This window comes from Musa acuminata, chromosome BXJ3-11 (genome assembly GCF_036884655.1).
Source record: "Musa acuminata AAA Group cultivar baxijiao chromosome BXJ3-11, Cavendish_Baxijiao_AAA, whole genome shotgun sequence".
NCBI classification, from domain to species: domain Eukaryota; kingdom Viridiplantae; phylum Streptophyta; class Magnoliopsida; order Zingiberales; family Musaceae; genus Musa; species Musa acuminata.
In genome coordinates this window covers 20028706-20100794 of record NC_088359.1, presented here as the reverse complement: position 1 = coordinate 20100794, position 72089 = coordinate 20028706, and the positions used below count along the sequence as shown (strand labels likewise).

Genomic DNA, 72089 nt, shown 5'->3' with positions numbered 1-72089 from the left:
TTGACAGTTTTGAGCTCCAAATTTGAACTGAGTTGGGGCCTATAAATACCCCACCCATTCAGCACTGAAAGAGCAAAAACATACACTCGAAATCAAAATTGTTGTAAAGGCCAAAAGTTCTCCTCCCTCTGTTCTTCAAAGTTTTGAGTTGTAAAGAGAGGAGAGAAAATTTCTGTAAGGGTTGTCTCCTAAGCCCGTCAAAAGGAGTGAAACTGTAAAAGGGTGGTTGGCCTTCGCCTATTGAAGGAAGGCCTCTAGTTGACGTCGGTGACCTCGTCGGTGGAGGAAGCCAAAAGTGGAGTAGGTCAAGATTGACCGAACCACTCTAAATCTCGGTTTGCATTTACTTTGAGCATTTTATCTTTACTGCAAACCTCCTAAATAGCTACTACCTTCTGCGCTTTTACGAACGAGTTTCTATGTTCAGAGCTTTCCGAATCTGCGTTTAGACGTAAATCAGCTTTTTCGTACGATCATTACATTTCAGTTTACATTTATGTTTTGATTTCAATCATAACTGCAAACTACCTTCTGCGCATTTATAAAACGTATCTCAAAGTTTAGTATCTTCAAAATCGGCATTTAGACGTAAACCAGTTTTATCGTACGAATGTCGCATTTCAGTTTGCGCTTGCATTCTGATTTTCATCATAAACTGCAAACTGCTTTCTTAGATTTACTTTAACGTCATCTCGCTTAATCTTAAGTTAAAGTAATCTTAGAATCGGCTTTTACATCGAAATTGTTTTCATCAAACGAACGCAGCTTTCGATTTTAATAGTGAAAGATTTCCACTGCACTAATTCACCCCCTCCCCCTCTTAGTGCTCTTGATCCTAACACTCTATGGCTTGAAACAAGCTCATAGAGCTTGGTATGAAAGGCTTAGTTCCTTTCTTATTTTAAATAATTTTACTAAAGGCAAGGTTGATACTACATTGTTTATTAAACATTTTGAAAAGAATTTTCTTATTGTGCAAATTTATGTTGACGATATTATTTTTGACTCTTCGGATGAATCACTATGTGAATCATTTGCCAAATGTATGAGTCATGAATTTGAAATGAGTTTAATGGGTGAATTAACTTTCTTTTTGGGATTACAAATCAAACAACTTAGTGATGGTATATTTCTTAACCAATCTAAATATACAATAGAATTGTTAAAACGATTTAACATGGATAATTCAAAAGCAATAAACACCCCTATGAGTACTGCGACTAAGTTAGATATGGATGAAAATAGTGAAAATTTTGATCAAAAAACATATAGGGGAATGATAGGTAGTCTACTCTACCTCACCGTGACTAGACCGGATATTATGTTTAGTGTAGGACTTTGCGCTAGGTTTCAATCAAATCCTAAATTATCTCATCTTAAAAGTGTTAAAAGAATATTTAGGTATCTTAAAGGAACTCCAAATCAAGGACTGTGGTATCCAAAATCTGAAAATTTTGATTTAATAGCTTATGCAGATGCCGATGTGGCGGATGCAGGATAGATAGAAAAAGTACATCCGGAACATGCCAATTTTTAGGACATGCACTTGTTTCTTGGACGTCCAAGAAACAAAATTCAGTTGCACTATCTACGGCGGAAGCCGAATATATTACTGCAAGTGCATGCTGTGCATAAGTCGTTTGGATGAAAAATACATTAGAAGACTATGGAATTCACTTTAAAAATATTCCCATAAAATGTGATAATACTAGTGTCATATGTCTTACTAAAAATCCAATTCAGCACTCTAGAACTAAGCACATCGACGTTAGGCATCATTTCATATGTGATCATGTCCTTAACAATGATGTTGTTCTAGAATTCATTGACACAAAGCATCAATTAGCAGATATATTTACAAAAGCTTTGAATGAAAACCAATTTGAATTCATTAGAAGGGAATTAGGTATGTTAAATTGTCGCTAAGAATAAACTTGTTTGAATGGATTTTTCCGTAAAGTTTTTCATCCTCTCTTCGTTCCTCGATGAGATCCTTCTCTTTCGATTCTAAATGACATGTTAAATTATCTTATCCTATCTTGAGTCAAACACCGCTCCCATCTGATCAAGATTAATGATTTTATGATATCTTGTGAATCTTGAAATTTATTTTGATGGCTTGATTATGAGTTTCAAGTTGACGAATTGAATTTGAATGGATTTGTATTCGAATTATGATCTTGGCTTATTGGAGTTACTGCTTGAAATTTTTTTTATCACTATCTCTTCCTTATACATCTACATTTTTTTTTTATTTATAGAAAGAAGAGATTTGATAAAATGGATGAATGCTAAATTTTCCTTTAAGATAAACTCTGCGTAAATATTTTAGCATACTTAATTTTGAATGATAAAATTTTTATGATCAATGCTGAATTCCTGATGTTATAATCACAAATTATGTGCTTCAAGTCTCATTCCCTTTTTGTTGATGACAAAGGGGGAGAAAAGTGATGACTTGTACCATTTTAATAGCATGACTTATATAAATTGTAAAAGCTTGTGTGATATGAATGTCTTATATGCCTTGCAAAATCTTTGAGAATATCGCAAGATTGATTGATCATATTGAAAGCATGCCTTACATTTTTATCATGAAATTAATGTTGAAAATCTTTATCTCCTGCCATAGTAAAAATTGTCTCTTATCATTCGACTTGAAAATGATTTTCATCGAAGTTTTGTATTTACTATTGCTTAATAAGAATAACGATAAGTTCTACGGTTAGAACTTATCGGTTTATGCTTGAATTCAATGGATGAAATTCAAGTGTTTTCATCTTCTCATAATATGGCATATAGATAGGGGGAGTTATGTTTAACTCCATCATCAATTGATTGTCATCAACAAAAAGGGGGAGATTGTTGAATCTCGAATTTTCATAATAAAATCAATTGATGGGTTAATTGATCTAATCCATATTATTGAGTTAAGTGTGCAGGATTAACTACGATTACCATAAAACACAAAGCAAAAATATCGGAGTCAAGTTCGACGGACGTTTAAGAGTCCGAAGAATCGTCGGAGATGCTGCCGGAACCAACCGAGAAGAAATCGGTAACCTGTCGAAATTTTCGGAAGTTCGCCGAAGAGATCGTCGGAGGTTCACGGAGATCACCGAGAAGGCTCAGCTACTCGTTAAAGTCATCACAAGTTCGGGAGCTTGCTGGGAGTCTGTCGGAAGAAGATTCGTCGGAAAGCTCGCCGGAACAAGACTCGACGTTCGCGGTTGAAAACTTGCTTAGGATGTTTTTTTTGTTATGTAGTTCACTTGTAATTAGGATTAGGATTAAGAGATAATCCTATATCCTGGTTAGGGGCCAACTGGGCCCAAAATTAGACTTGGTTTGGGCTAAATTTGAAGCCCAACAAGTGAACCGAAGGGTCTGGCGGTGGCACCGCCCAGCACTGTCAATGTCTGACAATGACAGGCGGTGGCACCGCCACTGACAGGCGGTGGCACCACCAGCATCGGGAACCCAAAGAGAATTCAAATTTTGGAGCCCAAATTTGAATCCTCTTGAGGCCTATAAATACCCCTCAAATCTCAGCTGAGATTATAACTTTTTGAACAGCAATTATTTGAGAGAAAGGTCTTAGAAAAGTCTTCGCTAGTCTTGTTTTCAATTTGCTAGTGTTCACCTCCTTCTTTCTTGCTGAAAATCTGTAAGAGAGTGAACCGCTTGTAAAAAGTTGTTACCCTTCCCCTTCAAAAGATTTGCTAGTGGAAGGAGGGAGCCTCATCGAAGAGGGGCCTTGCATGTGGATGTAGGTCATTTGACCGAACCACTGTAAAATCGACGTGATCTCTGGTTTGCATTTACTTATTGTCATTTACATTACTGCAAACCATTTGCACTTTAATGCTCTACTTCTTTGTCTCCGTCTTACTTATCTCTTCAAGTTAAAACGCAATCGAAACGGTTTCAAACGAAAATGTTACTTTTATCGTACGAAGTTTCCGAAAGTGTTTAAATCGTCAAAAGTTTATCACACTTTACCGCTGCACTAATTCACCCCCCCCCTCTTAGTGCCACTCCGATCCTAACACGTTGGAAGTTCGCCGGAAGCTCGCTAGAAAAAGTCTTGACTTGTGGACTTTGTAATAGCTTAGAAAATGTCTTTAAATTCGTAGTTAGCACATTAATTAGGGTTAGGATTAGGTGTTAATCCTATAACTCAAGTAGGGGCCAATTGGGCCCGAGTTCGGACTAGTTTGGCCCAAGTTTGGAGCCCAACCAGTGAGCTGAAATAGTGTAGGCGGTGGCACCGCCAGATTAGGCGGTGACACCGCCTAGAACCCGAGAACTGAGTAGTGGCACCGCTAGACTAAGCAGTGGCACCGCCCAGCACCCGAGAGGTCGGGCGGTGGCACTACCAGCATCGGAAACCCAAGAGAATTCAAATTTTGGAGCCCAAATTTGAATCCTTTTGGGGCCTATAAATACCCCTCAATTCTCAGCAGAGAATAAACCTTTGAGAAGCAAGAGATTGACATAAAAGTCTTAACAAAGTCTTTAGCAAGTTTTTGTTTTCAATTGCTTGAGTGTTCACCTCCTTCTTTCTCTTTGAAAATTTGTAAGAGAGTGAACCACTTGTAAATGGTTGTAAGAGGGGTATTTGTCTTTCCCCTTCAAAGTGATTTGCTAGTGGAAGTTAGGAGCCTCATCGAAGAAGGCTTCGTAAGTGGATGTAGGTCGCATGACCGAACCACTATAAATCGGTTTACGTTTATCTTATTGTCATTTATATTACTGCAAACCATCTTCACTTTGATGCTCTACTTCTTTGTCTCCTTTTTACATATCCTTCAAGTTAAAACAAAATCGAAACTGTTTCAAACGAAACATTGCTTTTATCGTATGAAGTTTCCGAAAGTGTTTAAATCGTCAAAAGTTTATCATACTTTACCGCTGCACTAATTCACCCCCCCCTGTTAGTGCCGCTCTGATCCTAACAATTGGTATCAGAGCCACATTTTTCTACTTTAGTTTAACACCCAAATAGAAATGACTCTTTACGGCTTTCAAGAGGGTCACTCTCTTATTTGTCCTCCCTTTTTCAATGGGACGGACTATACTTATTGGAAAACTCGAATGAGAGTTTTCTTACTTTCTTTGGATTTGAATTTATGGCACATAGTCGAAAATGGATTTGAAATGTCTTCTCTTCCAATGAACCATTGGAATGATTTGGAGAAGAAGATGTTTTCTTTAAACGCAAAGGCTATGAATGCCTTATTTTGCGCTTTGCATAAAAATGAGTTCAATCGGGTTTTTTTGTGCGAAACGGCTTTTGACATATGGCACAATCTTGAAATCACACACGAAGGCACTTCTAGAGTTAAAGATTCGAAAATCAACATTTTAATGCATGATTTCGAGCTTTTTCGAATGAAACCGAGCGAAACCATTGTTGACATGTACACCCGTTTTACGGATGTCGTCAATGGTTTACAAGCTCTTGGCAAATGTTTCTCGAATTTTGAACTTGTTAGTAAAGTTTTACTATCACTTTCTAAAGCTTGGGAATCAAAAGTAAAGGCAATACAAGAAACAAAAGATTTAAATATTTTTCCACTTGAAGAACTTATCGGCTCATTGATGACATATGAAATGGTGTGCAATGCACATGATGAACACACAATGAACACTTGAACCACCTTCCAATGAATAGGAAGGATTTGGAACTCCGGACAAATGAATACTACTTGAGCGATGAATCAAGTGATGAGGACAATGATGAACTTGAACTTCGAACACTAACTTTTAATAAGTTCATTAAACAAAAATCTAAAATAAACAATGAACTTGAACGGAGGAAGAGGCCAAAGAAAAGGAAGGCACCCAAGAATGAATCAAGAACTTCCAAAGGTGAAACGGCGAATTGGGTTTTGACGGGCTTCGACTACAAGGTAAGTAACTCAACTCTCTTGAATTATTTTGAAATTACTTGAAGTTTTTCATGAGTGCTTAATTTAGATAGTAGGAATAGGAAATAAAAAATTGTTTTTCAAAAATTATATCATGTTTTTCTTTTTAGCATCTTTGAAAAATTAAAAAATTTAAGCATGAAAAGATAGATTCACCTAAAAAGAAAAATGTATGACTACAACAAATAACAAAATGATTTTGTTTGAAAATGCCTTATGCCCAATGAAACCATCATTGATGAATATGCTTTATATTTAATAGTTTCTTTGGCTTATATGCCCTATCATGATAAATATTTTGAAAATAAATGAAATCATGTTTGATTTGAAGTAATGCATAATGATCATGCTTAATGATGCATTTTTTGATTTGACATAAAAGTGGCTTTAAAAAATGATGTATGTTTTGATTTGACATAAATGAAATAGGCATACTTATATGAAATAGTGAAGTGTCATGCTTGACAATTGTATACTTAATGATGCATAAAGTTGTAATGAAAATATTAATATTTTAATATTATGATTTGACGATTTTATGCATGACATTGTAAAGTTATATATAATGATGCATAATGATGAAATTGTGTAATAAAAATATTAAACATTTTGAAACCATGTTTTAGTGTCATGCATATTGATCATGCTTAATAAATCTCGAAATTATGCATGATGAATCTTATGATTTATGGATTATTGATTTTTACTATAATGAAAGTACCTTATTAATCTTTGTTGTAATAAATCTTACTCTTTCAATTTTAAACATGATAAATGTTTTTATTTGACATAAATAAAACAAAATCAAATGTTTTGAAACAATCGAAAAGAGGGAAACATTCTTGAAAATTATTTTGCTCAATCTTATTGATTTTGATGAATCCATTTGTATCATCTTTGTGAATCTCTTGGATTTTGATAATGATTTTGATGATTTAAATTTGAATATTTTTTTATCGAAATCACGATCTTGATCTCTTGAAATTTATAACATGAAATCCTTTATGAATCAAGATTGTTTTCTATTTAAAAGGAGATTTGTCGAAATGTTTCATAGTCTTTTAATATTCATGATCTTGATAATTATGTTTTGAAACTTTATGTAAACCAAGAATGTTCATCATGATTCTCTCTTTGAATATTTTGTTAGGATCGGAGCGGCACTAAGAGGGGGGGTGAATTAGGGCAGCGGTAAAGTACGATAAACTTTTTCCGATTTAAACACTTTCGAAAACTTCGTACGAAAAAAAAGTAACGTTTTCGTTTGAAACCGTTTCGATTGCGTTCTAACTTGAAGGGATAAGTAAGACGGAGATAAAGAAGTAGAGCATTAAAGTGCAACTGATTTGCAGTAATATAAATGACAATAAGTAAATGCAAACTAGAGATCACGCTGATTTTATAGTGGTTCGGTCAAATGACCTACATCCACTTGCGAGGCCCCTCTTCGATGTGGCTCCCACCTTCCACTAGCAAATCTCTTGAAGGAGAAGGGTAAATACCGCTCTTACAACTTTTTACAAGCGGTTCACTCTCTTACAGATTTTCAGCACGAAAAAAGGAGGTGAACACTAGCAAATTGAAAACAAGACTAGCAAAGACTTTTCTAAGACCTTTCTCTCAATCAATTGCTTCTCAAAAAGTTGTGATCTCAACTGAGATTTGAGGGGTATTTATAGGCCTCAAGAGGATTCAAATTTGGGCTCTAAAATTTGAATTCTCTTTGGGTTCCCGTTGCTGGCGGTGCCACCGCCTATCAGTGTCAGACACTCACAGTAGACTAGCGGTGCCATCGCCCAGCCAAACGGTGCCACTGCCCAGCTCTCGGGTGCTGGGCGGTGCCACCGCCCAGCCCAGGCGGTGCTACCACCCAGCTCTCGGGTGCTGGGCGGTGCCACCGCCAGACCCTTCTGTTCATTGGTTGGGCTTCAAATTTAGCCCAAACCAAGTCTAATTTTGGGCCCGGTTGGCCCCTAACTAGGATATAGGATTATCTCTTAATCCTAATCCTAATTACAAGTGAACTACATAACAAAACACATCCTAAGTAAGTTTTCAACTGCGAACATCGAGTCTTGTTCCGGCGAGCTTTCCGACGAATTTCTTCTGACGGACTCTCAGCAAGCTCCCGATCTTGTGATGACTTTAACGAGTAGCCGAGCCTTCTCGGTGATGTCCGTGAACCTCCGACGATCTCTTCGGCAAACTTCCGAAAATTTCGACAGGTTCCCGATTTATTCTCGGTTGGTTCCGGCAGCATCTCCGACGATTCTTCGGACTCTTAAACGTCCATCAAACTTGACTCTGGTATTCTTGCTTTGTATTTTCTGGTTATCGTAGTTAATCCTTCATACTTAACTCAATAATATGGATTAGATCAATTAACCCATCAATTGATTTTATCGTCAAAATCCGAGATTCAACAATCTCCCCCTTTTTGATGATGACAATCAATTGATGATGGAGTTAAACATAACTCCCCCTTTCTATATGCCATATTATGAGAAGATGAAAACACTTGAATTTCATCCATTGAATTCAAGCATAAACCAATAAGTTCTAACCGTAGAACTTATCGTTATTCTCATTAAGCAATAGTAAATACGAAACTTCGTTGAAAATCATAAGTCAAATAATATGGGACGATTTTTACTACGATAGGAGATAAAGATTTTCAACATGAATTTATGATATAGATGTAAGGCATGCTTTCAATATGATCAATCAATCTTGTGATATTCTCAAGGATTTTGCAAGGCATTTTGCAAGGCATATAAGACATTCATACAAGTTTTTGCAATTCATATAAGTCATGCTATCAAAATGGTATAAGTCATCACTTTTCTCCCCCTTTGTCATCAACAAAAAGGGAATGAGACTTGAAGCACATAATTTGTGATTATAACATTGATCATACAAAAATTTTATCATCCAAAATTAAGTATGCTAAAATATTTACGCAGAGTTCATCATAAAGGAAAATTCAACATTCATCCATTTTATCAAATCTCTTCTTTCTATACATAACAAAAATTGTCGGTGTACAAGGAAGAGATTGTGAAAAAAAAATTTCAAGTAGTAACTCCAATAAGTCAAGATCATAATTCGAATACAAACTCATTCAAATTCAAATTGTCAACTTGAAAATCATAATCAAGCAATCAAAATCAATTTCGAGATTCACAAAATATCATAAAATCATTAATCTTGATCAGATAAGAGCGATGTTTGACTCAAGATAGGATAAGATAATTTAACATGTCATTTAGAATTGAAAGAGAAGGATTAGATTCACCGAGGAACGGAGAGAGGAAGAAAAACTTTACAGAAAATCCATTCAAACAAGTTTTTTCTTAGGGACAATTTAACATACCTAATTCCCTTCTAATGAATTCAAATTGGACTTCATTCAAAGCTTTTGTAAATATATCTGCTAATTGATGCTTTGTGTCAATGAATTCTAGAACAACATCATTGTTAAGGACATGATCGCATATAAAATGATGCCTAACGTCGATGTGCTTAATTCTAGAGTGCTGAATTGGATTTTTAGTAAGACATATGGCACTAGTATTATCACATTTTATGGGAATATTTTTAAAGTGAATTCCATACTCTTCTAATGTATTTTTCATCGAAACAACTTGTGCACAGCATGCACTTGCAGCAATGTACTCGGCTTTCGCCGTAGATAGTGCAACTAAATTTTGTTTCTTGGAAGTCCAAGAAACAAGTGCATGTCCTAAAAATTGGCATGTTCCGGATGTACTTTTTCTATCTATCCTACATCCACCAAAATCGGCATCTGCATAAGCTATTAAATCGAATTTTTCATATTTTGGATACCACAATCCTAGATTTGGAGTTCCTTTAAGATACATAAATATTCTTTTAACACTTTTAAGATGAGATAATTTAGGATTTGATTGAAACCTAGCGCAAAGTCCTACACTAAACATAATATCCGGTATAGTCGCGGTGAGGTAGAGTAGACTACCTATCATTCCCCTATATGTTTTTTGATCGAAATTTTCATTATTTTCATCCATATCTAACTTAGTCGAAGTACTCATCGGGGTGTTTATTGCTTTTGAATTATCCATGTTAAATCGTTTTAACAATTCTAATGTATATTTAGATTGGGTAAGAAATATACCATCCCTAAGTTGTTTGATTTGTAATCCTAAAAAGAAAGTTAATTCACCCATTAAACTCATTTCAAATTCATGACTCATACATTTGGCAAATGATTCACATAGTAATTCATCCGAAAAGCCAAAAATAATATCGTCAACATAAATTTGCACAATAAGAAAATTATTTTTAAAATATTTAATAAACAATGTAGTATCAACCTTGCCTTTGGTAAAATTATTTAAAATAAAAAAAGAACTAATTCTTTCATACCAAGCTCTAGGAGCTTGTTTCAAGCCATAGAAAGCCTTAGTCAATTTGAATACATGATTAGGAAGAAGAGAATTTTCAAATCCGGGAGGTTGTTCGACATATACTTCTTCGGAAATAAAACCATTCAAGAAAGCACTTTTGACATCCATTTGAAACAGTTTAAAATTATTACTACTAGCATAGGCAAGGAGCAACCTTATGGCTTCTAATCGAGCCATGGGAGCGAATGTTTCTTCGTAATCAATACCTTCTTCTTGGTTGAAACCTTTGGCCACTAATCTAGCCTTGTTTCTAACCATGATACCATTTTCGTCTTGCTTGTTTCTAAAGACCCATTTAGTACCAATGACTAAATGGTCACTAGGTCTAGGAACAAGCTTCCATACCTTATTCCTCTCAAATTGATTCAATTCCTCTTGCATTCCAATAACCCAAAAATCATCTTTTATGGCCTCGTCAATGCATTTAGGTTCGATTTGAGAAAGGAAGGCGGCGTTAGCACAAAAATTCTTGAAAGAGGAACGAGTTTGAACCCCTTTTGATGTATCTCCTATAATTAGCTCCTTTGGATGAGCATCTATATACTTCCATTCCTTGGGTAAGGAAATTTCGGAAGAAGGAGCATCCAAGTTGCTATTTTGAGGAGGGGGTTCATTTAAATTCAAATTATCAAAACCAAGATCATCATCAAAATCATTTTTCTTTAAATTAGACATTTCATTAAAAACTACATGAATAGACTCTTCTATTACTAAGGTTCTTTTGTTAAAAACCTGAAAAGCCTTAGAAACGGAAGAGTAACCAAGAAAGATGCCTTCATCGGATTTAGCATCAAATTTTCCTAAGGCATCCCTTTCATTCAAAATAAAGCATTTACAACCGAAAACTTTAAAATAGGAAATATTTGATTTTTTGTTATTCCATAATTCATGGGGAGTTTTTGATAGGGATGGTCTTATTAGGACCCTATTCATGATGTAGCAAGCCGTATTTATGGCTTCGGCCCAAAAGTACTTGGGTAGACTATGTTCATTTAACATCGTTCTTGCCATTTCTTGTAGGTTTCTATTTTTTCTTTCAACTACTCCATTTTGTTGGGGATTCCTCGGAGTGGAGAAGTTGTGATTGTATCCATTAACTTCACAAAAATTTTGAAAGTCACAGTTTTGAAATTCGCCACCGTGATCACTCCGAATTGATGAAATCATGAAACCTTTTTCGTTTTGAGTGAGTTTACAAAATTTAGAGAAACACTTGAAGCAATCACTTTTGTGAGCTACGAAATAGGTCCAAGTGTATCTAGTATAGTCTTCCACAATTACAAATGCATATTTGCTTCCTCCTAGACTTGTCGTGTCAATTGGTCCAAATAAGTCCAAATAAATCAATTGTAATGGTCTAGTGGTGCTAATTTGAGTTTTTGATTTAAAACTAGTTTTTATTTGTTTACCTAGTTGACATGCATCGCATATTTTGTCCTTAATAAACTTTATATTTGGAATTTCTCGCACTAATGCAATCATAGTTATGTTATGGTTTGGTTTTTCAATAATACACACATTTGATTCAAATCTAACAATATAATCTTTATCGCATAATTGACTAGCACTCAAGAGATTATGTTTCAATCCATCAACTAGTAAGACATCATCAATAGAAAATTTTAATTTGTTACCTATGGTTCCCTTGCCAGTGATTTTGCCTTGGTTGTTGTCTCCGAAGGTAACGTACCCTTCTTCTTTGCTAGTGAGCATAGAGAAATGAGATCGATCTCCAGTCATATGTCTTGAACATCCACTATCTAGATACCATCTCTTGCTCCTAGCTTATGATGGTGTATGTTTCTACAAGAAAGGATTATTTTTAGGTACCCATTTTCTTTTGGGTGCCTTAAAAACAGATTTAACTTGTTCATCATATTGCATAAAATTGATCATGGTTCTTTTAGGAACCCAAATTAGTTTGTTCGGACTAATTTTCTTGAATGGATATTTATAAGTTTTATGTCCATATTTGTAACAAAAGTTGTAATGGTTTTGGTGCCGAACATGTAAGACGGGGCCTTTAATGAAGGTGATTGGATTTTGGTGAGGACTTCTAACAAATCCGATTCCACTTCTTTTAAGAACGTGATCCTTATTTGTAAGGATCATGTTCAAAGATTTGCTACCAACCTCGAATTTCTTCAAGGTGTCCTTAAGTAGCAAGTTCTCCTTTTGGTGAGATTCTAGATCATGGCATTTTATACATGGAGCTAAACTATCATGATATTCAGTTTTTAATTTATCGATATCACAAGTGAGACTATCATGCTCCTTTTTTAGCAATTTGTATTTTCTACTAATTGTTTTACAATCATCAAATAACTCATGGAAAGCGCTCGGTGTTGGACTCCTCTTCTTCGGACACGCTTGAATCATCCCACGTTGCCTTGAGCGCCTTCTTCTTTGATGTTCTCTTTCTGGCTTGAGGGCAATCGTTCTTGTAGTGTCCCGGTTTTTTGCACTCATAGCAAATCACTTAGTCCTTCTTGTGTTCAAATTTATTTTTTGTATTATTTTTAAATTTGTTCTTTCTTAAATATTTATAAAATTTTTGAGTCAAAAGTGCAATGTCATTGTCACTGTCCTCATCACTTGATGTTCCTTTCAAGTGGTCTTCTTGTGATGTGAGTGTCATATCCTTCCTGTTCTTTGGAAGGGGGTTCTCGAGCTCGTCATGAGCTTGACATGTCATTTCGTAGGTCATTAGAGACCCAATAAGTTCTTCAAGAGGGAATATTTTAAGGTCTTTAGCCTCTTGAATTGCCGTAACTTTTGGATCCCAACTTTTAGGGAGGGATCTTAAGATTTTAGTTACTAGTTCAAAGTTAGTAAAATCTTTACCAAGAGCTTTGAGTCCATTGATGACATCCGTAAACCGGGTGTACACGTCTCCGATGGACTCACTTGGTTTCATTCGGAAAAGTTCGTAAGAGTGCACAAGGATGTTGATTTTGGACTCTTTTACTCGGCTAGTGCCTTCATGAGTGACCTCAAGAGTTCTCCAAATATCAAACGCTGAATCACAAATTGAAACACTATTAAATTCATTTTTGTCTAGTGCACAAAACAAGGCATTCATAGCCTTTGCGTTTAAAGCAAAAACCTTCTTCTCCGATTCATTCCATTCGCTCATCGGAAGAGAAGATTGTTGAAATCCATTTTCAACAATAGTCCAAAGCTTGAAATCCATGGAAATGAGAAAGATCCTCATACGAGTCTTCCAATAAGTATAATCGAACCCATTAAACAAGGGTGGACGTGTGATAGAATGACCCTCATGTATGCCGGAGTAAGTCATCTCTCTTGGGTATCAAACCAAATATGAGAGTGAGCCTAGCTCTGATACCAATTGTTAGGATCGGAGCGGCACTAAGAGGGGGGGGTTAATTAGTGCAGCGGTAAAGTACGATAAACTTTTTCCGATTTAAACACTTTCGGAAACTTCGTACGAAAAAAAAGCAACGTTTTCGTTTGAAACTGTTTCGATTGCGTTCTAACTTGAAGGGATAAGTAAGACGGAGATAAAGAAGTAGAGCATTAAAGTGCAAATGATTTCCAGTAATATAAATGACAATAAGTAAATGCAAACCAGAGATCACGCCGATTTTACAGTGGTTCGGTCAAATGACCTACATCCACTTGCGAGGCCCCTCTTCGATGAGGCTCCCACCTTCCACTAGCAAATATCTTGAAGGGGAAGGGTAAATACCCCTCTTACAACTTTTTACAAGCGGTTCACTCTCTTACAGATTTTCAGCAAGAAAGAAGGAGGTGAACACTAGCAAATTGAAAACAAGACTAGCAAAGACTTTTCTGAGACCTTTCTCTCAATCAATTGCTTCTCAAAAAGTTATAATCTCAGCTGAGATTTGAGGGGTATTTATAGGCCTCAAGAGGATTCAAATTTGGGCTCCAAAATTTGAATTCTCTTTGGGTTCCCGATGCTGGCGGTGCCACCGCCTGTTAGTGGCGGTGCCACCGCCTTGTCACGGACTTAGCTGGTTTTGCCTAAGTCGTGCGGCACCCTTGCGTGTCCATCCGCAAAGGTCAGCCTCCCCGAAGCCTCCCATTGTCCCTTAGGACCAACAAAAGAGAGAACGGGCTAGAGAGAACGCCTCAATCAGGATCCACAAGCAAACATCTCCGAAAAATACTTCATAGACAATGCAAATTACAAACAGACTTTACAAGCTCTGAACAGTGGCACAACAAAGGGTAAAATGGTCCATTATCTCTCGCACGTGTCCACATGACACAACCTTTATTTACAAGCCTAAAGAGGCCACCAACCCAACTAAAATGGGACTATTAAGCCTTCGGTCGCCCCTTTACATGCTGTACAAGGCATGAATATGCCAAAAGACACGGACATATATAAGCATTACATCAAACACCTTATTTAGAAGTTTGTCCATGACATTCTCCCCCACTTATTCCTTCGATGTCCTCGTTGAAGCCTTTGTCGACACTGCAACTCCTCGCCTTTGCTGAGTCTTTAATCTTCTGCTCCAGCTACAATGTGCCTCTTGGCTCCTTGCTGCTCTCCGCTGCTGTTTTTGAGTAGTCGAACCTTCGATCCGCCATGCTGCTTCAACTCACCAATGACTCTGACTCTGGTGTGGGGTTGGTTGAGTTGTGTTGATCCTTGTTGATTCCTACGGATCCCCCAGATGAAGGAAAAGACCATCCCTACTGCGCTAGTCTCTCGAATTTCTCATGCTGCTTGAATTGGGTGGATGCTTGTTGGAGCTTTAACGAGCATCGTCTCGTAAACTTCTGAAGTTTTGGGTCCTTCCTCCACAACATTTGCTTATTGACTCTTCTTTCACTTAGTTGTCACATCCAACTTGGTTCGCATCACTTCCGCTTTCGATTGGCATTTCGTTGGGAAATGAAGCGGACAATCTACTCTCAGTAGCACTGATCACCGTTGGTGAGGATTTGACAACTATTGTCTTCCATTATCTTCGAAGGGTCTTTGAACTTGTGCAGAGCTCCTCTACTGGATAGATAAGAGAATTGGGGTACTCGGTTTCGCCCATTCTCTTAAGGGTTGAGAAGGTAAAAGTTACTTGACTTCGCCCACCTCCTCGAGGTTGTACTTCATGCATTGAGCTGGTTACTGGCCTTCGCCTGCTCTTTGCTCACACTTCTGAAGCACTTGAAGTGTTTGCACTCCTTGCGTTGAGTTAGTTACTGTGATTCACCTTCTCAATGCCATAAAACTTTTGGAATGCAGGAAGTTTTCACCCCAACTTGGAGTAATTCTCTCATAGGTTTGGTCGCCTCTGGGATTGTACCGTCTTCTCCATCAACCCTGCCCCCTACTCCTCTGAGTAGCAAAGGTACAGCACCGCATACTACCTGCTTCGTTCCTTGGTTATGCACTCTTGCATGACTCGAAGTCCTTCACTTTCGGCTATCTTTGATGAGAAGCACATTGACACCGGTCTTACGAAGTTCTTCGGCCTCTGCCCTTCAGCCTTGTCTCGGTACTTGGAGATTGCCTCTGCATTCTCCACCTCCTCGGCCCCTTTCACGACCAAGCGCTCTCCCTCCATGAGAGCAAGGGATCAATGACTTTCACGGAAGTCCCGCCTCTGCGGTACCATGGCGCTGCCATGCCCATGGCCCTACTATCCGTCGCCTCGCATCTGCATCCCTTTTCTTCACAATCAGTAGATATGCTCTTGTGTCACTCCTCCGAGTCCACCTTCATTCTAACTGATACTTGATTTTGGGTAGCTAAGTCCCTCTGGACTCGTCGTCGCTTCCTCGCCCCTTTCGACCCCTTGCTTCAACACCTCTATGTTCTCCAAGCAGTCAGTTTGGTCGATGGAAAGACAGACTGTAACTCCCATTCATGGCCTCTGCCATCACGTTGTCGGGTTTGCACCGATTCTGTTCTCCTTAGCTTCCTTAGTAGCAACGTTCGCTTACTCGGCCTTGTCCTCTGACTTGCCGGGCTCCCTTAAGCGAATATAAGCTCTGGAGCAGTCCAACTCTCCAACTGCTTCGTTCATACCTCTACATGATCAAGTTCCTCCCATGGAACTCACTGGTACTTGCATTCGAACTTTTCCCTTGGTGGAACCCAGCCCCCATATGCTGATGACCAAGGTTTTCATCAGATGCAAAATTCGATGCACGCACGGAAGACCCGCCTCTACGGTACCTGGCCTTCACTCCTTGAATCCATAGCCCTTCTTACCGTCATGTTGTTCACCGAAGCGGAGCTTCCAGTAGCTCCCGATCATACCTCCATATGATCTAGTCCCTCCCGGGACTATGTCGTGTGTATCGCATTGCCACGAACTATTCCACCACGATCCGCTGCACCATGTCGCCTCCTGGTGACATCTCCATTGCATTCTGATCCTTGTGGAATAAACTCGAATTGTGAACCCTCCATGTGTGGCCTCTGCCAATACATCGCAGGGTCTCTTCTACCTTCAATTTTGTTCGCTCCTTTGGCAATCGACCTTCATCCCCCCACTCTTGGGTCACACCTAGATGAAGCACCGCTCTAGGAAAATCCGTCGCCTAGTAGCTCCCGAAGTCCACCGACTTCACTGTAATTTGTGCACCATTGTCTGGATCCTGGGCGTCTGCCCCTACCAGCATAATCTCTGCTGCGCACTGCTTCCTTCATGGCAACTTGAATGGCAACACTATAGCATATTCTTTAAGAGTACCCGCCTCTGCGTCCTCTTGCCCCGTGCTAAGGCCTTCTGAACCCAACTTCACCTCCGCAAATTGAGTCGCCTTAGTTCCTCCATCAAATGCTCCTTCGAGATAAGGTGCATGTGCCTAGAAGCTCCCTTCGTTTTTGGCACCATGCAAGATGAGTCCGCTCCGTTAGAATGAAGGACCCATGGAACAACATGATCCTACTCTTGCCTCTGCAAGAGTTCATGTCCTTGACCTCTGTCTAAGAAAAGCACTGTGCCTCTACTCCATGTTCCAACTTCTATGTTGGCTCCCTTCATGCAGCTTGGGTACTTCGCCAAGTTACACCCGAGTTGCTCCGCTCCTCGTTTTTGCATTGAGTCGATGGTGGCCCTCACGCCCACCATTCCACGGGTCAGCCCTTCCTTGAGTCCGATCTCCACATCGACTCCAAGTGTGCCTTCATTTAAGTTGCTTTGGGTCGCTCCCCCACTTGATCTCGCAATGCATCCACCAATGCATTCTCTCAAGCGAGATCATGCGACGACTCCTCGCCGCTTGCTCAGTCCATCGAGCTTCGTGGAGTTGTTGTTTGTTGAGGTACTCCTCCTTAACATGTGAGGTCCATCCCACATGATTCTCCCTCTGGAGAGCTGGGACTTATCCCTCCTGGATAACTATCCCGTTGGAGCAACATCTCTCTTCGTTTCGGAGACCACCATCCCCTTGGACTACTCCGATCTGCTGAACAAACTATTCATTGTTCTGCCTCCTGCAAACGCACTTGCTAGATTGCGACTCCCCGTCAATACAGTCCCCGCTGCACCCCTCAAGGCCTAGCAACATGCTGAACTCATTGCACACTTCAGCCTCCTACGGACGTATCCTTCACATGCCAAAGAGAAAGTTTCAATGCTCCATGGCGCCGAGTTTCGGTCGCCTTGGGATGGCCGCAAACATTCCATCGTCCGCATACAAGCCCATGCATGAGTACCAAATTCTTTGAGTTAGCAATTCCCCTCACCTCTGTGAGCTTTGCATAACTCTTTTGGTCGTTGAGCAACTCATTCCACCTTGGATGGTCTCATCCTTTACCAAGCGCCTCGCTTGCCTTGAGCACCATCAAGTATAGTTGTCAACGTTGAGCCGTAGCTCAAACTCAGCCATCCCAACCTTTGTGCGCTCCACATTCTTCCAAGCTTGTCTGTTCTCGTGGTGCCTCTTGCGCGAAGGGTTGGCCATTCCTCTGAATGCCAATCTCAGATGCCCGCTCCTCCGAGCGACTCCTTTTCCCTACATCTCCATGCTTGTTTTCCCCCAAACGGTCGCGCGTGTGCTGACTACCCTCAACGCAGCTCCGCTAGGTCCCCCGCGTTTGCATGCTAAGTGTTTCTATGAGTGCTTGTCCCGCTCTGATACCATATGTCACGGACTTAGCTGGTTTTGCCTAAGTCATGCGGCACCCTTGCGTGTCCGACCGCAAAGGTCAGCCTCCCCGAAGCCTCCCATTGTCTCTTAGGACCAACAAAAGAGAGAACGGGCTAGAGAGAACGCCTCAATCAGGATCCACAAGCAAACATCTCCGAAAAACACTTCATAGACAATGCAAATACAAACAGACTTTACAAGCTCTGAACAGTGGCACAACAAAGGGTAAAATGATCCATTACAGATCGAAAATCTCTCGCACGTGTCCACATGACACAACCTTTATTTACAAGCCTAAAGAGGCCACCAACCCAACTAAAATGGGACTATTAAGCCTTCGGCCGCCCCTTTACATGCTGTACAAGGCATGAATATACCAAAAGACACAGACATATATAAGCATTACATCAAACACCTTGTTTAGAAGTTTGTCCGTGACAGCCTGTCAGTGTCAGACATAGACAGTGGACTGGCGGTGCCACCGCCCAACTCTCGGGTGCTGGGCAGTGCAACCGCCCAATCTGGCGGTGCCACCGCCAGACCCTTCGGTTCACTGGTTGGGCTTCAAATTTAGCCCAAACCAAGTCTAATTTTGGGCCCAATTGGCCCCTAACCAGGATATAGGATTATCTCTTAATCCTAATCCTAATTACAAGTAAACTACATAACAAAACACATCCTAAGCAAGTTTTCAACCGCGAACATCGAGTCTTATTCCGACGAGCTTTCCGACGAACTTCTTCCGATGGACTCTCAGCAAGCTCCCGATCTTTTGATGACTTTAACGAGTAGCTGAGCCTTCTCGGTGATCTCCGTGAACCTCCGACGATCTCTTCGGCGAACTTCCGAAAATTCCGACAGGTTCCCGATTTCTTCTCGGTTGGTTCTGGCAGCATCTCCGACGATTCTTCGGACTCTTAAATGTCCATCAAACTTGACTCCGGTATTCTTGATTTGTGTTTTCTGGTTATCGTAGTTAATCCTGCACACTTAACTCAATAATATGGATTAGATCAATTAACCCATCAATTGATTTTATCATCAAAATTCGAGATTCAACATATTTAAAGAGGAGAATTTTCTTGATGAATCATGATTTTGATGATTGAATATTTGATGTGCATGAATTGAGATCTTGCTCTCCTACTATTCTTTTTGCTATTCACCAAAAGAAAGATTAATTCTAATAAACCATGATATGCTATATGAATTTTATTGTATTCATGAAGTAATATCTCATCACTATTTTTTGTTTATATTCCTTCATGTGATGATATGAATGTATGAAACACTTATGATATGATTTTTTATACAATTCCATGTATTCGTGAAATATTTATCTCATCACCCAATTAATTCCTCTTGATACTCCTAATGTGATGAAGTGAAATTATGCATGAAATACAAATGGGGAGAAGTTTTGATCATGCATGGTAGGATATAATTTGACAAATTGATACCATCATGATATGAAACATTTATGATTTTCAATGATGTATGCAATACTTGTGCTTTCTAATTATGATGTGATGTATTACATATGATGTAAATCATGATTTAAAATACTATGGGTTGTTGCTAAATTGATGTATTATAAATATTGATTTAATGTTTTGTATCATGAATACTCTAAATGATGAATGTTTGGTATCATGATCAAAATGTTGACAAATAGTTAAAAATTTTAGTATCATGTATGATATCCTCATAATGTTGATCGATTTATTCAATATCGTGCATGAATGAATATAAGGTTTTTAAAAATGTGCATATTCTAATTTGAAAATATGATGATGCACTAATAAGATTGATACTTACCTTTGTCATAATTGATGTAAAGGGTCTTCCCTTCCTTTTGACAATGACAAAGGGGGAGATAGCTAGCTTGCACAAGTCAAGAAGATGCAAAAACTTGATTGCTAGCTTGCCTATCTTAAGTAACAAAGATTGCTAACTTGCTTATTTCAAGAAGCAAAAGTTGTCTTCTTGAATATCACTATCTTGCCTATCTCAAGAAGCAAGACTTGCAACCCGCACATTACAATAGGAAGCAAGAATCGATAGCTTAAACACTTCAACAAGAAAGCTATCTTGTATTTGCTTTCGAAATTTTTACTAGCTTGTATGTTGCAAAACTTGCTCACTTTTTCAAATACTTTCCTAGCTTGCACTTTGTAAAGGAAGCAAAAATAGCATTTCTCAAAAAAGAAGAAAGAACTTACTATTTTGAACATCACAAACATTTGCTACCTTGCATGATGTAAAATTTGCTAAGATCACTATCTCAAAAGAGTTGCTATCTCAAAAAAAGCAAATGTGCTTTCTTGCTTATCTCAAAATACAAAACATGCTAACTTGTTACAGAAGCAAAATTGCTAGCTCAAACATTGCAAAGGAAGCAAAAATTTGCTAGCTTGAAACTTGCATATCATGAAAATTGCTAGCATGTAATCTAAAGAGAAGCAATTAGTTATTATCTCAAGAAAAGCAAACATGCTAAACTTACACATCTTTAATTGCTAGATTGTATGATGATAAAATTTGATACTATGTTTTTCATGCAATGTACGGAACTTTTTATCTCTAAACACATAAGAGTAGGAACTTCTCCTTTTTGTTGATGACAAAGGGGGAGAAGTATGATGACATGACATGTTATGCATAAGTTTATGATGACATGTTACTTGGATTATTGAATCCAAGAGTTTCTATCATTGGCATATTGATAGGGGGAGTTTGGTTAAACTCCGGGAAGTTAAGGTTAACTCCGTTAGTCATCAATTAGTTGTCATCATCAAAAAGGGGGAGATTGTTGAATCTCGGATTTTGATAATGAAACTAATTGATTGTGTTTAGATGTTTACCAACATTTTGAGTGATGTAGGTCTACTCAATCAGGATTAGACAATTAACGCAGGAGGAATTGACATTGCGCTGGAGGAGATCCTAACACACCTCTTTGTGCCGCTCCGATCCTAACACATTTAGCTATAGGTATTAAATGGGTCTTTAGAAACAAGCAAGATGAATTTGATATTGTGGTTAGAAACAAAACTAGATTAGTGGCCAAGGTTTTCAACCAAGAAGAAAGTATTGATTATGAAGAAACCTTCGCTCCTATGGCAAGATTAGAAGCCATAAGGATGCTCCTTGCTTATGCTAGTTATAATAACTTTAAGTTATTTCAAATGGATGTCAAAGGCACTTTTCTTAATGACTTTATTTCCAAAGAAGTTTATGTTGAACAACCTCCCAGATTTGAGAATGATAATTTTCTGAATCATGTGTTTAAATTGACTAAAGTTCTCTATGGATTAAAACAAGCCCCAAGGGCTTTGTATGAGAGACTTAGCTCCTTTCTTATCCAAAATAATTTCTCTAAAGGTAAGGTCGATACTACATTGTTTATTAAAAATTTTAAAAATAATTTTCTTGTTGTTCAAATTTATGTTGATGATATTATTTTTGGTTCTACAAATAAATCCTTATGCGAATCATTTGCCAAGGATATGAGCCAAGAGTTTGAAATGAATTTAATGGGTAAACTAACTTTCTTTTTAGGCTTACAAATCAAACAACTTAGTGATTGTATTTTTCTTAGTCAAACAAAATATGCATTAAACTTGCTAAAACGATTTAATATGGATAGTTTAAAGGCTATCAATACTCCTATGAGTACCTCCACTAAGTTAAACATTAATGAAAGTGGAGAAAGCTTTGATCAAAAAACTTATAGGTGTACGATAAGTAGTTTACTATACCTCACTGCAACTAGACCAGACATCATGTTTAGTGCACGACTTTATGCTAGGTTTCAATCTAATCCTAAGCTATCTCATCTTAAAGCAATTAAAATAATTCTTAGATATCTTAAAGGAACCACTAATCTAGAATTATGATATCCAAAATTTGAAAACTTTGAATTAATTGCTTATGCTGATGCGAATTTTGCTGGATGTAGAATAGATAGAAAAAGCACATCCGAAACATGTCAATCCTTAGGTCATACACTTGTCTCTTGATCTTCCAAGAAACAAAACTCGATTGCACTATCTACAACCGAAACCGAATATATATAGCAACTAGTGCATGTTGTGCATAAGTTGTATGAATGAAAAATATATTAGAAGATTATAGAATTTATCCTAAAAATATTCCCATAAAATATGATAACACAAGTGTAATATATTTAACAAACAATTCTATTCAACACTCTAGAACTAAATATATTGACATTAGGCATCACTTTATATGAGATAATATTAATAATCATGATGTAATCTTAGAGTTCATTAATACGAAACATTAATTAGCTTATATCTTTACAAAACCTTTAAATGAAGAACAATTTGATTTCATTAGAAGAGAGGTAGGCATGTTAAACTATTCGAATGCATGAGTTTGTTGTATTTCTTTTCCGGACTATCTTCCTCTTAATTTATTTCATGAATGGAGCTTTCGTGAATTTATTTCGTTTTTATCTTCCTCTTAACTTGGTATCAAATTTACTTCATACCCTTGCTCCATCACTTAGTGATTTTTGATACACTTAATCACTTCACTCATGGATTTTATTGACATATACATCTCTCACGAATTTCACTATTGTGAATTTTTAATAAGAAACGGATTTGATTTATGAAGTTTTATTCGTGGATTCTTGATCCTTCATTTAATGCTCCTTTCCCTTGAATTCTTATTTACTTTTCTAATGAAAGAAGAATGTTTATGGATTTTTTTGTATGTGATGATCACTTGCAAGAATGGGGATTCGATTTCATATGGATATCTTGATCCTTTTCATAAATCCCTTCTCCTTGTTGAAACTAGAAGCTTGATTCAATGAAACTCATTTATTTTCATTTGACTTGGTTCAAATCCTTTCATGAAATTGGTTCTTGATGAATTCCTTCCTTACCCTTCTTCCTCTTCTTCTTATTTTTATGACAAAGAAAGAAAAAAAACTTGCACATCTTAAGAAGAACCAAAAAGCTTTTGCGCATCCAAAGTAAAAATGTTAGCATATCCAAAAGTAGTTATTACACAAAGTTTTTGCTTAACTTCTCATTTTTGCTAACTTGGATAAATTAGTGTTGAACTTACTTGAATATTTTTTTTTTAACACTTACCTTGTTGAATTATTTCCTTTTTGTTGATGACAAAGGAGGAGAAATATGGCAAATTGATGACAATGTAAAAAATGAATCGTATCGTAATTGCTTGAATGTAGTGCGAATACTTGAAATATAACTAGTTTTGTCAAAAACATGAAAAATATCAAAATGTATGATTGATTTTGTCACATCCTGGATTTTTTTTTTATTTCTTTTAAATCTTTTCACACATTTAGGCCAAATAGATAAACATCACTTTATTCATCATTCATAAACATTTATTACAATTTATTTATTACAATCCATTTATTCATCAAATCATAAATAGAAAAGTAAACATAGTGATGTTAACTTCAAGAATCATCCAAGTGGCTCTACCTAGCGGTAGAGGAAGGTCCGCTCTCCACTAGAATCCGATTTAGTACTAGAGGGAGGCTGCTCTGAAAATTAAAAACAAAGAAAATTCAGCAACGCTGAGTAGGAACCCCAAAAGTCAACTCAAAAAGTATACATGATCAAAATTCAATCAATCATCCCATTGGCGTATATCAAATACCCGAAGGAGCACTCCCCCAACAGCGGATGGAGAGGCTTTATCCTACGGGATGAGTTTGTGTTCTCCCAACAGTGGATGGAGGCAAACTCATATCGCACTCCCAACAGCGGATGGAGTGGTGTCCCACACCCGCCAAAGTGGGGACACGTTCCTCCCAACAGCGGATGGAGGAATCGTCCAGCCGCCACGTCTGACGGCCCGCTAATCCCCAAAGGGAATCGCCCTACCTGCTCTCGGCAGGGAAATAACATAATCTAACACCGGTCATGTACATATTGGGATGAAATAACATATTTAAAATATTTTTTTTCAAATATCATCAATATCAAATAATACAATTTAGCCCTCAATTGACTTGAACTCTAGTTCAATCGATCCAATTGAACTCAATTTACTAGAACCTGACTGAACCGATCTCTAATCCTTATTTTACTAGTCTAGAACCACCCTAGACTAGTATAATTTGGACTAGATTAGATTCAATTTAGGTTAAACTAACTTGAATAAGTCAATCAATTTGGAATCACCCTGAATTGATCTAAACTAATCAAGCCTAGTTTAGTTCAATCAATGTTTGGGCTCAAATTCAATAATAATATTGGGCTAGATTGAGTCAGCCCATCTAGTGGTCATGTGCATTATACATAACTGAGCATGCATCACACAAAGCTGGCTCAACCCTAGCCCATGGACTGGTCATGTGCATCGCATGTGACCACCCATGATGGTTGGGCTGGGTTAGCTCACGGGCCAAGGCCTGACCCATGGGTTAGGCCTGGCCTACGAGTTAGGCCTAGTCTACTAACTAGGCCTTGCCAATGGGCTGTGGCCTGACCTATGGGTTGAGTCTGGCCTGTGAGCAATTTCAATCTAAGTAATATCTAATTTTATACCACAATATAAATTCATTAATAATATGAACAAAAATATAATAACACATTAAATGATAGATAAGGAGATAAACTTTAATATAAGGAAATAACATTCTATGAATAGAAATCATAACACATTGAAAGATAGACTGGGAGATAAGTTTTAATACAAGGAATAATCTTCTAAATTCAAATAAAAATCATGCTTTCAACACATATAAAATTTCAACATATGCTAGTCAAAATTTAAATCATTCAGAATAACATATTTTAAATTTTAGATCAAAGAATATCAAACAAGATTTTAGATAATATATTTTAATCTAACAAGATTTTTAATCCAAATAAGATTAAAGATGAACTGTAATATCATATAAAACATATAAATTTTGAACATATTTAAATCTACAATAAAAAGCTTAATCATGGGTCAAAAAATATTATAAAAACTTTAACTAATTACTTTAATGTAAAAATTTTGATATTTAAATAATTAATACATATTTTTCAAACTACAAAACTTTCAATAGAATCAAAATAAAAACTAAAACTTTTATATTCAAGAAAGGTAGGGAAATCTACCTCTTGTCAACAGGGTGTAACTCCTCGTTCCTCTCGTTGCCATGCTCGACTAGGTGAGGAATGGAGGAGAGAAATCCCTTCCTTTAAATAGGAGGAGGTGAGCCTCTATTAAGGGAAATTAATTTTAATTTTCGTATTTATTTAATATAAATTATTTTCATTTAATATACTAACAAATATGATATCATCATATTTGGAATACTTACTAGTTATTTCCTTAATTCATATCAACAAACAAGGAAGTAGATTAAGATTTCCTTAAATTATAATAACAAGTAAGGAAAGAAAATCAATTCCTAACTTAAATATTTGATGTGATTACATTTCTCCGCTCCTATAGGAAACTTGGTCCCCAAATTTAGCTTTCCTTAATAGAATAGATGAGGATACTGCTCTCGCATATCTTCTTCTCTTTCCCACGTTGCCTCTTGGTCTGAATGGTGTTGCCAACAAATCTTTACCAAATGTATAATTTTGTTCCTTAGAACATGTTCTTTCCTTTCCAATATCTGGGTTGGTTGTTCTCTAAAAGTGGCATCATCTCGTAGTTGTAGAGGTTGGTAAGATATGACATATGATGGATCCCTGATATATCTTCGAAGCATTGACACGTGGAATACATCATGGATGCTAGCCAAAGTCGGGGGCAACGCCAGTCTGTATGCCACAGGCCCAACCTTTTGTAAGATCTCAAATGGGCCAATAAATCTTGGGGCTAACTTCCCCCTTTGACCAAACCTCATAACTCCCTTAGTTGGCGACACTTTTAAGAAAATGTACTCACCAACTTCGAATTCTAGATCTCTTCGCCTTCGATCTGCATAGCTTTTCTGACGACTTTGAGCTGTTAATAATCTTTGACGTATAATTCAAATATTATCAGCATCTTTTTGAATTAATTGAGGCCCCAAAAGCTTCTGTTCTCCCACCTCATCCCCATATACAGGTGATCTGCACTTTCTTCCATAAAGAGCTTCAAATGGAGCCATCTGTATGCTAGAGTGGTAACTATTATTATAAGAAAACTCAATTAGATGCAAGTGCATATCCCAACTCCCACCAAAGTCTAAAGCACATGCTCTTAAGAGATCTTCAAGAGTTTGTATTGTCCTTTCAGATTGGCCATCAATTTGGGGGTGAAAAGTTGTACTAAATTTTAACTGCGTGCCCAAAGATTTTTGTAGACTTCCCCAAAATTTAGAGGTGAATCTTGGATCTCTATCTGAGATAATGCTAACTGGCAACCCATGATATCGAATGATTTTCTTAATATATAAGCTTGCTAGTTTATCCAATGAATACTTCTTGTTAATAGGAAGGAAGTGAGCAGATTTAGTAAGTATGTCTACTATTACCCAAATTTCGTCATATCCTTTCACAGTCTTGGGTAATCCTGTCACAAAATCCATAGTGACTTGCTCCCACTTCCATTCAGGAATCGAAATCCTTTGCAACTTTTCCGCAGGTACTCGATGTTCTATCTTCACCTGTTGACATATCAGACATTTAGAAACAAACTCTGCTATATCTCTCTTCATACCACGCCACCAATAGTTTTGGCGTAAATCTCGATACATCTTAGTAGTCCCGGGATGGATATTAAATTTTGATCTATGTGCCTCCTCTAACAATTGCATCTTTACTGGATGGCTTTCGGGAACACAAAGTTGATTGTGGAATGTAATAGAACTATCTTCAGCTTGGAGGAATTCAGGTCTAGATCCTTGAGCTATTTCCTTAACTATCATTTGAAGATATGTATCTTCCTTTTGACCTTCTTTAAACTTTTCCACCAAAAATGATTGTGCCATCAAACACACAAGAAAACCTTTATTTGTCTCCGATAAAAGTTTATGTTTTAAGTCTGCTAACTCTGTTATCATAGAATTCCTTTGAATATTCATATAGGCTACAAGACTGTAGGTATTTCTGCTTAAGGCATCAGCAACTACATTTGCTTTCCCAGGATGGTAGTTGATATTAAAATCATAATCCTTTAAAATCATAATCTTTCTGCGTGAAAATATATTTGAGACTCTTATGATCTGTGAAGATTTCGAAAGTCTATCCATAGAGATAATGCCTCCAAATTTTCAGTCCAAAAATGATAGCTGCTAACTCTAAGTCATGAATAGGATAGTTCTTTTCATGAGGCTTTAATTGCCTCGATGCATAAGCAACTACCCTCTCGTTTTGTATTAGAACGCAACCAAGCCCTTGTAGTGTGGCATCACTATACACTACAAAACCTTCTCCCCCTGAAGGAATCAACAAGATAGGAGCACTAGTTAATTTCTTCTTCAATTCTTGAAAACTTTGTTGACATTTATCATCCCACATGAATTATATGTTCTTTTGTGTCAACTTGGTCAATGGTGCTGCTATTTTTGAAAAGCCTTCTACGAATCTTCTATAGTATCCAACCAAACCCAAGAAGCTTCTAATCTCTGAAACATTAGAAGGCTGCTTCCATTTTATCACAGCTTCAATCTTGTGAGGGTCAACAGATATACCAGCGCTCGAAATTACATGACCGAGAAATATAATTTCATTGAGCTAGAATTTGCACTTGCTTAACTTGGCATATAGTTTCTCTTGCCTTAGGACTTCCAGAACTGTCTTAAGATGGTGTTCATGCTCTGCTATAATTTTGGAGTAGATTAGGATATCATCAATGAACATAATTACAAATTTATCAAGATAAGGGTGGAACACCCTATTCATGAGGTCCATGAAGGCAGTTGGTGCATTTGTGAGTCCAAAAGGCATTACTAAGAATTCATAATGACCATATCTTGTTCTAAAGGCAGTTTTCTGTATGTCTCCTTCCCTTATCTTCAATTGATGATACCCAGATCTCAAATCAATCTTTGAGTATACCTGAGTACCTTGAAGTTGATCAAACAGGTCATCTATTTGGGGAAGAGGATATTTATTCTTTATGGTCACTTGGTTGAGCTGTCTATAATCGATGTATAGTCGCATAGATCCATCTTTCTTCTTTACAAATAGGACAGGGGCACCCCAAGGTAATACATTGGGTCGAATAAAACCCTTGTCCAAAAGCTCTTGGATCTATTTTTTTAACTCCTCCAACTCAATTGGTGCCATTCTATATGGAGGTTTAGAAATAGGTGCAGTACCAGGTAGAAGATCAATTGTAAATTCAATCTGTCTATTTGGTGGTAGTGCAAGTAGATCTTCAGGAAAAATATCTAGAAAATCCCACACAATAGGGATGTCTTTTAATATTGTCTTCTTAGATTCTTCTCCAGAAATGGAGGTCAAGTATCCCTGACATCCCTTCAGTAATAGTTGGGTAGCACTCAAGGCTTAAATAATAGAAGGAAACTTTTCTTGAATCCCAATGAACTTGAAAGGTGGTTGATCTAGAGGTGAGAAAGTAACAGTCTTCCGAAAACAATCGACACTTGCATGGTATGCTAAAAGCCAGTCCATACCCAAGATAGCGTCGAAATCTTGAAATTCTAGTAGAATAAGATCTACTAGCAAATCGTGACTTTCAATAGTGATAACACAGTTTCTATATATCTGATCAACTACCAAAGAGTTTCCAACTGGTGTTACTACCATTAATGCATTATTCATTGTCTCACGATTCTTATGCAATTTCATAGCAAAATAGGGTGATATAAAAGAATGCGTAGAACCAGAATCAATAAGCACAGATGCTGGCATACCACAGAGTGTGATGATACCTTTAATAATAGATCCCGAGGCTTCAGCATCTTGATGAGCCAGTGCGTAGACTCTTGCCTATCCTTCCTCTCTGGGTCGTAGTTGTTATCGTCCAGTTGTTTGGGGTGGAGCTAGGCGTTGATGTTGCTTCCATGGGCAATCCTTTAACATGTGCCCCGGTTGTTGACAATAAAAACATACGCGTTGTCCCATGGGGCATGAGGTGGAAACATGATTTGTCTTTCCACAGAAATAACATCTTATAACAACTTGATTGCTAGGAGCTCCTGCTTGTTGATGCCGAAACTGTTTATCTTTTCCTTTCTTTGAGGGTCCAGAATGTGATCCCTCATACATAAATGGTGTAGCACTAAAAGGTCGCTTTCGATCCTTTGCTTGTAATTCATTATCCAATTTCTCTACCACCAAAGCTCGATTTAACACTTCAGCATATGTTGGTAAAATCAGTACTGCAACAGACTTTCTAATTGATGATCGTAGTCCCCTCTCAAAATGACGAGCTCTTTGACTTTTATTAAAAGCAATATATGGAGAGAACTGAGCCAACTCAGTGAAATGATGATCATATTCCATTACAGTTCTATTTCCTTGGTGGATGCTAAGGAACTCTTGTTGTTTCTCAAAGCGAACTGAATCAAGAAAGAACTGCTCATAAAATGCATCTTTAAACCGCTCCCAAGTTACCACATTACCTCCCGCCTCTAACATCCTCCTTTTTGAGGTCCACCAAGTGTCTGCCTTCCCTTCCAAAATAAAAGAAGCGAAATGCACTTTTTGATTTTCCCTACATTCGATAGCTTCGAATGTCTTTTCTACTTGACGAATCCAATGTTCAGCAAAGATTGGATCTGGCTTGCCCTCAAAAATTGGTGGTCTCAATCTCTTAAAGTGATCTAAAGTATTATTCCTGCCCCGTGGAATTTTATCTCGTTCCTCCTTACTCTCAAAGTATCCTCTAATAGCATTGAGGACTCCATGTACGTCATCTTGAGCATTGACGGGTGTTGCGGCATGAGGGGCATTCTGCGAAGTCGGAGAAGCTAGCCCATAATTAGTGACAGGTGTACGGGAGGACTGGGTTTACTCTACGATACGTGGAGCTTCCAAGTTATTATTTGTTTGAACACCTCTCCGAGTGCGTACTCCAGTAGCATTGCGACCATGAGCACCCCAAGTGACAAGAGCACTAATCTCTAGAATGGGCTCCATTACTCCTATAATAGGTTAAAGACAATCATCGGTTAGAGTCAATCAAGGGACCTAATACACCTACAGGCCCTAGACCATGCTCTGATACTATAAAATGATGTCATATCCTGGATTTTTTTTTTATTTCTTTTAAATCTTTCCACACATTTAGGCCAAATAGATAAACATCACTTTATTCATCATTCATAAACATTTATTACAATTTATTTATTACAATCCATTTATTCATCAAATCATAAATAGAAAAGTAAACATAGTGATGTTAACTTCAAGAATCATCCAAGTGGCTCTACCTAGAGGTAGAGGAAGGTCCGCTCTCCACTGGAATCCGATTTAGTACTAGAGGGAGGCTGCTCTGAAAATTAAAAACAAAGAAAATTCAGCAACGCTGAGTAGGAACCGTCCTGCCGACACGTCTGACGGCCCGCTAATCCCCAAAGGGAATCGCCCTAACTGCTCTCGGCAGGGAAATAACATAATCTAACACTGGTCATGTACATATTAGGATGAAATAACATATTTAAAATATTTTTTTTCAAATATCATCAATATCAAATAATACAATTTAGCCCTCAATTGACTTGAACTCTAGTTCAATCGATCCAATTGAACTCAATTTACTAGAACCTAACTGAACCGATCTCAAATCCTTATTTAACTGGTCTGGAACCACCCTAGACTAGTATAATTTGGACTAGATTAGGTTCAATTTAGGTTAAACTAACTTGAATAAGTCAATCAATTCGGAATCACCCTGTATTGATCTAAACTAATCAAGCCTAGTTTAGTTCAATCAATATTTGGGCTCAAATTCAATAATAATATTGGGCTAGATTGAGTCAGCCCATCTATTGGTCATATGCATTATACATAACTGAGCATGCATCACACAAAGCTGGCTCAACCCAGGCCCATGGACTGGTCATGTGCGTCGCATGTGATCGCCCATGATGGTTGGGCTGGGTTAGCTCACGGATCAAGACCTGACCCATGGGTTGGGCCTGGCCTACGAGTTAGGCCTGGTCTACTAACTAGGCCTAGCCAATGGGCTATGGCCTTACCTATGGGTTTAGTCTGGCCTGTGAGCAATTTCAATATAAGTAATATTTAATTTTATATCACAATATAAATTCATTAATAATATGAACAAAAATATAATAACACATTAAATGATAGATAAGAAGATAAACTTTAATACAAGAAAATAACATCCTATGAATAGAAATTATAACACATTGAAAGATAAACTGGGAGATAAGTTTTAATACAAGAAATAATCTTCTAAATTCAAATAAAAATCATGCTTTCAACACGTATAAAATTTCAACATATTCTAGTCAAAATTTAAATCATTTAGAATAACATATTTTAAATTTTAGATCAAAGAATATCAAACAAGATTTTAGATAATATATTTTAATCTAACAAGATTTTTAATCCAAATAAGATTAAAGATGAACTGTAATATCATATAAAACATATAAATTTTGAACATATTTAAATCTACAATAAAAACCTTAATCATGGGTCAAAAAATATTATAAAAACTTTAACTGATTACTTTAATATAAAAATTTTGTTATTTAAATAATTAATACATATTTTTCAAACTACAAAACTTTCAGAATCAAAATAAAAACTAAAACTTTTATATTCAAGAAAGGTAGGGAAACCTACCTCTTGTCAACAGGGTGTAACTCCTCGTTCCTCCCGCTGCCATGCTCGACTAGGTGAGGAACGAAGGAGAGAAATCCCTCCCTTTAAATAGGAGGAGGTGAGCCTCTATTAAGGGAAATTAATTTTAATTTTCGTATTTATTTAATATAAATTATTTTCATTTAATATACTAACAAATATGATATCATCATATTTGGAATACTAACTAGTTATTTCCTTAATTCATATCAATAAACAAGGAAGTAGATTAAGATTTCCTTAAATTATAATAACAAGTATGGAAAGAAAATCAATTCCTAACTTAAATATTTGATGTGATTACAGATTTTTATCGTAATATGGCATAGATACTTGAAATTATTTATTCTTAAAATCATACTCGACTATCATTATGATAAGGTATCATGAGCTTAACTTGCTATTTACAATTAATATCATGCCTAAGAATGATGAATTGTCATTATTTATCGAGAATTGTTATCTTGCTATGTTTAATATTTAAAATTCATATCATACTTGAAAATGATGATTGTCTATCATCATTGGACTTAAAAAATGGATGTCATGCTTTGACATCATTTTTATTGATAAATACATGGTATCGTATTTTGAATTGATAAATTATGATAAGTATCATGATGTGCATATTGATAAGTTTAAATGAATATAACTTATTGGCTTGATGGTTGAATTCAAAGGTCTTGAATTTAAGACTGTCTCTTCTCAAGTATGGCATATAGATGGGGGAGTTAAGGTTAACTACATTATCAATTGATTGTCATCATTAAAAAGGGGGAGATTGTTGAATCTCGGATTTTGATGATGAAATCAATTAATAAATTATTGATCTAATCCATATATTGAGATAAGTATTGCAGGATTAACTATGATAGTAATGAAGGCATAAAGCAAGATGTTAGGCCAGAGTTAAATATCGGACGATATGTCGAAGATTCGGACTATGTGCTAGTGATTCGCCGAAAGCTCACCAAGAGTTCGTCAGGAGCTCGCCAAGAGTTCGTCGGGATTTCACTGAGAGTTCGTCAGGAGTTCGTAGAGAAATTCGTTGGAAATTTGCTGGGAGTTCGCCGAGAAGTTCGCCAGAAGAAGAATTGACATACCAGATCAAGATTGCTTAGTTAATATCTTAAATTATCGTAGTTAGATCATAAGTTGAGTTAGGATTAGGAGGTAATCCTACTAACTCAATTAAGGGCCTAGTAAAAGGCTGAATTGGGTCGATTGAACAATACATTCAACACCTAAAGTCACAGTCGATGGTGGCATCGCTTGGGACTCAATCTCCCAAGTGGTCTGGGCGATGGTGCCATCTACAATTAATGCTGTCAGGTGGTGGTCCCACCAAAGCTCAGTCTCCAAGTTCTGCCAGGTGATAGTACCGCCCAGACTGAGCGGTGGTACCGCCTAGTGTCAATCTGCAAGTGGTGGTACCGCCCAATAATGATAATGGTACCGCCAATACCCTAGAAATCTGGGTTGAGACACTTTTTGGCTCCAATTTTGAAGTCATTGGGGCCTATAAATACCCTACCCTTTTCTACATGAAAGTGTATGAAAGTGTGAATAAAATCTTGAAGTCTTGGGGTGTTAAGTATTGTAAAAGTGCTAAGATCCTCCTCCTCCCTTTCTAAGTCTTAGATCATTCAAGAGAGGTGTGAGACTTGTAAGGGTTGTCTCCTAAACCCGTGAAAAGGAGATAGTGCTGTAAAGAGGGTGGTTGGTCTTCGCTCGTTAAAGGAAGACCATTAGTGGATACTGGTGACCTCGACGGAGGAGGAATCGAAAGTGAATGTAGGTCACAACGATCGAACCACTATAAATTTCGGTGTGCTCATTTCCATTCTATTTTTTATTACTTCTATTACTTTCTAAGTTAATTGGTAGTTCATTTACTCTAAAGTCAAGCACTTTCTGAGATTGGTTTTCAATAAACGAATATCTTACAAAATCGATGATTTTTTCGCTGCACTAATTCACCCCCCCTTAGTGTCGCTCTTGATCCTAACAATCTAGACACTTCTCCATGAAGGACCTAAGGGAAACATCCTATATTTTGGGGATTTGGATCTATAGAGATAAATTTAAGATGATGCTTGGCTTATCCTAATCTAGGTACATAAACATCATTGTCAAAATGTTTCGTATGAAAAATTTCAATATAGGTCTCATACCGATGAGACATAGAATTTCACTTTCTCAAAGTATGTTCCCAATAACTCTTGAAGAAATGACAAACATGGATAGAATACCCTATGCCTCTGTGAGAGGGTCTATCATGTATGCTATGCTATGTACCAGGTCTAATATAACACATGCTCTGAGTGTTATGAGCAGGTATCAGGCAGATCCAGGATTGGAGCACTAGAAAGTAGTAAAGTATTGTTGAATCTCGGATTTTGATGATGAAGTCAATTGTCATTTGTTGTCTAATCTATGTGTTGAGATAAGTGTGCAGGATTAACTACGATGAAAGTTAGACAAGCAGCAGGAGTTGCGCCGGAGTCAAGTTCATGATCACGTTGGAAGTTCGAGAGTTCGACGGAAGTTCGGACGGTCGTCGGAGGTTCTGCGAGAACAGATCCGAGAAGTCCAGAAGCTTGCCAAGCGAAGCTCGTCGGAACTTGCCAAGTGGATCGTCGCAAAGTCCAGGAGTTTGCCGGAAGTCCGCAGGAGCATCACCGAGGGTTCATCGGATGATCGACGGAAGTTCGCCGGAAACTCGCCGGAAGGTGCGATTGACGCACCGAAGCAAAGCTGCAGAAATTGTCTTAGATCTAATCGTAGTTAGCACGTTGATTAAGTTGGAAAATGGGAGGTGATCCCATTAGCTTAACCTTGAGGCAATTGGGCCCCTGAAAGACTGAAATTGGGCTGAATGGAGCTAACCATTCGGACCCTGATTGCACCAGGAGGTGCAAACGCCTAGGCCAGGAGGTGGCACCGCCTGAGCTAAGCCTCCCAGCGAGACTGGGCGGTGCAACCTCCCCAGCCGGGAGGTGGCACCGCCTGAGCTCAGTCTTCGAGCAAGACTGGGCGGTGCAACCTCCCTGACAGAGAGGTGGCACCGCCTGAGCTCAGTCTTCGAGCAAGACTGGGCGGTGCAACCTCCCTGACAGAGAGGTGGCACCGCTTGAGCTCAGTCTTCGAGCTCTGCCAGGCGGTGCAACCTCTCCAGTCAAGAGGTGCAACCGCCTGATCCCGGAATTCCGGGATTTGATCATTTTGAGCTCCAAATTTGAATTGGGTTGGGGCCTATAAATACCCCACCCATTCAGCACTGAAAAGATACAGACCAATACCGAAATCTTGATCTTTTCTGTGATTCTAAGAGCTCAAAAGTGTTGTAAAGCCTTTAAGTCTCCTCCTTCTGTTCTTCAAGTTTTTGAGTTGTAAAGTGAGGAGAGAAAGGTCTGTAAAGGTTGTCTCCTGAGCCTGTCAAAAGGAGAGAAACTGTAAAAGGGCAGTTGGCCTTCGCCTATTGAAGGAAGGCCTCTAGTTGACGTCGGTGACCTCGTCGGTGGAGGAAGCCAAAAGTGGAGTAGGTCAAGACTGACCGAACCACTCTAAATCTCTGGTTTGCGTTTATTTTGAGCACTCTATCATTACTGCAAATCTCCTTCATAACTACTGCTCTCTACGCTTTTACGAACAAGTTCTAAGTGCTGTTCTTTCCGAATCTGCATTCAGACGCAAATCGGTGTTTTCGTACATTACAGTTTACGTTTACGTTTTAATTCTGCAAAACTGTCTTCTACGCCTTCACGAACAAGTTTTTAAGTGCTGATCTGTCCGAATCTGCTTTCAGACGTAAACCAGCGTTTTCGTACGATATTTACATCGCAGTTTACGTTTACGCCTTGATTCTGCAAAACTGTCTTCTGCACTTTTATGAGTTTCTAAAGTTCAGATCCCTTTGAAACTGCGTCTAGACGTAAAATTGAGTTTAGACGTAAAACTGCTCAAACTGTGTAAAGACGTTTTAGACGTAAACTGAGTTTAGACGTAAATCTGCGTTTAGATGTAAAACTGCGTTTAGACGTAAATCTGCGTTTAGACGTAAAACTGCGTTTAGACGTAAATCTGAGTTTAGACGTAAATCTGCATTTAGACGTAAAACTGTGTTTAGACGTAAATCTACGTTTAGACGTAAAACTGTGTTTAGACGTAAATCTGCGTTTAGACGTAAACTGTGCTTAGACGCAATCTGCGCTTAGACGCAAACTGTGTTTAGACACAAACTACGCTTAGACGCAATCTGCGCTTAGACGCAAACTCCACTTAGATACAAACTGAGAATTAGCTTTTGCATCATAATAGTTTTTATTGAACGAACGCAGATTTTGGTTTTAATCGCTGTAAGATTTCCGCTGCACTAATTCACCCCCCCCCTCTTAGTGCTCTCGATCCTAACAATTAGTATCAGAGCAAGGTTAACTCTCTAACGGATTAAAACCCAAAGAGAAATGGCATACGCCGGAAACCAAGAGGGGCATTCTATTACGCGTCCACCCATGTTCAGTGGGACGGACTACACCTATTGGAAGACCCGAATGAGGATCTTTCTTATTTCTATGGATTTTGAACTGTGGAATCTTGTCGAAAACGGATTTTCGAAGTCTTCTCTTCCAATGATCGATTGGAATGATTTGGAGAAGAAGGCTTTCGCTCTTAATGCAAAGGCTATGAATGCCTTATTTTGTGCACTTGATAAAAACGAGTTTAACCGTGTTTCAACTTGTGAAACTGCATTTGATATTTGGCACACACTCGAAGTGACCCATGAGGGCACAAGTAGAGTAAAAGAGTCAAAAATCAATTTGCTGCTACATTCTTTCGAACTTTTTCGGATGAAACCGAGTGAAACCATTGGCGACATGTTTACCCGTTTCACGGATGTCGTCAACGGTCTAAAAGGACTCGGAAAGAGCTTTTCGGATTTTGAGCTTGTTAACAAGATACTAAGATCCCTTCCTAAGAGTTGGGATCCTAAAGTCACTGCTATTCAAGAGGTAAAAGATCTGCGAAATTTTCCTCTTGAAGAACTAATCGGGTCATTAATGACCTACGAAATGACTTGTAAAGCTCATGAAGAGCAAGAAGACATCCTTCCAAAGAACAGGAAGGATATGGCACTCAAAACTTCTGAATGCTACTTGAGAGAAAACTCAAGTGATGAGGACTGTGATGATGACTTGGCACTTCTAACAAGAAAGTTTAAAAAGTTCTTTAAAAGAAACAAGTTTAAAAATGATGCAAAAAATAAACTTGAACCCAAGAAGGACCAAGTAATCTGCTATGAATGCAAAAAGCCGGGACACTACAAGAGTGATTGTCCCCAAGTCAAGAAGAGAACATCAAAGAAAAAAGCGCTTCAAGCAACATGGGATGACTCAAGCGCATCCGAAGAAGAGGAGTCCAACACCGAGCAAGTTGCTCATTACGCCTTAATGGCCATCAAAGATGAGGTAACAAATTCAATAGATGCAGATTTATCTTTCGATGAATTATTAAATGCTTTCCATGAATTGTTTGATGAGTGTAAGATTATCAGTAGTAAATATAAATTGCTAAAAAAGGAGCATGATAGTCTTATCTGTAATTTCGATAAGTTAAATGCTGAACGTCATGATAGTTTAAGCCCATGCATAAAATGCCATGATCTAGAAACTCTCCAAAAAGAAAACCTGCTACTCAAGGACACCTTGAAGAAATTCGAGGTTGGTAGCAAGTCATTGAACATGATCCTTGCAAACAAGGGTCACGTTCCAAAAAGAAGTGGAATTGGATTTGTGAGAAGTCCTCACCTAAATCCAACCACTTTTATAAAAAGCTCCATCTTACATGTTCAACACCAAGCAAAATGCAACTTTTGTTGCAAAATTGGACACAAGACACATTGTTGTCCATTCAAGAAAATAAGTCCAAACAAATTGATTTGGGTTCCTAAAGGAACCATGATAAACTCTATGTAATATGATAGAAAATGTAGATCTATTTATGAGGCACCCAAAAGCAAATGGGTTCCTAAAAATCATCCCTTCCTATAAAAACATTAAAAATTTTAGGCCGGAGCAAGAAATAATATTCTGCTCCTTGACTCTCGATAGTCATAAGCCAAGAGTCAAAAAGGAACTCGCAACGCTTAAGTAACAAGTGGAAGTTATGAAATCACAAATACGATTTGGATACAACCTTATTAGAAACATATGATATCCAAATTCACATATCCCCTTGATCTTCGAACCCGTTAACACTATCATCTACGAATTAATTCTTGTATCATGAAGAAACTAAATATGTCATGATCTTAAAAGGGATACCAAACAAACTATCAACATACGTATGACATATGCACGTTAAAAGATCTATCTTGATCATACAAGAGCTTCTTCCTTAAATAAAAACTCATACGAAATCACGTAAGAAACTTAATTGCTCTGAAATAAAAAAAAAAAAAAAAACTCTCCTCAAGGCAAAGGCTCCCTGATCAAATCACATTAGGTGCTCACTGGCTGCAGGCGGTGGCACCTCCAGCTACCACGGGTTGCCAGAGGTTGCACCGCTCCAGCCAGAGGTGCAACCGCCCGCAACTCTGCCTTTTAAACCCACACTAGGGCCGGCGGTGAAACCGACCCCAACTCACTCCCATTTCCTTCTCTGCTCTTCCAAGTCTCCTCCATTCTCATTTCACTCCTCTAAGCCGTCCAAATACCTTCCATTTCGGAGCAAAACATCAAGAATCCTTCCTTCTCTTGAAGATTTCACAAAGGTACTCTCTAAGAAGCCCTTAAATTCTGTTTTGTTCTTCATTTACTCTTGCTCATCATCATCCCTCTAAACAGCAGTAGTTATGGGATCTAGAAGATCCTCAAGGGACAAGGGAAAGAGGAGATTAATAGAAGAGTTTGATTTCACTCTTTTCGATTCAAAATACCATGCTGAAAAATTTCCCTCTTTCGAACTTAGATGTATCAGTAAGGGAAAATACGTAGATCTAAATGAACTAAGAGACTTAGAAACTATCCAATGGTTTGCAAACCTAGATCTACTTCCAATCTTGCATATTAACGAACCCATCTATCCTAGGCTAGTTAGATTATTTTACAATAACATACAAATAGATGATGAAGAAAGGATGTCCACCTATCTTTTAGGACAACACATCTCAATCACTGATAAGTTCATTTGTGATATGATAGGCATTCCCATAAAAAGCATAGGACTTTACTTTAGAGGATCATGGGATGATGAAAGTATTGGAACATCCTATGTTGAAGCCTTAGGAACAATCTTTGCCAATCCTAACATAGCATTAGTTCCTAAGAGTTGTGAACATCTATTGCCTTTGAACACTAAGATACTTCATTATATCATGACTAGTATAATTCTTCCTAAACAATACCATCATGATGAAATAAGTCAATTAGAATTAGGAACTATGTACTCAATCATGAAGGGACATGACATCTGTCTTGGTTATCTTATTCAACAAAATATGTTAGAATTATCTAAGAAAGATATGATGCTCCCATATGGTGGTATAATCACAAGAATAATGAAAGCTTACGACATTCTAATACCACCAGAAGAAGAAGTAATGAAAGTAGATCGATTCAGCATAATAAACAAAAATCTACTTCACCGACTAAGATGTTACTATAGAAACGGTAACTGGGTTAGAATCCCTAGAAGGACTGATCACCCTCAACCTGAACCAGAACCGGAAACACCAGTATTTAGGGGTACCCAATCTCCTCCGACCCTTCCCTTTGAGGAAACACATCCAGTTGAGCAAACTCATACATCCATCGAAGAAATTGGGATTCGAATGGATCGATTCGAACAGAGACAAGAACGGATTGAACAACGACAAGATCAAATCCTATCTGAGCTGCAGCAAATTCATAGTCAATTTGACTCCTTGTTTAGGCACTTTAATTTTTCACCTCATCAATGAACTTGTTGAACACCTGTTGTTGTTGTAAACTTCTTATGTTACTCACTTCTGATGTGCTGGCTGTAAACATCTATCGTGGTAAACATATATCTTGCACCTTGTGGTAAAAGTTATCTCAGATTTTTATGGTATCATTACTGTTTGGTATGTGATGTGTCCAAATTAAGAATGTTGTGCTTTGAAACTAAAAGTTTTGAAAACCTTGTGCTTTGATTCAGAATTAGGAATGTTGATGTGTCCGAATAGATAAATTTGTTAAAATTATTTTTCAGACTTTATTAAATGATCAAATCACTTGATTGCCATGTTTCCATGATTATATGTGAAAATCTGTAACAAAATCTTATCCGAATGCATCTTATTTATTCGAATGCTATACACCAGATTTTCTCGTACACTTTCATGAAAAATAAGTTTCTGAAATAAATTTGATGAAGTGATTCATGTGTATGTATTCCATCCTGCAAAATCTTTACATAGACAATGGATTATAACAAAAAGGGGAAGAAGTATTTAAAGCAATCTATGTAAAATTCCTCTATAAGCTTGCTATTATTATTTTCCTGGTATCATAATTACTATGCTTTTTGTTGATGACAAAGGGGGAGATATATGAATTGATAAACACTACCATGATTAGAAATACTATGAGTGATGCTATAAACACACTGCTATGATTATGCCATCCTTGCATCACCAAGAGATATATGAACATGTGCTAAAGTTTGCATTATGCCTTTAGTTGATATCTTATCATATGAAGAAAATGCAAAACTTGCTAGAATATTTCAAATGTGTGCATCATGTAATAGTGCTTCACAGCTTTATATGATAATGTTCAAACTACATGATGAATAGTTACAAACACAATCATACAAACTTGATGATGTATGTCAAGCCTTGACATCATCCTTGAAGAAATACATCATGATGAGTATCATGATGGGAGTATTGATAAGTTTAACTGATCTAACTTATCAATACGTCACTTGAATTCTTAGGTCTTGAATTCAAGGTTGACTTATCTCAACTATGGCATATAGACAGGGGGAGTTAAGAATAACTCCATTATCAATTGATTGTCATCATCAAAAAGGGGGAGATTGTTGAATCTCGGATTTTGATGATGAAGTCAATTGTCATTTGTTGTCTAATCTATGTGTTGAGATAAGTGTGCAGGATTAACTACGATGAAAGTTAGACAAGCAGCAGGAGTTGCGCCGGAGTCAAGTTCATGATCACGTTGGAAGTTCGAGAGTTCGACGGAAGTTCGGACGGTCGTCGGAGGTTCTGCGAGAACAGATCCGAGAAGTCCAGAAGCTTGCCAAGCGAAGCCCGTCGGAACTTGCCAAGTGGATCGTCGCAAAGTCCAGGAGTTTGCCGAAAGTCCGCAGGAGCATCACCGAGGGTTCATCGGATGATCGACGAAAGTTCGCCGGAAACTCGCCGGAAGGAGCGATTGACGCACCGAAGCAAAGCTGCAGAAATTGTCTTAGATCTAATCGTAGTTAGCACATTGATTAAGTTGGAAAATGGGAGGTGATCCTATTAGCTTAATCTTGGGGCAATTGGGCCCCTGAAAGACTGAAATTGGGCCGAATGGAGCTAACCATTCGGACCCTGATTGCACCAGGAGGTGCAACCGCCTAGGCCAGGAGGTGGCACCGCCTGGGCTAAGCCTCCCAGCGAGACTGGGCGGTGCAACCTCCCCAGCCGGGAGGTGGCACCGCCTGAGCTCAGTCTTCGAGCAAGACTGGGCGGTGCAACCTCCCTGACAGAGAGGTGGCACCGCCTGAGCTCAGTCTTCGAGCAAGACTGGGCGGTGCAACCTCCCTGACAGAGAGGTGGCACCGCCTAAGCTCAGTCTTCGAGCAAGACTGGGCGGTGCAACCTCCCTGACAGAGAGGTGGCACCGCCTGAGCTCAGTCTTCGAGCTCTGCCAGGCGGTGCAACCTCTCCAGTCAAGAGGTGCAACCGCCTGATCCCGGAATTCCGGGATTTGATCGTTTTGAGCTCCAAATTTGAATTGGGTTGGGGCCTATAAATACCCCACCCATTCAGCACTGAAAAGATACAGACCAACACTGAAATCTTGATCTTTTCTGTGATTCTAAGAGCTCAAAAGTGTTGTAAAGCCTTTAAGTCTCCTCCTTCTGTTCTTCAAGTTTTTGAGTTGTAAAGTGAGGAGAGAAAGGTCTGTAAAGGTTATCTCCTAAGCCTGTCAAAAGGAGAGAAACTGTAAAAGGGCAGTTGGCCTTCGCCTATTGAAGGAAGGCCTCTAGTTGACGTCGGTGACCTCGTCGGTGGAGGAAGCCAAAAGTGGAGTAGGTCAAGACTGACCGAACCACTCTAAATCTCTGGTTTGCGTTTATTTTGAGCACTCTATCATTACTGCAAATCTCCTTCATAACTACTGCTCTCTGCGCTTTTACGAACAAGTTCTAAGTGCTGTTCTTTCCGAATCTGCATTCAGACGCAAATCAGTGTTTTCGTACATTACAGTTTACGTTTACGTTTTAATTCTGCAAAACTATCTTCTACGCCTTCACGAACAAGTTTTTAAGTGCTGATCTGTCCGAATCTACTTTCAGACGTAAACCAGCGTTTTCGTACGATATTTACATCGCAGTTTACGTTTACGCCTTAATTCTGCAAAACTGTCTTCTGCGCTTTTATGAGTTTCTAAAGTTCAGATCCCTTTGAAACTGCGTCTAGACGTAAAATTGAGTTTAGACGTAAAACTGCTCAAACTGTGTAAAGACGTTTTAGACGTAAACTAAGTTTAGACGTAAATCTGCGTTTAGACGTAAATCTGCGTTTACACGTAAAACTGCATTTAGACGTAAATCTGAGTTTAGACGTAAATCTGCGTTTAGACGTAAATCTGCGTTTAGACGTAAATCTGCGTTTAGACGTAAACTGCGCTTAGACGCAATCTGCGCTTAGACGCAAACTGTGTTTAGACACAAACTACGCTTAGACGCAATCTGCGCTTAGACGCAAACTGCACTTAGATACAAACTGAGAATTAGCTTTTGCATCATAATAGTTTTTATTGAACGAACGCAGATTTTGGTTTTAATCGCTGTAAGATTTCCGCTGCACTAATTCACCCCCCCCCCCTCTTAGTGCTCTCGATCCTAACAAGTATATCCTTAAGTACTTGAGAAGGACTAAGGATCTTTTACTGGTATACGAAGGAAGTAGTCTATAGGTTGAGGGGTATACAGACTCAAGTTTTTAGTTTGATGTCGATGATTGCAAATTGAATTCAGGGTATATGTTCACCCTGAATGGGCTAGTAGTGAGTTGGAAGAGTTCCAAGCAAGACACAACTGTTGGCTCGACCACAAAGGTGGAATACATTGCTATGGCAAAAGCAACAAAGGGGGGGTTTAGATAAATAAGTTCATCACGAATTTGGGAGTCATATCGAGCAGCGCAGAACCGATTCCCATATATTATGATAATAATAAGGTGATTACTCAAGTAAAGAAACCTGGGTCTCATCATAAGTGTTCTGAGAATGTTCCAACATATTAGAGAGATTGTGACCCGTGGAGATATAGTAGTGGAAAGAGTTTCATCCAAAGATAATATTACAGATCTACTGATGAAGCCATTGACTCATATTATATTTGAGTATTATAGAGGTTTGATAGGGATCAGACACATAGGTGATTGGTTTTACGTCAAGTGAGAGATTGTTAGTTATAGATGACCTATAAGCCAATCACGTGAGTGATGACACTTTTGACATGCTACGACGATCTTTTTACTTATTATTATTAGTATTTAATCACATATTATCTGGATATATATTATGATGTCCTTGGATCTATGCAATAGGAATCGGATCATGATGAGATCATAATAATGAAACTGATTCGTCTTTAAATATAGATCTTAAATCATCCCGATCATAGATTACTTGAGAAGGACATTGAGATAACCAAATAGACGGTGCACTACATACTCATACATACGATGGAGGCGGTTGGTCTCATTGTCGCTTGTGTGGGGACACTAGAGATATAGTGCAAGTACTCATTGGAGAATGAGTTCACTGATTGCTCCGCTTACGAAATGCTAGATGATTAATGATATTTGACATCAGACAATGATTCCGTAGTCCTAGTTGTGTGTCTGGTCCTTAGACTTGAGATACCAAAGATGCCTTGTATGAGTACTCCATTCTTTGATGCCGGACTTATAGGTTTGAAAGTTTCAAATCTAGTACAATCGGTTCTCGGGAATGACAACCAACCATACGAAGGCAATTGAGTATCAACAAAGGATCATCCACTATCAATATTGTGAGAAGAATATTCCATATGTGCTCGCTCAGACAAAATTTCTGGTCAGGGTCGTTTGGATTAAGAGAGAATGAGTTCTCTAGGAGAATCCGATTAGAGCAAGACTCAGACAGGATTTCATATAGGCTTGACATTACCATGCCCAATATACGGTCTCTAGGATACTAGATAGATGAGGGAGTATAGACATATGGTAACTGTGGATAAATTGGTCTGATAGATTAGATCCCCTTATACCGTTTAAGGACTATGGCATAGTGGCCTAGTACGTCCATAGTCGATGAGTTGAGTAAATTATTTTTTCTGATAATAATTCACTATATCAAAAGGAGTTCTGATAGGATCGGCTTATGGCTAGCTCGGTATCGGGTCTAGAGGGTCACACACATATGGTGGATGTTATAACTAGTAGAGGTACAGATATGAGATATCCATGCAACCCCAGTTTGGATCCTATTAGATAAGATCCAATTGGATAAGTGGACGAGATCCAATTGGATAATTGGATAGAGATCTAATGAGGATAGGATCCATTAAGGGTTAAGTTGCTTGCACCTCTATAAATAGGAGGAGTCTCATGATTCATAGTCTAGAACTGTTAGTGGTTACCCCTCCTATTCTCCTCAGCCTCCTTTCCTCCTCCTTGGCTCCGGTAGCCTCATGGTGTGCATGGAGAGGGAGATCCCACAACGATCTGAGGAGCGTCGTTGTTGCGTCCGCTATGTGGATCACTTCTAGAGAGAAGTACACGAGTTCTCGTTCATCCACTCCATCAAATCTAAAAATTTCGAGAATATATGATCTCCTTAGGTAATACTTCTAACACGATACATGCGGTTTTTCGGTCTTGCGATTTTCTCACACATCAATCATCGCACAATGGTCAAGTGCTTAACTTTGAGAAATCTGGTTTTGTTTTTATTTTTTAATGCGTATGAGATGCCTATCCACGATTTCCCAGTTCTTCAATAGGGCAGGCCCTTGTGTTGGTCACGGGGCGTTCTTACGATATCGGCCCTTCTTCTAGTGCCAAAAATGTTAACGAACTTCTCTAGTCGTGGCCGAGGTATCAACATGGCTTAGTCTGATTATTGATATTTAGGATCATCCCTACGACAAGGCCTTCATCGGGTCAGGTTGAGCTCAGGGTTGGCTTCGCACATAATTCTTCAATCGGCACGCGGTTTGCTTCATCGTCGCTAGGGAGCACACAAGCCTAGGTCAAGAGGGAAGGGGTTTCTCAACTTGGCCCCTCCGAAGGTTAAGTCAGTATCAAGTGAAGTTTTTTGTAGAAAGATAGTCCCTCCCTTTTGTTTAATGTCGGTTAGGGGTTTTTATGCTTGCGCTCGAGGGTCGACCGTACGTGTTCTGCCGATGATGACTAACTCCTCGGGCAGTCGACTTGTACCTTTGGGTAACCACTGACCGACCTGCACGGAACAATGTCATGTAGCATCATTCCAAGCTTTCCGGAGTGGCCTTTAATCGTATGACGTTGTCTCATTCGATTTCGGACGACGCGGGAAGGGACGATCATTGTCCCGAGTCCGAGATGGCACATTCAACGTGATGCTTCCCGAGGCTCCACGTCCGTGTTGACGTGTTCGTTGACTACGTCCACAAGGGCGATACCAAAATATGCCCAATCAAAAGTATCAATCACCAATTAAGAGGAAAGAGGGAGACTAGAGATTAGGGTTTAGGAATAGGGAGGCATCGTTGGAGTGCGAGATCGGCTGCGAATTTATAGGTGTTCCATTTCTAGCTTGATTAGAAATTACCCTCAATATTGGTGAAATTAACGATAAGGCCATCAACTTATTATAAATTACCCTCAACGTTTGGCTCAAATTAACAGGAATGACGTCAGTTCTTACTCATTCTTCTTTAATTGGTTAAAAGCAGGCAAATCCTATTTATCTCTTTTTTTTCCCTTTTTTTATTTTACAAGGGAATGGGGACAAATTTCCAATAATTGAGACCAACTTGGTCTTTTATTTTATTTCTCGTAATATATTGGTCATATTGATTAAGTTTCTGTATTTATTTCTCGAAAAATAAGTATACTTATTTTTCTTAAACCAAAATCACAATAAATTTGTGAGATGTCGTTGCCTTTGAGCAGTCCTTTTTTTGCTTTCTTTTATCTCTTACCTTTCCAGTTCATGCAATATGATATTTAATCTTGACTATGCCTTGTGGTTGTTTTAGGTAATCAAGGTTCAAATCACCCAAAACAATATAAGATTATATATATTGATCCTCCTGGAATTAGATTATATATATTGATCCTCCTGGAATTATGGACTTGAGATGAGAGAAATGATTAGATAAAATATGTGGTTATAAGAAATCTGCTAAAAGATAACACTCAAATTGGGACATAAGAGGTGTTTGAAGAGTGTTAATCAGGACCTTCGAGAGAATAATTTCATTTGATTTGTGATCATCTCATATGGAAAGATAATATTTACCTATTGATAATTTTTCCAAGTACATTAAGATTTGATTTTATGAGAGATTATGTACCAAGGTTTTTTTTTATTCGATTAGCCGGTGGCTTTCTCCTACAAAAGGAGGTGCATAATTATGTCATAAAACGTAAGAGAAATGTTGGTTCTCTTCTTTTTATCTTTTGTCTTTAAATCTTTTCCCAGTTATTCTAACATAATACAACACTTAAAAAGATCTAATAATCTAAACTATCACCATAATGGTGCACCATTATGGCGCACTTTAAATAATTTCCTATACATAGAAGAGGAGTATGCAAAACGGATTGTAGGCAGTATAAGGTTTTTAAGGTCTTCTTTGTTTGCACCTAAAGATTCCATACTCGCGCCACATCTTTATTTTCTTTTTGTCGAGAGAAAATGTGTAACATGTGTAGTATGAAATTGCTAAAACCGTCGTTTGCAATTTTATCCATTATTTTCATGTCATTCCTACCCAGACTATCACACGTTGTATCTTTCATCGGTAAAACCAATAACATTATGATAAATAAAATTAAATATTTCACTTTGATCAGATTTTAATATAAATTTTTTTAAGTATAAGAACCGTCATTTGTAATTTTATCCATTATTTTCATGTCATTCCTACCCATACTATCATATGTTGTATCTTTCATCAGTAAAACCAATAACATTATGATAAATAAAATTAAATATTTCACTTTGATTAGGTTTCAATATAAATTTTTTTAAGTATAAGAATCGAAATACTAAAGAAATCTAACTACATAGCGTAATCTATAATTAGCCAACAACAACTACTACTACTTAAATAAATGTTCTAAAAAATTAAATATTTTATAATAAATAAAAATCAAAATATTTCAAAATTTAAAATTCAAACAATCTAATTATTAAATTAAACCAAAGGAGTTCAGTGTACTTAGATATGATTCTCGATTTGACGTTGCAAACCCGAGGAGTTCACTGTAAACCAGTGCTGAATCTTGCTTTTCATAGTGCAGGACTCAGCAATATCTTATTATTTCATAGGGTATTATACTGGCATTATGTTTCATCGCTCATTAACAATGACATCGAGACCAGTTTGCTCATATGACCCGAGAACAACCTACTTGCCTTGCATATTTTGGAAGATAATGGTAGCTGTGATAGTTGAGCTTAATGAAATTGGCTATGACCCCAAATTGGAGGCTCTGCTCAATATCTTCCTCAGACAAACAAGTAATATACAAGTCCATTCCTGATAAATTAAATTAAAACGGTATCGATAGGCCATAGAGGAATTTTGAGTTAGACGGGGGCTGCAGATAAATCTAACATGCACAGGCGATATCAGTTATATTAATACTGACAGGCATTAGACTGTACGGTCTTAGTTTATAACAAGGTCAGAAGCTTCTGTAGAGGACAGGACATATCAGCAACTGCTTTGATCTAAATTCCAGGAACATCAAATGTATGGAAGTAAATGCAGAGAACGTTAAGTATCTCATCTACATATATAGTTCTTGCAACTTGGAAAGTTCAATCAACTTAGCTTCAGGTTCGGACTGGGAAACAGCATCCAGATCAACAAAAGCCGTATAAGGACACCCCGCCAACCTAACCTGTTGCAAGAACAAAGAGCACTTTATAAGAATCAGCATGGGCTGATACTGTTACTAGAAAGCTGTCCATGCACCCATCAATGAAAACCTACCTACATTTCAGTTGGTCAGAGCTAGACATGTTATATTGTTGTATAAATAATGGGGACATGTCTGCCCTTTATGACAAGGAAAATGAATACCAACTAACAATTATGGAATTACTTTGGTCCAGATAAATCCCAAATCCCACACTCGTGCTAGGAACATGTGAAACAACCCTTTCCCCACTCATGGAACAAACACAGAAACCCTCATCATGTCCTATCCTACACTTGTGCTTCCAACTTCCAAGTAAAAAAACTAAAGCCAAGAGCATAAACTGAAAAGGAAAACAATGAATGATTTATCAGATCATTCAACACACAAGAAGATATCTTGTCCTTGAATGAAAAGAAGAATGAAGGTGGGAACAAAAATGAGAAACTTGTGTTTTGTTCCTAAATAGGTGGGAAATCCTTCCAACTCACCTTGCAACCAGCTAGATTTATCTTAGATATTTTGCTAATCTCATTTTAGCATATTTTGTTCATAATATCCTTTGCTCACTATTATTACTCCCATGGGTTCATTAAGAAATACTAGCACCACCTAAGGCTTGAAGGCACTCAAAGGAGCTACACGGAAGTGACAGGAAAGAAGGTGGGCAGTGTTCCCCAGCCATCACTGGTCTCTGTTCAACAAAGCAGTAGAAAGAATCCAACAAAACTGGACCGCAACAGAATGCCTAGAGCCTGGTGAAGAGCAAAGTGGATGCCAAGCAAAGTTAACTCACCTAACTCTTCATATATCTACTGGAACAAAAAAAAGAGCGGGCTAGGTTTCCAGATCTTCAAGGTATTTATCTTATGTCCTTCATAAGTGAACTTTTGCTTTCATAAATGATGATGAAAAATGGCTATAAACCAACATTTTCCTGTCTGTTCAAGCTTTTAAGTTTCCATCCACTTTCTGTCTCCCATGTCGAACTTTTTATTGTAAAACCAAGAAACAAATGTCATCTTTGTCAGCATAGCTACAGTATGCACCCATGTAAACTACCTTCATTGTGGTTTATAAAAAGAAAATAGTAGTTTGATAAAGGCAAGCACCGATAAAAATCAACTGATTAAAAAATCAGCCATACAAGTGTCCATTTCAAAATCACTTCTCCCTCACTTTTCCCTTTTTGTTCTCTATCATCCAGTCATCTTCCTCACCTATATATTTTCTCAATCTTTTGAGCTATGATAAGATTGTGCCAACATTTAGGGAAGGAACAAGCCTCAACAAGATCTCTCTCATAACAAATGTCATGGATGATGTCTAAAATTAAGAGAAAAAAAAGCCAAACCACCTGTGAAATGTACATTTGCAAATTTTTAAAGTTTCTGAATCATTTAAAATGCAATTTTTCATGGTTACATTTTTCAATTAACTGCCAATTTTATCTAAATTATTACTCTATCTTCTGCTATGTATAGGATTTTCAACTAGAATTTATATCAGAAACTATAGGATTTTCAACTAGAATTTATATCATAAACTATAGGATTTTCAACTAGAATTTATATCATAAACTAAATCATAGCTTTGTACTTGGATACATCTACACTTCAGATTGAACTTCTGGGTTTCAAATAGTCTGTCATCATTATCATGTGAACATGCCTATAGATATGATAGCAAATTCCTGATAATTGAAATCCTAAAACATGAAAACTATAACCCACTTCATATTATGACAAAATACTCATATTCTATGGTACATAAGAACTTGAAATCCATTTATATTATGATCATAAAGCACTTCACACTGTACTATCATCATATTCTAAAGTACTTAAGAATCTTACTAAAACAATATATACTACCCAAACTAACATTTAAATGCACTCTAACGTGATAAGCTGATATAGTACTGCATAACTTAAGAAACCAGAAGCAACAAAAGATAGTAATCAATTGCCTTTGTATAATTTAAACACCATCTGACCTGGTTTGGCTACTGATCTTTCAGACGCTTCTCAACTTCTTCCAATTCCCTAATCTCTTTGTGATATTTGCAAATGCGGAAGATACACCTGCCGAATAAAAATTATAATTGAGAACTACAAACCCAAGAGAAGATGCATACTAGATAGTGAAGATATTAAATACTCTGCCATACCAATAAAGGAGACAAGCCAAGACACACAGAATGATGTTTCTTTGTGCTTTAAATATCTGCATCACAAGATGACAGTGCATAAACTAATATTAGGTAAGCAACTTTAAACATACATACATATACATATATATGTATATATATATATACATATACATATATATGTATATATATATATATATATACATATATATACATATGTATACATACATATACATATGTATACATATATATATGTATATATATAATCTTTGAAGATCCATGGACATAATAAGCTGAATCTAAGAAATATCATAAATTACAAACAAGTAGGTTCAGGGTAAAACTTCATGTGGGCCAGCACTTTGGGTTTCAGGAAAACTGCCAAATGATCACAAATAAGAATGTTTCAGGAACCTCAGGTGTGACAGCACTTCAAGTCCATGGTTTCTTGGCTTTCAATCATGGAAATTCATATCAACATAATTAGAAACAAAATTATCTGAATGCCCAATAAAAGGGAAAAAGACACTAATCAGAACATCTTGAATTGGTCAATCTGAGCATTATGGCAATCTAGGCCAATAAGAGGAAGGAAAACAAATTCAAGAAAATCTGATTTTTAAACGTTTGGTTACTTTCAAGCTCAAGTCTAATGAATACTCCTGCGGTGGAACTAAACACAGGCAAACTTTACAAAGCTTTGAGCCTTAGATTCGAACAATGACTAGAATGAAAGGTCTTGCATTCTAAATTAAGTTTTAGCAGTTTCAGTAATATACAAGATCAAGAAACACTATAGAAAATTGAAATTTTCATACACTCTGGATTATACAAAATCATTTTGCATGAAATTCTACGAATAAATATTTGTTAGGCCAAACAAAGCAAAGATGTAGAAAGCTTAAAAGTATAAAGAGGTATTATGGAGTCTAATGCACCCTAATCTTGTCTCGAATGGAACCATCGGAAATTTCGATATTATAAAGTGAAACCAAATTAAGACCCATACCCATTTTATTATATCCAACCAAATCTAGATCATTTTCTAGATTCTACCTGGATTTTAGCTTGACATGGAAGTAATTCAGCTAGAACTTCAAGTTATGTCCAAGACCATATCTAAACCAGGAACCATGAGAGCATGTTCTTCAATTAAAAACTGGAAGATTAAAAGAAATTTGATAGAGCATTAAAATTCACCCCAATTTAGCTTCTAATTAGTTTGAAATACATGAGAACAGAATAGAAGCAAATTAAAAAGTTCTTTGCTGGAGTTAGTCTGATAGAACATGCTTTATTTTTGCTATATAAAGTGTATGGAATGCAACCCAAACAGTTGAGTTTCACCCAAGCAAAAGGTAAAAACCATCTGGGATAATCCTGTTATATGATATCTGACAGACCTTGAAATTTCAAAATCCAAGGTTTTTTTTTTTGACAAAACATATCCCTCATTTATTCCAGAAACTTCTTTCACATATAACAGGTTTCAGAATTTGACCATTCCCATAGACAACCAGAAAATTCCTTATTGCCCAGGTAGAAATAGGCAGCATTAGAAGCATACACTGAACATCATCTACAATCTGTATCTGGTGTTTTATCAACACAAGGTCACATACTTGTGTAACAGGTTACAATTAGCGCCCAAGACATATCAATGATAGTCATTTACACTATGCAATAAGTTGTAGAAAATGATTATGGTGTAAACATCTATATTTTCTAACTAATTAGTAGATAAAGAATATCTAAAGATGATCCTGAAATGCTAATCACAAATAGCATTTCAAAGAACAAAATAGCATGATATTATGAGTAGTCTCTAAAATATCATGTGAATCATTCTGCTCCCCCGTCCAATTGCTCCTGTTCACCATTCTATTATCTTTTCTTCTTATAAGTTCTGCAAAAGCCTATATAGAGAGAACAAACAATTCCCTCCCAAAAAAATCATCATTTTGTTCTCTTCTCTGTACGTAAAAGTTTTATTATTATACCCGAACCGAAACAAGCAAACCCTAGATTCAACCACAGAAGAAACATTTGCCAAAATCAATACAAAACCCTAAGCGTTTGGCAGGAAAAGTTTGAAGAAGTCTCATGCGTCACAAGAAGGGCTTACAGATTTCTCGTATCGAGTCCTCTCTTCGATGGTACAGACGTCGGAGGTGCACATCAGCCGGTGCTCGTTCTTCCAGTGCAAATCTACAGGCAATTATAATAAGAGGAATCGAGCACAAATTGTCACACTCAATTGAATCCACTAGAGAGAGAGAGAGAGAGAGAGATCATAGGTCTACCCAATAACTGGAAGGCGGCGAAAGGAAGGATGCCGGCGCCGGGCTGGAGGAAAAGCGACGCTAAGGCTACGATCCGCGACTTGATGACCCGCGGTGCGGGGAGGATTAGCAGCGCCGCCACTGCCGCCTCCGCTGCTACCACCGCACCCAAGATCACCCACTGCAACCCCATCTCTCTCTCTCTCTCTCTCTCTCTCTCGATCTCGATGTAGAATTGTGCTCTTTTTCTTTCTTTCGTGTTACGGATTTGAGACTTAGCCAAGCAAAGAACCTTCTGGACTGTTTTATTTTTATGCCTTTAATGTATAAAAATAAAAAATATTATATAGTAAGAAACGATCGGCAATTTGAACGGCCAAAAATTGGACTCAACGATGCCGGTGCTTCAAGAACTATCACATCCCCAAAAAACAAAAAAAGATTTATTAAATATTTATTCTCATATTTCATTTTTTTATCTCATTTTATTATTGTCCAATGGATTATTTGTAGTTAACGGTGATGTATCCCATAGGCACTGATTCGATGACACCTGTCGAGTTTCAATTAGACAATAATAATAATAACACCGTTTGCCTTCATTGTATTTTGAGTAAGGACTTATTCACCCTACAATACAATAATACAATACTTGAGGGTTCTACTATTATCTCCTAAATGATCTTGTTATGCTTTGATTTTTTTTTTTTTGTTTGAAGTGGAGATTTTGCTTTTGGGATGTGTGAGATGTTTCAAATACTTTATTGCCTTAAGCAGACACAACATAGAGATGCTGATATTTTATGTCATGGGTAGATGTATTTATTACGTATAAGATGATATCTTTGGGTGTATTGGGTTGGATGCCTTTGTTATTTTTCTGTCACGATCGAATATATATAGATAAAATATTTTGAGATATATTAAATGCTTTAGATGTTTTCTTATCTTTGGTACTCTCATCATATACAAAGGAGATATTCTCGGATGCATTGAGTACTTCGGATACTTTTTCATCTCATATAGATATATCATGAAAAAGTCTGAGTGTTGGATCGTTCGTATGATTTTCAATCTTTGATAAACACATCATGGATAATAGAGGAGGATATCTTTGGATGTATTAGATATTTTGGATGCTTTTTAGTCCTAAACGAATATATTACACGCAAACAAGACACTTCTATGTATATTGGGTATTATAAACACAATAAGCCTTTACGTAGAGTTACATATTTTCTCTTAATATATCGATGTTATAGTAAGATTTACCCATGACCAAAAGAATTTTTTTTTTTTTTTTTTGAGAAAGGATGTATGCACCTGGGTTGGTCGAATCCATATGAGTTCGACCTAAGCTAGTAGGTCTAGTTTGGCCCAACCGACGCTAGTGAGGCTAATTTGATCAACTTGAGTTGTTGGTCATATTAGTCGAGTTGGCTTAGCTCGACTCGAGCTAGTTGGGCCAATTTGCCCCACCCAAGTTGGTTCGACTACTTTGCTCGACTTGAGCTAGTCGACCAATTTTGCATGACATATGATCATATTTAAATTATTTTAATAATTTATTTTTTAAGAGTTGGACTTCTGATGGATCATATTAATCTTTCTTCCGTATTGAATCTTATTAAGTCCTTCTGAGATCTGCCTGAGATGAGATTTAATCTCTTTAGAGATCTTTTAGGAATCTATTTTTATAAAAAAGTTATATCCTTGAACTATGTAATTATACTCTCTTGTTGCAACTTCTTTTCACTTGGTTGTTGCTTCATTAAAGTTCATGTAATTATATATCATAGGCTTATTTATAGATCTTGAGGCTGAGGGTGATTCTGGAGCTTTGCATGGTGGCCATCCTCTTCGAGCATGGAGTTAGGGTCATGCTTCAACTCCCTACTGTAGTGGTGTTGAGGTAGATGATTCCAAAGTTGATGTGCCCATTCTACCGATGAAGATTTTTTTTCTCCATGGGTCTCGACTTACTAGAACAACTTTAAACTGGTTAAGATTAAGGTTTTTTATTATTTCAGATCAATTCGAGCTTGTCCTAATGAGGTCATTGATGTTGGTTTCTTTCGTAGTGATATTGACATCGAATAGCATCGATCAGACTCTTAGGTTAGGTTGCATTTTAGTTCTTCTAACTCAGTAACTTGTGTGAAACTTCTTAGACATATGGTAGGTGGAGCCCACTATCTGAAACCAATTTAATATTGGTTTGTGATGATTACGTTATTTCCAAAGAGAACATTAATAATGAAAATAATTTATTTCACTATTTTTAGCATAGCTCGGAATGTGACATAAAGATCCAATATACGAGAGGAAAGATAGAATCACCGATAAAACCCATTAAATTAGCTACCATAGGAGTGAGTTCCTTATTGCCTTAATCCCATCTTTTGGAAGGCATAAGGATAGAGAATGTCGATCAAGTTGCTTGCGTCGATCATAACTCTTTTCACAATAGCATTAAAGGATTCAAATTGACATGATTGATCATCTAGATTAAAGTGTTCAAACTATTCTTCTTCGAAATTTATTTGTGCATTTCGTTAAGCTGGTGTCTTTTATCAATATTACTTCAGGCATATGCTTTTAAAGCTAGTTTCCTGATAATTATATCAATTTATCTTTCAACTAAACCTTGAGGCTAGGGTGAGGGATTGCGTTGTTTTCGGATATTCTTTTTGAAGTGGCCTCATTTTATGAATTCTTCAATTTGCATCTTTAGATAATAATAGTTCTGGATGTTGTACCTATGATCCCAATGATATCTATAATATTTAGATTTATCTCTTTTTGTTACAGAACACATCAGTGGATAAGATTCTTGCAAAGAGTAAAGAAAAATCTCAATTCGAAAAATATTGAGAAGAGTTTCGGGTGCACATTCTCCAGATGGTTGAGGTGAGGTCTATCTTCCCTTGGATGTTTTTTTGTACAATCATCATCTTCTTCGATCCTAATAAAAGGGCCCTTAATAATGATATATTAGCTTGTTTTCTAGAGTAGTTCAGGAAATGTTTATGGGGTTTCTTGGCAACCGACCAAAAAAAACTAGTCACTTGTCGTATCTTGTTATTAAATCTTGTAATGTTATCGACAAGGGACTTTTCTCACCCTATTGAATGGTCAGCCACTGCAAACTTCTTCATATGTCAAAGTGGAGCTCAAATTCTTCTGCTAAGTACTAAGACTTCAGGCTAGTGAAAGTTGAGAGTACCATTTCCTTGCGAGGCAATCGGACAAATGAGAGCAATAAAGGTGATGATAATGTATATTTTGGGTTCAAATCACGTCATGATCAATGTCACGCCATGCTACAGCCAAGTCAACAAGAGGTGCAACCTCACGCGTCGAGCCAGAATTCATACCACGACATTGCTCGATACGTCCCGTCCCAAAAAGCTGCGTCGCGTGGCGTCGTTCCGTGCGTCCCGGGACGACGACCGCACGAAGATACCATCTCACCCCTCGAGGATCAGCCGCCATACAAAACCCGCATACGATCGACCCTCGTACAATAGTATAAAAGCCCATAGCCGACATCCAACCCAGGGGGAGGCAAAACAAATCAACCCACCACTAACTTGCTTGTTAGAGGAGCCAAAGTCGACAATCACCCGATGAGGGCCATCCTTGCAAGAAAGCAACAACTCTCAAGCCACGAGCATTCTAACCTTAGAGTTGTCAACCAGCATCCCAATGGCAAGCCATTAACCGATGTCTAAACCGAGAGATGCCAATCAACATTCTGACGCTAACATCCCATCTTGAGGGCTTGACCGACCTCGGCAACCAACTCAACCGATCGAAGACTCCCGACATCGACCCGTGGACCAAGCCATGCTAACTCGTCAGCCATGGCGCATCAGTTCACCAATATTTTTTGCACTCGAAGGAGGGCCATATCGTAGAAGCATCCCACAGGAGCTCTCCCCGAGGGAGAACCACCGGCCGGTCACCCCTCTATCGGTCCCGAAGATGAGCCCCTCCCCGTCCTCAAAGACTGGGGGATCCCGGCCTCAACGCCAGATCGCTACTGGTGCTTGTTTAACGACCTAGGGTTGTCACCCCCCGGACTTACCATAGGACCCTTGACTATTTCACCCGAGACGTTCCTCGGCCTGGCCAAGCAAGTACAAGCAATGACGGGGATGATGTAGACGATCGTCCCACTCATTCCCCAAATCGTGCAGCTAGAAGCTCCCCCGACCAACCCGACATAGCAAAGACCGAGCAGGGAGTAAGTCGGGACGGGAGAAGCCCAAGAGCAGACGATGAACCCAAGAGGCCTACCTGAGCAAAGTATACCCGCACCCTACCGGATCACTCCGCCCACTCCGAGCTTGATACCATATCGTTCGACTCGGTGGATGACTCGTTCAGGATCCAGTAGTCCCGGGTCAACTAATGCATGGACAAGTTCCAATGCGAGTTCTAGAAGTCACGGGGCGAGACGGGCCAAAGCAGCTCAGGCGGATCCCCCTTTACTCAGGAAATATAGGACAAGCCTGTACCCCTCAACTTCAGGCTACCGGCATTAGAAATGTACGACGGCGGCTCCGACCCCACAGAGCACGTCGTCGCGTTTCGAGCTTAGATGGCCCTCTATGGCACCTCTGATGCCCTGATGTGTCAGGCATTCTCGACCACCTTCAGGGGACCGGCATGTGGTTCAGCCGGCTACGCCCGTCCTCGGTCTCGTCTTTCGACCAGCTCACAAGGGAGTTCGAGCAGAATTTCCTCGCCAACATGTGACCTAGGCCTTCCATGGCCACCTTGCTCGTGTTATCCCAGCGCGAAGATGAGTCGCTCTCTCAGTTTGTGGCACGTTTTGCCACTAAAATCTAGGGATTTTCGGATGCTCATCCTTCTTTAATCATACAAGTGTTTCTAATAGGTTTGAAGCCTTCAAGGTTCTTCTGGTCGTTGATCAAGAAGCCACCACTGACCATCCCGAAGATGCTCCAACGCACTAGCCGAAGCTCTGGTGGCAAGAAAGGGAATGGACGGAAAAAGGCCAAGGATGGAATAGTCCTGAGGAACAACCTCAGCAGCCTCAGCATAACCCCGCCGAAGGCCCGACCGACAGGAGCTGCTACTCCCGAGGCCCTCGCCTCTCCCTCTGAACACATCTCGTACCGAAATATTTCTCCAAATCAAGGAGAAGGGCCTCTTATGATAGCCCAACCCCATGAAAGCTACTCACAAAGATCGGTCCAAATATTACAGGTTCCACCAAGACTACAGCCATGACACGGAAGACTGCCGCGACCTCCAGAATCAAATCGAGGACCTAATCTGAAGAGGTCACCTCAGGTGCTACCTTAAGGAACCCCGGGAAGCAACTCCATGCCCCAGGGGATCCGTCGAAAGGCAGATCGATGTCATTTCCGGAGGACCGACAGCCGGTGGCAACAGCTCAATGGCGAGGAAGGCCTACACCCGGAGCATGGTGGAAAAATGTCCCCAACCCGAGCTCGAGCCTGAAATCACTTTTGGAGCCGAGGAGGTCGAGGGCTCCCATCACGACGATGCTTTGGTGATCTCCATCCGGATCGCCAACGCGCGAGTCAAAAGAGTAATGGTTGACACCGGGAGCTCTGCCGATGTGCTATATCTCGATGCCTTCAAGAAGCTCGGCTTGATTAAGGAGGACGTCACCCCCATGGAGTCAGGTCCATTGCTTCGGGATTCCCCGACCCCTACCGAAGTTGAAAACTTGATGGCCCGGTGGTAGGTGGAAACCATTGCTTTTAACTTGTTGAGCATCGGTCGGCCGAGGATGAGCCGAGAGCAAATACGACCTACCCTCGGCCTACAACGTCATCCTCGGCCGACTGATGCTCAACAAGTTAAAAGCAATGGTTTCCACCTACCACCGGGCCAACAAGTTTTCAACTTCGGTAGGGGTTGGGGAATCCCGAAGCGATCCGGGAGAATCAAGGCGGTGCTATCTTACAACGCTTACTCTCCCGGAGAAGTCACGCCCCCGTCAAGTCCCGGATCCCCATGAAGGAGCCATGGCACCGATGTAGCTGGAGCCCCCCAAGCAACTCACCGAGATACTGTTGGGAAATCTTGGGGGCGACATCATATGCGCAGCGGAAGAACAAGAAAACAAAATCCCCGATTCCCAAAGAGATGTTCGTCGTCGTGCGAAGATTGGTGCGCAAAATCTGTGAAACTTAAAACTACGTATAGAGTAGGTTGTGTTACCTAGGGATATCGTATATCCCTGTTTCCTTGCAGATCCTTAGGAGAGGGTGAAGGAGGTCAAGCGTCCTCCTCTCTAGCGGTGATCCACACAACAGGGTTGCGACGACGCTCCTCAAAACTCTAGGCCTGCTTTGAGGTGGAGAGGAAGAGGAGAATAGGAAAGGCAAGCAAAGGCTCTAGCCCATGAGGCTCTGAATCCCTCCTATTTATAGAGGTCCCCTGTCAAACCCTAATGGGTCCTCCCCTAGTGGGTATTAGATCTGCATCCAATAAGACAAGGGCTCCGTCGGATATCTCATATCCGAACCTCTACTCATCGCAATGCCTACTATATGTGTGTGACCCTCTAGGCCCAATATCGAGCTGGCCGTGAGTCATACCTGTCAGAACTCCTTCTAACTCAGTGAATTATTATCTCTGTAATAATTCACTCGACTCATCGACTACGGACGTACTAGGCCACTACGCCGTAGTCCCCAGACGATACAGGGGAATCCAATCCATTGGACCTGTCTGTTCTTAGTTACCGTGTACCTATAGTCCCTCATCCATCTAATATCTCAGAGATCATATATCGAGCATGGTGTTGTCAGACTCATACGGTTTCTACTCGAGTCTCGCTCTAATCGGATTCTCCTGGAGAACTCTTTTTCTCTCAACCCGAATGACCCTAGCCAGGGATTTGCTTGAGCAAGAACACATGGGATATTCCTCTCATGACACCGAGAGTGGATGATCCTCTATCGACACTCAATAGCCCTCGTAAGGTCGACTACCACTCCCAATGACCAGCTGTACTAGATCTGGGACAGCCAAACCTATAAGTCTGGTATCAAAGAGTGGAGCACTCATATAGGACATCCTTGGTGTCTCAAGTCTAAGGACCAGATACACCACTAGGACTACGGAATCGCTGTCTGACAATAAGGCATCATCGACCATCCAACATTCCGTAAGCAGATCAATCAGTGAACTCATTCTCCAATGAGCACCTGTATTGTATCCCTAGTGTCCCTACACAAGCAGCTATGAGACCAACTGCATCCATCATATGGACGGGTATACAGCACACCAGTCTGTCCGGTTATCACAATGTCCCTCTCGAGTAACCTATGACCGGGATTATTTAGGATATGTGTTTAAAGGTGAATCGATCTCATTATCGTGATCTCATCACGATCCGATTCCCATTGCACAAATCCAAGGACATCACAATATATATATATATATATATATATATATATATATATATATATATATATATATATATATATATATATATATATATATATATATATATATATATATATATATATATATATATATATATATATATATATATATATATATATATATAAAGTGATATACGCCAAAATATAATAAGCAAAAAGATTCTGTATCAAGTCACACATGCCATCACTCACGTGATTAGCTTGCTGGGCACCTATGACTAGCAATCTCCCACTTGACCTAAAGCCAATCACCTATGTGTCTGATCCCTATCAAACCCTTGTGACGCTCAAAGACAATCTGAGACAATGGCTTTGTCAGTGAATCTGCAATGTTATCTTCGGATGGAACTCTTTCCACTGCTACATCTCATCGGGTTACAATATCTCTGATAAGCTGGAACCTCCTCAGTGTTGAATCTCGTATTTTGATGATGAAACTACTTGATATATGTTTATGATTTAATCTGCATTTTGAGTGACGCAGGATGCCTCGATCAGGATGAGACAATTAAAGCAGGAAAATCATGTTGTGCCGGAGGAACATGTTAGAAGATTGGACGTCGGGCCGGTGGATCGGTCGACGTATCGACAGAAGGCTTCGGGCCGTGGACTCGGGCATCGGGCCAAGAAGAGCGGGTATTGTGCCAAGGATATCGGAGTTGCGGAGTCAACTAGCCGATTGGGCAATAGGCTGCAGGAAAGGATGATGCGCCGAAGAATCGGACGAAGCGTCGAGGGACCAATGACATGCCGGACAACTTGGTTAACTGCTTCGGATTAATTGTCTCGATCGAAGTTTTTGATTTGAGTGTGCAGGATTAACTACGATGAAAGTTAGACAAGCAACAGGAGTTGCGCCGGAGTCAAGTTCATGATCACGTTGGGAGTTCGAGAGTTCGAGAGTTCGACGGAAGTTCGGACGGTCGTCGGAGGTTCTGCGAGAACAGATCCGAGAAGTCCAGAAGCTTGCCAAGCGAAGCTCGTCGGAACTCGCCAAGTGGATCGTTGCAAAGTCCAGGAGTTTGCCGGAAGTCCGTAGGAGCATCACCGAGGGTTCATCGGATGATCGACGGAAGTTCGCCGGAAACTCGCCGGAAGAAGCGATTGACGCACCGAAGCAAAGCTGCAGAAATTGTCTTAGATCTAATCGTAGTTAGCACGTTGATTAAGTTGGAAAATGGGAGGTGATCCCATTAGCTTAATCTTGGGGCAATTGGGCCCCTGAAAGACTGAAATTGGGCCGAATGGAGTTAACCATTCGAACCCTGATTGCACCATGAGGTGCAACCGCCTAGGCCAGGAGGTGGCACCGCCTGGGCTAAGTCTCCCAGCGAGACTGGGCGGTGCAACCGCCCCAGCCAGGAGGTGGCACCGCCTGAGCTCAGTCTTCGAGCTAGACTGGGCGGTGCAACCTCCCTAACAGAGAGGTGGCATCGCCTAAGCTCGGTCTTCGAGCTCTGGCAGAGAGGTGCAACCGCCCCTGACAGAGGTAGCACCGCCTAGAGGCTCAGTCTTCGAGCTCTGCCAGGCGGTGCAACCTCTCCAGTCAGGAGGTGCAACCGCCTGATCCCGGAATTCTGGGATTTGATCGTTTTGAGCTCCAAATTTGAACTGGGTTGGGGCCTATAAATACCCCACCTATTCAGCACTGAAAGCACATAACACACACTCGAAATCTTGCTATCTTTCTGTGTTTCTTAGAGCTCAAAACTGCTAGTTCACCTCTTTCTATTCTTCAAGTTTGAGTTGTAAAGAGAGGAGAGAAATTAATTAAGTTGTCCGGCATGTCATTGGTCCAAAGAACAGGAAGGATTTGGGACATAGAACATTTGAAGACTACTCGAGCATAAGCTCAAGTGATGGTGAACTTAAACTACAAATGAAACAAAAATTTAAAAGTAAAAAGAACGGAACTACTTGCTTTGAACGCAAGAAGAAGGAAAAAAATTGGGATGAATCAAGCTCCTCCGAAGACGAGGAGAAAATCAACAAAGGCGAGGTGGCAAACTACGCCTTTACGTCTTTCGACGCTGAGGTAATCAAAATGCCTTTAAATTACTTTGAAATTACATGATGCTTTTCATAAAGCATTTTTCTTTTTTATTTAATTTTCTTGAAAGTTACATGTTTAATAATTTTATAATGAAAATACAAACAATTAGGAATCATGCTTATCATTCTAGTAATTTTGAAAATAATCATGAAAATTGCATGTTTTTGATAAAAAAAATGATTTTGATTAAAAATACCTTATGAAATCATGCTATATGTGGTTGAGTGTATCATGTTGATTTTGTTAGGATCGAGAGCACTAAGAGGGGGGGGGGGGTGAATAAGTGCAGCGGAAATCTTACAGCGATTTAAAACCAAAAGCTGCGTTCGTTCAATAAAAACTATTATGATGCAAAAACTAATTCTCAGTTTGTATCTAAGTGCAGTTTGCGTCTAAGCGCAGATTGCGTCTAAGCGCAGTTTGCGTCTAAACACAGTTTGCGTCTAAGCGCAGTTTGCGTCTAAGCGTAGTTTGCGTCTAAACGCAGTTTTACGTCTAAACGCAGATTTACGTCTAAACGCAGTTTTACGTCTAAACGCAGTTTTACGTCTAAACTCAGTTTACGTCTAAAACGTCTAAACACAGTTTGGACAGTTTTACGTCTAAACGTAATTTTACGTCTAAACGCAGATTTACGTCTAAACGCAGTTTTACGTCTAAACGCAGATTTACGTCCAAACTCAGTTTACGTCTAAAACGTCTAAACACAGTTTGAGCAGTTTTACGTCTATATGCAGTTTCAAAGGGAGCTGAACTTTAGAAACTGGTTCGTAAGAGCGCAGAAGACAGTTTTGCAGAATCAAGGCGTAAACGTAAACTGCAATGTAAATATCGTACGAAAACACTGGTTTACACCTCTTGACTGGAGATCAAGCGGTTGCACCTCTTGACTGGAGAGGTTGCACCGCCTGGCAGAGCTCGAAGACCGAGCTCAGGCGGTGCCACCTCTCTGCTAGGGAGGTTGCACCGCCCAGTCTTGCTCGAAGACTGAGCTCAGGCGGTGCCACCTCTCTGTCAGGGAGGTTGCACCGCCCAGTCTAGCTCGAAGACTGAGCTCAGGCGGTGCCACCTCTCTGCCAGGGAGGTTGCACCGCCCAGTCTTGCTCGAAGACTGAGCTCAGGCGGTGCCACCTCTCTGTCAGGGAGGTTGCACCGCCCAGTCTATCTCGAAGACTGAGCTCAGGTGGTGCCACCTCCCGGCTGGGGAGGTTGCACCGCCCAGTCTCGCTGGAAGGCCTAGCCCAGGCGGTGCCACCTCCTGGCCTGGGCGGTTGCACCTCCTGGTGCAATCAGGGTCCGAATGGTTCATTCCATTCGGCCCAATTTCAGTCTTTCAGGGGCCCAATTGCCCCAAGATTAAGCCAATGGGATCACCTCCCATTTTCCAATTTAATCAACGTGCTAACTACGATTAAATCTAAGACAATTTCTACAGCTTTGCTTCGGTGCGTCAATCGCTCCTTCCGGCGAGTTTCCGGCGAACTTCCGTCGATCATCCGATGAACCCTCAGTGATGCTCCTGCGGACTTTCGGCAAACTCCTGGACTTTGCGACGATCCACTTGGCAAGTTCCGACGAGCTTCGCTTGGCAAGCTTCTGGACTTCTCGGATCTGTTCTCGCAGAACCTCCGATGACCGTCCGAACTTCAGTCGAACTCTCGAACTCCCAACGTGATCATGAACTTGACTCCGGCGCAACTCCTGCTGCTTATCTATCTTTCATCGTAGTTAATCCTGCACACTTATCTCAACACATAGATTAGACAACAAATGACAATTGACTTCATCATCAAAATCCGAGATTCAACAGATTTCCATTGTTATTTCTCGATTTTGAGTATTTGAAATCATGTTCAATTTGAAGTTATGATTAATGAGTATACATTTTTGAAATTATGTATGATGATTCTTGATTATCGATTTTCATGATAATAACAGTGGCTTTAAAAAATTGATGCATGTTTTCATAAATGAAAAGGCATGCTAACATGAAATCGACCACTTAAAATGAAACACTTAAAAAAAGGGGAAAATATATTATCAATGAAATCATGAATCTATTTATGTTATAAATTTTGTGAGCCATAAAAATGATTTTGATGATTTAAATTTGAAATGAGTTTTATCAAAATCATGATCTTGATTTATCAAATTGAATGAATTGAAAATGAATAATGATTTTTCTCTTGAATGATTGTGACTTGTATTCCTTGTATTCATGATATGATTTTTATGCAATTCTTTGTATTCATGAAATATTTATCTCATCAACCAATTATTTCTTTTCAATATTCCTCAAGTGATGATATGAATACATGAGATATTCATGAATTTATTTTGATGTATGCAAATGAGAAGTTTCGATCATGCATGGAAGGATGCAATGTGACAAATTAATACCATGATGATTTGAAATATTTATAATTTGGAATCATGCATATAATAATGAGTTTGTATGTTTTGAAAATGTGCATGTTTTAATTTGAAAATATAATGATGCACAAATGAGATTAATACTAACCTTTGTCATGATTTAAAAATTGATGTAAAGGGTTTTTCCCTTCTTTTTGACAATGACAAAAGGGGAGATAGCTAGTTTGCACAATTCAAAAAGAAAGCAAAAATTGCACTTCTCAAAAGAGAAGAAATTGCTATCTTGAACATCACCAAGAAGTGCTATCTTGCAAATCTCAAGACACACAAATGCAATCATGCAAAATTTGTAATTTTGCACATCATTAAAATTTATGATGCTTTGGTGATTATGCATGTTCTAAAATGTTATAAAATTCACTAGCTTGCATGATGCAGAACTTAGCTATATTGAACATTGTTAGGATCGAGAGCACTAAGAGGGGGGGGGGGTTGTTAGGATCGAGAGCACTAAGAGGGGGGGGGGGTGAATTAGTGCAGCGGAAATCTTACAGCGATTAAAACCAAAATCTGCGTTCGTTCAATAAAAACTATTATGATGCAAAAGCTAATTCTCAGTTTGTATCTAAGTGCAGTTTGCGTCTAAGCGCAGATTGCGTCTAAGCGCAGTTTGTGTCTAAACACAGTTAGCGTCTAAGCGCAGATTGCGTCTAAGCGCAGTTTACGTCTAAACGCAGATTTACGTCTAAACGCAGATTTACGTCTAAACGCAGATTTACGTCTAAACGTAGTTTTACGTCTAAACGCAGATTTATGTCTAAACTCAGATTTACGTCTAAACGTAATTTTACGTCTAAACGCAGATTTACGTCTAAACGCAGTTTTACGTCTAAACGCAGATTTACGTCTAAACTTAGTTTACGTCTAAAACGTCTTTACACAGTTTGAGCAGTTTTACGTCTAAACTCAATTTTACGTCTAGACGCAATTTCAAAGGGATCTGAACTTTAGAAACTCATAAAAGCGCAGAAGACAGTTTTGCAGAATCAAGGCGTAAACGTAAACTGCGATGTAAATATCGTACGAAAACGCTGGTTTATGTCTGAAAGCATATTCGGACAGATCAGCACTTAAAAACTTGTTCGTGAAGGCGTAGAAGACAGTTTTGCAGAATTAAAACGTAAACGTAAACTGTAATGTACGAAAACACCGATTTACGTCTGAATGCAGATTCGGAAAGAACAACACTTAGAATTTGTTCGTAAAAGCGCAGAGAGCAGTAGTTATGAAGGAGATTTGCAGTAATGATAAGGTGCTCAAAATAAACGCAAACCAGAGATTTAGAGTGGTTCGGTCAGTCTTGACCTACTCCACTTTTGGCTTCCTCCACCGACGAGGTCACCGACGTCAACTAGAGGCCTTCCTTCAATAGGCGAAGGCCAACTGCCCTTTTACAGTTTCTCTCCTTTTGACAGGCTCAGGAGACAACCTTTACAGACCTTTCTCTCCTCACTTTACAACTCAAAAACTTGAAGAACAAAAGGAGGAGACTTAAAGGCTTTACAACACTTTTGAGCTCTTAGAATCACAGAAAAGATCAAGATTTCGGTGTTGGTCTGTATCTTTTCAGTGCTGAATGGGTGGGGTATTTATAGGCCCCAACCCAATTCAAATTTGGAGCTCAAAACGATCAAATCCCGGAATTCCGGGATCAGGCGGTTGCACCTCTTGACTGGAGAGGTTGCACCGCCCAGTCTTGCTCGAAGACTGAGCTCAGGCGGTGCCACCTCTCTGTCAGGGAGGTTGCACCGCCCAGTCTTGCTCGAAGACTGAGCTCAGGCGGTGCCACCTCTCTATCAGGGAGGTTGCACCGCCCAGTCTTGCTCGAAGACTGAGCTCAGGCGGTGCCACCTCCCGGCTGGGGAGGTTGCACCGCCCAGTCTCGCTGGGAGGCTTAGCCCAGGCGGTGCCACCTCCTGGCCTAGGCGGTTGCACCTCCTGGTGCAATCAGGGTCCGAATGGTTAGCTTCATTCGGCCCAATTTCAGTCTTTCAGGGGCCCAATTGCCCCAAGATTAAGCTAATGGGATCACCTCCCATTTTCCAACTTAATCAACGTGCTAACTACGATTAGATCTAAGACAATTTCTGCAGCTTTGCTTCGGTGCGTCAATCGCTCCTTCCGGCGAGTTTCCGGCGAACTTCCGTCGATCATCCGATGAACCCTCGGTGATGCTCCTGCGGACTTCCGGCAAACTCCTGGACTTTGCGACGATCCACTTGGCAAGTTCCGACGAGCTTCGCTTGGCAAGCTTCTGGACTTCTCGGATCTGTTCTCGCAGAACCTCCGACGACCGTCCGAACTTCCGTCGAACTCTCGAACTTCCAACGTGATCATGAACTTGACTACGGCGCAACTCCTGCTGCTTGTCTAACTTTCATCGTAGTTAATCCTGCACACTTATCTCAACACATAGATTAGACAACAAATGACAATTAACTTCATCATCAAAATCCGAGATTCAACAATCTCCCCCTTTTTGATGATGACAATCAATTGATAATGGAGTTATCCTTAACTCCCCCTGTCTATATGCCATAGTTGAGATAAGTCAACCTTGAATTCAAGACCTAAGAATTCAAGTGACGTATTGATAAGTTAGATCAGTTAAACTTATCAATACTCCCATCATGATACTCATCATGATGTATCTCTTCAAGGATGATGTCAAGGCTTGACATACATCATCAAGTTTGTATGATTGTGTTTGTAACTATTCATCATGTAGTTTGAACATTATCATATAAAGCTATGAAGCACTATTACATGATGCACACATTTGAAATATTCTAGCAAGTTTTGCATTTTCTCCACATGATAAGATATCAACTAAAGGCATAATGCAAACTTTAGCACATGTTCATATATCTCTTGGTGATGCAAGGATGGCATAATCATAGCAGTGTGTTTATAGCATCACTCATAGTATTTCTAATCATGGCAGTGTTTATCAATTCATATATCTCCCCCTTTGTCATCAACAAAAAGCATAGTAATTATGATACCAGGAAAATAATAATAGCAAGCTTATAGAGGAATTTTACATAGATTGCTTTAAATACTTCTTCCCCTTTTTGTTATAATCCATTGTCTATGTAAAGATTTTGCAGGATGGAATACATACACATGAATCACTTCATCAAATTTATTTCAGAAACTTATTTTTCATGAAAGTGTACGAGAAAATCTGGTGTATAGCATTCGAATAAATAAGATACATTCGGATAAGATTTTGTTGCAGATTTTCACATATAATCATGGAAACATGGCAATCAAGTGATTTGATCATTTAATAAAGTCCGAAAAATAATTTTAACAAATTTAAGTATTCGGACACATCAACATTCCTAATTCTCTTCGAATGAAATCAAATTGTTCTTCACTTAGAGGTTTTGTAAAGATATCAGCTAGTTGATGTTTAGTATCAATGAACTCTATGATTATATCATGATTCGCAACATGATCTCGTATAAAGTGATGTCTGATATCAATATGTTTTGTTCTTGAGTGTTGTATAGGATTCTTTGTTAAGCATATTGCACTCGTGTTATCACATTTAATGGGAATATCTTTAAGATTAATTTTGTAATCTTCTAAAGTGTTTTTCATCCATACAACTTGTGCACAGCATGCACTTGCTGCAATATATTCAGCTTCGGTTGTTGATAGAGCAACCGAGCTTTGTTTCTTAGATGACCAGGAAACAAGAGCATGTCCTAAAAATTGACATGTTCCTGATGTGCTTTTTCTATCTAATCTACAACCAACAAAGTCCGCATCAGCATAAGCAATTAACTCAAGATTCTCTGATTTTGGGTACCATAATCCTAGATTTGTGGTACCATTAAGGTATCTGAGTATTCTTTTAACTGCTTTGAGATGAGATATCTTAGGGTTTGATTGAAATCTAGCACAAAGTCCTACACTGAACATGATGTCTGGTCTTGTTGCAGTGAGGTAAAGTAAACTTCCTATCATACCCCTATAAGTTTTTTGATCAAAGCTTTCTCCACTTTCATCAATTTCTAATTTAGTGAAGGTGCTCATAGGAGTGTTAATGGCTTTTGAGTTCTCCATATTAAACTTCTTGAGTAGATTCATGGCATATTTAGTTTGACTAATAAAGATGCCATTGCTTAGTTGTTTGATTTGTAAACCTAAGAAGAATGTTAACTCTCCCATTAAACTCATTTCGAATTCAAGACTCATAGTTTTAGCAAAAGATTCACAGAGAGATTAATTCGTAGAACCAAAGATAATATCATCAACATAAATTTGAACAATGAGAAAATTATTTTCAAAATTCTTGATGAATAATGTAGTATCAACCTTGCCTTTTATGAAATTATTTTCAATGAGAAAAGAACTAAGTCTCTCATACCAAGCCCTTGGAGCTTGTTTTAAACCATAGAGAGCTTTAGTTAATCTAAACACATGATTAGGGAGACTATTATTTTCAAATCCAGGAGGTTGTTCAACATAGACTTCTTCAGAAATAAAGCCATTTAGAAAAGCGCTTTTAACATCCATTTGAAATAACTTAAAATTATTACAACTAGCGTAGGCAAGGAGCATCCTTATGGCTTCCAATCGAGCCACAGGTGCGAAGGTTTCCTCGTAATCGATACCTTCTTCTTGGTTGAAGCCTTTGGCCACTAATCTAGCCTTGTTTCTAACCACGATACCATTTTCATCTTGCTTGTTTCTAAAGACCCATTTAGTACCAATAACTAAATGGTCATTTGGCCTAGGAACAAGCGTCCACACCTCATTTCTCTCAAATTGATTCAATTCATCTTGCATTGCGATAATCCATGAATCATCTTTCATGGCTTCGTCAACGCATTTGGGTTCAATTTGGGAGAGAAAAGCGGCGTTTGCACAAAAAGTTTTAAGAGAAGATCGTGTTTGAACCCCCTTTGACGTGTCTCCTAAGATTAGCTCCTTAGGATGAGCATCTACATACTTCCAATCCTTGGGTAAGGAAGTGGATGCATCCAAGTTGCTAGTTGGAGATGGGGTTTCGTTTAAATTCAAAGAATCAAAGTTAACATCGTCATCAAGATCATTTTTCTTAATTTCGGAAATCTCATTGAAAACAACATGGATGGATTCTTCAATAATTAAAGTTCTTTTATTGAAAATACGAAAAGCTTTAGAAACTGAAGAATAACCAAGAAAGATTCCTTCATCAGATTTAGCATCGAATTTTCCTAAGTTATCCTTTTCATTCAAGATAAAGCACTTACACCCAAAGACTTTAAAATATGAGACATTGGGTTTTTTGTTATTCCATAACTCATAAGGAGTTTTGGTGAGTAAGGGTCTTACTAGAACTCTATTCAAAATATAGCATGCAGTGTTTACAGCTTCGGCCCAAAAATATTTGGGTAGGCTATGTTCATTCAACATGGTTCTTGCCATTTCTTGTAGATTTCGATTTTTTCTTTCTACTACCCCATTTTGTTGAGGATTTCTTGGAGTAGAGAAATTATGGTTGTATCCATTGAGTTCACAGAATTCTTGAAAATCATGGTTTTGAAATTCTCCACCATTATCACTTCTAATTGACGAAATCATAGATCCCTTCTCATTTTGAACAAGTTTACAAAACTTGGTAAAATATCTAAAGCATTCATTTTTCTATTTTAAGAAGTAGGTCCATGTATATCTGCTATAGTCATCAACAATGACAAATGCGTATTTGCTACCTCCTAGACTCGATGTAGAGATTGGTCCGAACAAGTCCATATGGATCAATTGTAAGGGCCTAGAGGTGCTTATTTGATTCTTAGCTTTGAAACTACCCTTAATTTGTTTACCTAATTGGCAAGCATCGCATACATTATCTTTGATGAACTTGATATGAGGAATTCCTCTTACAAGTTCTCTAGATGATACTTGAGTGATTAGTTTCATGCTAGCATGACATAATCTTCTATGCCATAGCCAAGCATCCTCATTCATAACCGCAAAACACATTTCATCACATAAGTCATTGATGTCAATAGTGTATACGTTATTTTGTTTTAATGCAATCATAGACATATTTTTATGTGGTTTTTCAATGATGCAAGCATTAGATTCGAATTTGACAGTATATCCTTTATCACATAATTGATTAATACTCAAGAGGTTATGTTTTAAACCATCAACTAACAGAACATCTTCAATAAAGAGGTTGGATTTGTTACCTATGGTTCCTTTGCCAATGATTTTACCCTTGTTGTTGTCTCCGAAGGTGACATAGCCTTCGTCTATGCTAGTGAGCTTAGAGAATTGAGATGGATCTCCGGTCATATGCCTTGAGCATCCACTATCAAGGTACCATCTCTTGCTCCTAGCTTGCGATGGTTTAGTTTTCTACAAGAAAGGATGATGTTTAGGTACCCATTTGCTTTTGGGTGCCTCACAAATAGATCTACATTTCTTATCAAGTTGCATAGAATTTTTTATGGTTCCTTTAGGAACCCAAATCAATTTGTTTGGACTTATTTTCTTGAATGGACAACAATGTGTCTTGTGTCCAATTTTGCAACAAAAGTTGCATTTTGCTTGGTGTTGAACATGTAAGATGGTGCTTTTTATAAAAGTGGTTGGATTTAGGTGAGGACTTCTCAGAAATCCAATTCCACTTCTTTTTGGAACGTGACCCTTGTTTGCAAAGATCATGTTCAATGACTTGCTACCAACCTCGAATTTCTTCAAGGTGTCCTTGAGTAGCAGGTTTTCTTTTTGGAGAGTTTCTAGATTATGGCATTTTATGCATGGGCTTAAACTATCATGATGTTCAGCATTTAACTTATCGAAATTGCAGATAAGACTATCATGCTCCTTTTTTAGCAATTTGTATCTACTACTGATAATCTTACACTCATCAAACAATTCATGGAAAGCATTTAATAATTCATCGAAAGATAAATCTGCATCTATTGAATTTGTTACCTCATCTTCGATGGCCATTAAGGCGTAATGAGCAACTTGCTCGGTGTTGGACTCCTCTTCTTCGGATGCGCTTGAGTCATCCCATGTTGCTTGAAGCGCTTTTTTCTTTGATGTTCTCTTCTTGACTTGGGGACAATCACTCTTGTAGTGTCCCGACTTT

The 72089-nt window shown here is 38.7% G+C and overlaps 1 protein-coding gene across 2 annotated transcripts; it reads right to left on the bottom strand.

Annotated features, from left to right (window-relative positions):
* Positions 1-48293: 48293 nt before the first annotated feature.
* Positions 48294-53347, bottom strand: LOC103971348 (uncharacterized). Of its 2 annotated transcripts, none has more exons than XM_009385345.3 (5): positions 53063-53341; positions 52885-52967; positions 50781-50836; positions 50607-50694; positions 48294-48592 (listed from the first exon to the last, which is right to left on the bottom strand). In XM_009385345.3, exons 1-4 carry the CDS (start codon positions 53232-53234, stop codon positions 50616-50618), a joined length of 390 nt encoding a protein of 129 aa, XP_009383620.1. In that variant the 5' UTR covers positions 53235-53341; the 3' UTR covers positions 48294-48592; positions 50607-50615. The 2 variants fall into 2 exon arrangements, with proteins under 2 accessions (XP_009383620.1, XP_065029564.1); XM_065173492.1 differs by having other exon boundaries at positions 48401-48592; positions 50781-50863; positions 53063-53347.
* Between the last annotated feature and the right edge of the window lie 18742 nt (positions 53348-72089).

Coding starts and splice junctions, on each gene's coding strand:
- LOC103971348 (XM_065173492.1), bottom strand. CDS start 53,234: ATGGGGTTGCAGTGGGTGATCTTGGGTGCGGTGGTAGCAGCGGAGGCG. Junction 52,968..53,062: donor CGCCGCCTTCCAGTTATTGG/GTAGACCTATGA, acceptor AATTGCCTGTAG/ATTTGCACTGGAAGAACGAG. Junction 50,864..52,884: donor GGACTCGATACGAGAAATCT/GTAAGCCCTTCT, acceptor ACCTAATATTAG/TTTATGCACTGTCATCTTGT.